The following is a 72,089-nucleotide window of genomic DNA, read 5'->3' as shown; positions in this document are numbered from 1 at the left end:
GGAGGAAGGTTATACAAACATAGAGTCACAGGCCAGGTGCTATGGTTGCTGCTCTGCTCCCCAAAAGGATTAATGCCATTTGTGCTTAGACCAAACCATACGTTCCTTGCATCACCTGCAAACTCCTCCCTATACTTTCTCTCGATTTTTCTCCACTTCGACCCGTCAGCGGGTACTCTCAACTTTCCGTCTTTCTTACGGTCTTCTTTGTGCCATCGCATCGCCTTGGCATGCTCTTTGTTTTGGAACAAACGTTTCAACCGTGGTATTATAGGAGCATACCACATCACCTTGGCAGGAATCTTCTTCCTGGGGCGCTCGCCCTTGACATCACCAGGGTCATCGCGGCTGATCTTATAGCGCAATGCAGAGCATACCGGGCAAGCGTTCAAATCCTCGTACTCACCGCGGTAGAGGATGCAGTAATTAGGGCATGCATGTATCTTCTGCACCTCTAACCCTAGAGGGCAGACAGCCTTCTTTGCTTCGTATGTACTCTCGGGCAATTCGTTGTCCTTTGGAAGCATATTCTTTATCATTACCAGCAACTTTCCAAATCCCTTGTCAGATACACCATTCTCTGCCTTCCATTGCAGCAATTCCAGTGTGGTGCCCAACTTTTTCTTGTCAGCTTCGCAATTCGGGTACAACAATTTCTTGTGATCCTCTAACATGTGCTGCAACTTCTTCTTCTCCAAATCACTTGCGCAGTTTCTCTTTGCATCGCCAATGGCCCGACCTAGATCATCAGCGGGCTCATCTGATGCCTCTTCTTCAGCTTCTTCCCGCATTGCCGGCTTAGCTTCTTCCCCCATTGTTGTATCATCGTATTTAGGTAACCCATGGCCAGGATAGCTGTCGTCGTCCTCTTCTTCTTCATTGTCTTCCATCATAACCCCTCTTTCTCCGTGCTTGGTCCAAACATTATAGTGGGGCATGAAACTGGACTCAAACAGGTGGACGTGAATGGTTCTTGACGTAGAGTAATTGTGATCATTCTTATAGCCAGCACATGGACAAGGCATAAAACCATCCGCCCGCTTGTTTGCCTCAGCCGCAAGCAGAAAAGCTTGCACGCCATTAATGAACTCGGGAGAGCATCGGTCATCGTACACCCATTGTCGGCTGATCTTCATTACACAACACCGAAAAGACCAAATTATACAAGTTCATACATAAAGTTCATACAACACTTAAATGCAACAAACAAAAAACTCTCTAGCTAAAGCATTTAAATGCAACAACAAATGCGATCAAGATCGCAAATAAGGTAACAATTGATCCAACAGCATAATGATACCAAGCCTCACTATCAATGGCATATTTTCTAATCTTTCTAATCTTCAAGCGCATTTTCTCCATCTTGATCTTGTGATCATCGACAACATCGGCAACATGCAACTCCAATTCCATCTTCTCCCCCTCAATTCTTTTCAATTTTTCTTTCAAATACTCATTTTCTCTTTCAACTAAATTTAACCTCTTGACAATAGGGTCGGTTGGAATTTCCGGTTCACATACCTCCTAGATAAAAATATCTATGTCAACTTGATGGGCATAATTTGTCATAAACATGAAATGCAACAAATAGTTTTAAAAGAGAATATACCACATCTGAATCATAACAAGGACGAGGGCCGACGGGGACGGATATCAAAACCATGGCACTATGTATAACAAACAACGTACGGGTAAGATAATTATACGAGTAACTATATATCCAAATCACACAAACATCAATTTTTTATATAAAAAATTCATGAACAAGAGGCTCACCACAAGGTGGTGCCGGCGACGGGACGGTGCGGGCGATCGACGGTAATTACGACGGAGATTTAGAAGGCACTAAGTAAACCACACCTACATATGCAAACTAAGTGTTATTTTGACCTCAAATTGCATATAAATCAAATAGTACCACATATAATTCCTCCCAAATTACTAAAACCCACAAATTAATCACTATATAAACCATTGCAAGAGCTAATCTAGCAATGAGAGATGAAAGGACAAAGTTGCTAACCTTTGTGATCATTTGAATGGATGGGGGGCCTTCAAATCTTGACAAAATTTGGGCAAAATTTGTGATGAGCTCGAGAGGAAGGGAAGAACAGAGGAGAGGGGAAAGGGGGAAGAAGCAAGCTCGGGTGGACGAAGGGTTTATATAGGGCTACCTTTAGTACCGGTTCGTGGCATGAACCAGTACTAAAGGTGCTGGAGGGGCCCCAGACTGACAACATCCTGCCACCACTCTCATTAGTACCGGTTCATGGCACGAACCAATGCTAAAAGTTCGGCAAGAACCGGTACTAATGAGAGCGGCCCAGCTAGGCGTTCGAACCGGCACTAATGGACACATTAGTGCCGGCTCAAATTGAAACCGGTACTAATGAGCTGAACATTTGACCCTTTTTCTACTAGTGAATCGGCTGTTGCACATAATTAGATGCATGATTAATAAAACTAGGGCTAGACAATACAATATGCTCATTATACGATCTAGCAACAACATATGCATTATTTGCATCTACATAAATGAATTGGGTATTCATATTACCTTTGTAGATTGCAAACCCTAGATGACAATCTCTTCGTAGCAAGAACGGGCTGGAGACCGTTCAAAGCTTCATCCCCAGCGGAGTCGCCAAAAAGTGTGTTCACACATGAACACGTCACCGTGTACCCTCGACACCGGGGGTGATGCACCACAGCTCACGTCGAAGGAGACCCGGCCGGAAGCGTGGTACGCAGGCAATCCGGCGGGTGCTTTTGAGGACCCGAAACCCCACACGCCCGGGAGGGACCTCGTCAGGGCGCACGGTGGCTATGGGCTGCCCTAGGTCGACCTGATCGCCCCTAGGGCCTCGTGGTTCGCCGCCCTGCAATGAAGAAGAACAAGCGAAGAACGAGAAAGAAGAAGAACAAGGGGGAAAAATAAAAGTAAAGGTAAAAGTGGTAGATGATTTGTTCGATTGTGTGTTGTTCAATCGGCCGTCACCACTTATAGGTATATAAGAGGCGGCTGGACTTCCCGTGCAAGGAAAAGGCTTGGATTCACGTCCAAAACCCTAGTCAAATTCGGATTGGTTTTATCCAGACTTTCCGAAACTGTTTGGTATAAAACTAGCTGCACCTTGCGGGTCTTTTTTGAGGTGATAAACGACCTCGGATGGAAGCGAGCCCAAAAGCAATCTTGACCGCTTCGACTAGACGAACAACTTTCATGTTCAAAGTGTTTTGATCAGAGGTCATCTTGAGAGTCAAGTAGCTCACGCAAAACAGGCTATTATTCACGCTACCTATCACACAAGGTGTCTCGTGGGGCGCGCCATATTTTGCCTCCTAACAGGGTTGCATCCCGATGTCTCTAACTTTTGCAAACGAACTCGTATGGTGATGATTTTTATATCAAATCAACCATTTCGATGAGACACACAACTTTGATGTTGAAACGTTTTCCATGTGAGGCAATCTTAATTGTGTTTCAAGCCATTCTTTAATCTGGTGTCAACATGAGGATCTCCGAACTTGTCATAAGTTTTGCATCCGAGCTCCGTTTTAGACCACCTTCATATCCATCTTGATCTTCTCGAAGAAAGCCATCCCATGGTGACTTACAATCATAAGTTTGAATTAATCTTGACATAGCTTAAAGAAACTTTTATGATTGTGCCACTTTTGAGCGTCAACACCAACTCGCGACGAACCGGACGTAGCCCTCTGCAGCGGTCGTGGTGGAGCAGCGTCTGCTTTGACCTGGCTGTGTTGTTGTCAAAGACGGCGCGCTCCCCATCCTTCTCCAGGATCTCTACGAAGATCGTCCTGGCGGCCCTGCTGAGTAAGAACGAGTCCCAGTGGTCTTCCATGGTGACGAGAACAGCGACGAAGCCTGCCGACTCCTCGTCGAAGCCCGCGGGGTACACCTTGAGGCGGTATGCGCGGTCGCCGAGCCGGAACCTGTCGAACTCAAGCATGGAGCCAGCAAGCTTCCACGCATATTGGGAGTATCCGGCGACGGTGAAGAGACGAGTCGTGGCCTCTTTCTTAGAGCATCTCCAGCCGCGCCCCCAACAGCCTCCCTCGGGCGACTTTTTACGCGCCGGCGCCGAAAAACCCCCCAGTCGCGCCCCCAAGACGCCGAAATCCGCCGGCTCGGCCCGTTTTTGGCCCGGCGATCGCAGGTCGAACACAGCGCACTGGGGGTCGCTCGGGGGCTCCGGTGCGAGGGAAAACACTCCTAGGCCACACTGTCAGGCGAAAAGTCAAGCCAATCGTCCAGATTCTCCTCCTACCCCCCGCGAGCTCGGCCGCCACCCTGCCGACCCCGGCACCGCCCACCGCCCACCACTGCTAGATAGGCCATTCCCTGCCGGAAAATAGAGGAGGTTTCACCGCGGTAGCCTCTCCACCACCGCCCGGGCGATTTTTCCGGCGTTCCGGCCGCTCAGGGTGGTGTACTGGTGGGTATGTGCCCACCATGCCCACAAGGTGTTCGTCGATTTTCCTGCTCGGCAATGGACTCAGACGACGAGGAGGCGCTCGCCGTGCTGCTGGACGAGGAAGCCGATGCCGACGTCCAGGAAGAGGAACATCTCATGGTCCTCGCCGCCCTCGCCGGCCTGTTCGCGAGCAATGAAAAGCCGCGACAAGGTGGCTCGGCGCCGGGGCGGATGAAAGCAAAGAACCGGCATCGTCTGGAAGGGTAATGCATGCCCTACTCCCACTACTTTGCCGACGCTCCACTGCACGACGACAAAGTATTTCGGCGCCGTTATTGGATGAGCCGAAAGCTTTTCCTCAGGATTGTGAATTTCATCCGGGAGTTCGACAACTACGTACTTCAAGTGCAAGAAGGATTGCACCGCCAAACTTGGATTCACCTCAATCCAGAAGTGCACGACAGCGATGAGGATGCTTTCATACGGAGGTGCCGGTGATTCACTCGACGACTATGGGTGCATGGCGGAGTCCACGACCATTGAGTGTGTCTACAAGTTCTGCAGGGCAGTGGTGGCAGTGTTTGGACCGCAATACTTGCGAACACCCAATGAAGAAGACACCGTTCGGATCCTAGCACAGAATGCAGCAAGAGGATTTCCTGGGATGCTTGGAAGCATCGACTACATGCATTGGAAATGGAAGAACTACCCATTTTCTTGGCAGGGGATGTACAAAGGCGCCAAAGGCGGTTGCAGTGTGGTACTTGAGGCGGTGGCCACATAGGACCTCTGGATTTGCCACTCCTTCTTTGGTATGACAGGAACTCACAATGACATCAGTTAGATGGGAAGCATTCCCACTCCTTGATGAGGAGCCACGTTGGTTTATATTGATATGGGACAGGAACAGCCCCTGTCGTGGCTTACAAGGCAATACCAATCGATGGATTCGGTTGTTACAGAGAAAGAGATGGCTACGAGAGAGAGAGAGAGAGAGAGAGAGAGAGGATAGAGTTTGTTGAGATTACAATAGATGATTTGATCTCTATTTCTAACACCCTCCCTTAATCTCAACTATCCTACATTAAGATTCCTCTTGAACTCCTCAAATGGTTTGATTGACAATTCCTTAGTGAATCCATCTGCTACCCGATCCTTGGAGGGAATAAATCTGATGTACAGTTTCTTCTCTGCAACCCTTTCTCTCACAAAGTGAAAATCAATTTCAATGTGTTTAGTTCTACCATGAAACACTGGGTTAGCAGAGAGATAGGTGGCTCCCAAATTATCACACAATAAACATGAGGTGTGGTGTTGCTTAACACCCAACTCATTAAGTAACGATTCCACCCAAATGATCTCAGCAGTTGCATTAGCTAGTGACTTATATTCAGCCTCCGTACTTGACCTTGACACTGTAGCCTATTTCCTGGCACTCCAAGAAATAAGATTAGGACCAAAGAATATTGCAAATCCTCCAGTTGACCTCCTGTCATCACTACATCCTGCCCAGTCAGCATCAGAAAAGGCACTAACAAGAGTGGAGTTGGAACGTTTGAACTGAAGTCCTAGGCTTACAGTGTATTTTATATATCGTGTAATTCTTTTAACAGATGTCCAGTGTGCAGTAGTAGGTGCATGTAGATACTGACAAACCTAGTTAACAGCAAATGATATATCTGGTCTTGTCAATGTCAAGTACTGTAAAGCACCCACAACACTCTTGTACCTTGTGATCAAAGGCTGACATTTTTTCTGAAGAGGACAATGGTGTAGGTGAAGGCTTACAATTCTTCATCCCCATGCGAGTCAGAAGCTCAGTAGCATATTTTTCCTGGTTCAGTACTATGTCATCTGGAATCTTCTTGACTTCAATGCCCAGGAAGAAGTGTAGATCACTAAGATCCTTCAAAGCAAACTCTGAACTTAAATCATGCAGCAGAGCATTAGTAGCACTTTGTGAAGAACTAGCAACTATAATATCATCGACATATATCAAAACAAATATGATTGTGTTTGCCTTGTTGTAAATGAAGAGCGATGTATCAGCTTTAGATGCAACAAATCCAAGGCACCTTAACTGAGAGCTTAGTCTTGAGTACCATGCTCTTGGTGCCTGTTTTAGGCCATTAAGAGCCTTATCAAGCTTGCACACATAGTGGGGTGTTTTTTATTTGCATACCCAGGTGGTTGTCGCATGTAAACCTCCTCTCCCAGAACACTATGCAAAAACACGTTCTGTACATCTAGCTGCCTCAAGCTCCATCCCCTGGAAACAGTAATAGCTAGCATAAGCCTAATAGTTGCAGCTTTAACAACGGGACTAAACGTGTCCTTGTAATCCAGACCATAACGTTGTTTAAAACCTTTTGCAACTAGACGTGCCTTATACCTGTCAATCGAGTCATCTGCCTTTTTCTTGACTCTATATACCCATTTACAGTCAATAATATTTTTACCTCACTGCTCAGGTACAAGGTGCCACGTTTTATTTTTCATGAGTGCAGAGTACTCTTCATCCATTGCATTTTTTCACCTTAAATCTCCAAGTGCATCTTCCAATCTAGTTGGTTCTCCTGCAACACATAACATGCCATAGGGTATAGTACCATTTGTTCTAATTTTCGGATGTTTTATACCTTTTTGTAGACGAGTCGTGACACGTGAGATCTGCGCCGGTTGTGGCTGAACAGGAGATAGCCCAGGCGACTATGCCACAGAAGATCCAGATGATGCGCCAGATCCTCTAGATCCACTTTGCATAGCTGATTCGTACCCAAACTCTGTGGCCTCCTGTGCAGTCATGCTGGTACTGGTGGACTCTGATGTTGTAGCCTTGCGCACCGCAGAAGATCTCGCAGGCGTCGCTGTCACCCGCACGTGGGACACTGAGTCGGCCCACTGCCTGGCGACGTGACGTGTTGGCATTAGCCTCTGATGGACGCACGATCCGGAGTTGATCGCTGCACGCGATCCAAGGGCGCCTGGCGCTACGGCGTCACAGGCTGATCCAAATAAGCCTCGTAGTCCGCGCATGCCTCTTCTTCCTCCAGCACATGCAATATGGGGCCATTTTGTGCCAAATTCTGATTATTTTGAGCACCATTTTCTCCTGCATTTTCTCCATGAGCCTGCACAGGAATAGATGCACAACTAGAACTGGTTGAGGTGTCATATTGGTTAGTACAATCGTCGCCCCCTTGCTCAAAATTCTGAAGATTTGGAGAAAGAAGGATTTCTTTCTTAAGAATGGCTCCAGCGTTTGGATGAAGAGATGCAAAAGGGAAAATGGACTCGTCGAAAACGACATGACGAGATATATAAACTCTGCCAGTAGAGACATCTAGACATTTTACTCCTTTGTGTATAGGACTATATCCCAAGAAAACACATCGTTTGGAACGGAATGCAAGCTTGCGTGAATTACATGGCCGTAGGTTGGGCCAGCATGCACAAGTAAAGACATGCAAAGACTTGTAATCTAGAATAGTGCCAAAAAGACGTGTGATTGATGACTTTGCTAGGGAGCAAGTTAATGAGATATGTTCTAGTTAAGAATGCTTCATCCTAGAATTTTAATGGCATAGATGCATTTGCGAGTAGAGCTAAGCCTACTTCGACAACATGACGATGTTTCCTTTCCGCAGAACCATTCTGCTGGTGTGCACGTGGACACGCAACATGACGAGAGATACCAAGTTGTTGAAAGAAGGAATTCAGTTTCCTGTATTCACCTCCCCAATCGGTTTGCATGGCAATGATCTTAGTGTGTAATTTTCTTTCAACAAGATTTTTAAAGTTTGTGAAAACTTGAAACACTTCAGACCGTTTCTTAAGAAGATAGATCCATGTAAACTTGCTATAACCATCAATAAAGCTTAAATAGTATGAGTATCTACCAACTGAAGTAGGAGCTGGCCCCCAAACATCTAAAAATACAAGTTGTAAGGGTGCAGTAGATATGCTAGTAGATACAGGGTATGGAAGTTGATGGCTTTTAGCCTGTTGACACGGATCACAAACTGACTCACTTATCTCATGAGAGAAGGGGAGTTTATTTTTACTATAAACAAATTTAACAATGACTGATGAAGGGTGACCTAATCTGCTATGCCACTTTGAAGATGAAGGCTTGATAGCGACAAACACTTGTTTGTTAAATGATGACGATGATGAAGATATAAGTGGGTAGAAACCTCCCACGCACTTGCCCCTAAGAAGGATTCTCCTCGTGTCCAAGTCCTTTACCAAAAAGAAATAAGGGTAAAATTCAATAAGGACACGATTATCTAAAGTAAATCAATGAACAAAGAGAAGATTCTGTGAAGCTTGAGGGACATGAAGAACTTTGTTTAGATGCAAGATTTTTTAGGGGTTTTAACGATTGAATGACCAACGTGAGCAACTTTCATACCAGAACCTCTTGTGGTGTGCACTTGATCATGTCCATGGTACTTGTGCTTGAACGTCAACTTGTCCAGTTCGCCGGTTATGTGATGTGTAGCACCAGTATCTGCATACCAGTTCGTGTCGATGCCATAGGAGTCGGTGACCATGCTTGCACTCTTCTCCTCGTGTTCATCTTTATCATACCTATGCCAACAATCACGAGCACCTCCTGGATGATGCTTGTAGCAGATTTGATACTCTGGATAATCGCGAGCTTGCTGCTGTCGTTGTTGTTGTGGGCGACCGCGGCCACCTCCATCGTCGCTGTTGCCACCAGATGGAGTCGGGGAGGGGCGCCTGCCTCGGTCGCCCCATCTCTGGATCCGAGACGGGGCATCCTGCCGCTGCGAGCTCGTCCCCCAGGTTCTTTATCCTGGAGATATAGGCGCTACTGGACATGGAACCTTTCTTCGTGTTGGTGATGGCAATCTGCAAATTGGTGATGCTGGATTGGGACTGCGAGGAGAACAAGGTGGTGATGGCTGTCCAGAGATCAAAAGTGGTCTCCTTACTCGCAACTTGGGCGCGGATCTCCATTGACAGAGAATTCAGAAGATGGCTAAGGACTTGCTGATCCTTTGATATCCACTATGCGTACAGAGGATTGGGTTCTGTGGCGACGGTTCTGTCCGCCTGCTGCTGCTGCACCGTCTTTGGTGGCGCGGCATCTGATCCGTCCAGGAGGCCGGTGACCTGCGCTCCTCGCAGGCCCGGCATGACCTATGCCTTCCATAGGATGAAGTTGGTTTGGTGAGCTTCTCGGATGGTAGAGCTCCGAGGTTGAGGGTGACGGTGGATGAGGATGACATGGCGAGGGTGTTCGGGGAAGAAGGCTTCTGGCTAGATCGATGGGAAGAGAATGACTCTGTATACCATGTTAGATGGGAAGCGTTCCTACTCCTCGATGAGGAGCCGCGTTGGTTTATATTGATATGGGACAGGAACAGCCCCTGTCGTGGCTTACAAGGCAATACCGATCGATAGATTCGGTTGTTACAGAGAAAGAGATAGCTACGAGAGAGAGAGGGGAAGAAGAAAGAGTTTGTTGAGATTACAATAGATGATTTTATCTCTATTTCTAACAACATCAACGTGCTGCAGTGCTCCTCTATCTTTGCCAAGCTTGTTGAAGGTCATTCTCCTCTGGTGAACTTCAAGGTCAATGGGCGGCACTACAACAAGGGGTACTACCTAGCTGATGGCATCTATCCGAGATGGTCTACATTTGTGAAGACTATCTCAAACGTTGTGCCAGGAGACAAGGAGTCCCACTTTGCCAAGGTTCAGGAGGCTTGCAGGAAGGATGTCGAGCGGGCATTTGGTGTGCTCCAATCTCGATTTGCTGTCGTCCGGTACCCTGCTCAGACCTGGTCGAAAGATCAAACATGGGAGATTATGACTTGCTGTGTCATCTTGCACAACATGATCATTGAGAGCGAGCAGGAAGAGCCAGTGTTTGACAGTGAACCATACTACAGGCAGGGTCCTCTTGCCCAAAATGATCACCAGCTACCGGCAACCTGGACTGCGTACCTCAATATGCGTCCGGAGATCCGAGGCCCACAGGTGCATCAACAACTGCAGCAGGATCTGATGGAGCACCTATGAAAGCTCAAGGGCGACGCCTAGCTCTACGTATGATGAAACATGAGTTTTTATTTGTTAAACTATATATTTTGTATTGAACTTTTTGATTTTTATTAATTTTTTGTGATAACTACGTGATAAAAAATATTATGTTGACAATTCACGCTGAACCACGCCGAATATGGGCCGATTCGCGCTGATATCGGGCCATATTTTACCGAAAGTGGGCCAAAAATTGGCACATTTGCGTCGAAAATGGACCGATATCGGCGCCTGGGAGGGACGGCTGGGTGGCCAACCGCCCCCAAGCGGCGATTTTTATGCCTACTGAAGGGCCAACGGCTGAAGATGCTCTTAAACACGGTGCACGACGACGGCAGGTTCGACACCGAGTGGCTGCTGAGGGTGAAACGAGGCATTGTGCCGTGCGTGCTCGGGACGTACTTCCCAACGCGCTATATGGAGGGGCGCAAATCACTTGGCTTGATTTTGGCTTTCCATACCGTGCTTTGTGGTCTGGTCTCAAAATCCAACCATTCCATCTATCGGCCGGGAATATATGGCAACCCGATGATTTACATGGAAGGCAAATATCGAGTCGCTGATAATACCACACCATAATACACCCGGCCCGGCCGGGAATATATTTCAGTACTCAATAGCGGTAATATATACTACTCCTAGAGTACTAGTACCGATTTCCAACGGCGGCCGGGATCGATGGGCGCCACCGCTAGCTAGTCACGCGGTGCCGGCAGTGCCGTCGCTGCCGGTAAGGTGCGGCCTGTCCGAGACGATAGATTCCATGACGTATCTCTTCACGGTGCCCGAGTACTCCAAGTGGGCGCGGACGCCGGCCCGCACGGCGCTCAACTTCGACCCCTTCTTCGTCTGCGGGCAACTCCACCACCTCAATGTCTACCCTGCGGGCTTCGACGAGGAATTGGCGGAGTTTGTGGCCGTCTTCCTCGTCCCCCGCCACGACCCCTTCGACCACGTCTACAACACCAAGGAGGGCCTCTGCAGGCTCAGGATCTCCATCGAGATCCTGGACGAGAGCGGCGAGCGCAGCGTCTTCGACAACCACACGGCGCGGTCAGGGCAGACGGTCTGGGGCAACGGAAGGGGCTACGTCCGGTTCGTGAAGAGGAGCGAGCTGGAGTGGTCGTCGTGCATCCGTCGTCGCGACGATAGCTTCACCATCCGGTGCACAGTGTTCATCGACGTGGAGGTGGTAGTGAGAAAATTGCCGGCGAAGGTCTTCTTGGCAGAACAAATTGTTCAAGCCTCGAAGCCGGTGGCGGGGACAATCGGCACGTCCTACACGATGACGATCGGCTTCTTCTCGAATGTCAGGGCAGCGCTCCGTACTGGGGAGTGCGTGCACTCTAGGCAGTTCAGCTTCGGCGGCGGCAGCTGGTACCTCAAGGTGTACCCCAACGGCTACTGCGAAGCCAGCAGGGACTGGGTGTCTGTCATCCTCGGTCGCGGGAGGTCCGGCGAGACAGAGACGACGGCCGAATTCTGCTTCGAGGTCATCGGCGTCGTGGGGGCCGGCGAAGGGGAGTGGTTGAGGCACATGTTCGACCACGACAACCCTGCCCACGGGTCCCGGTGCTTGGTGAAGAGCAGCGACCTCACGCAAGCTGAACATATGGCCACCGACAACGACCGCCTCGTCATCCGCTGCCACCTCCGACTGATCAAGAAGACCACCACAAGGTTGCCACCTACCACAGAGCCACCGACCGCCATCACTGTCCCACCTTCCGACGGGTTGAAACACCATCACAAGGTGCCCACCAGACTCTCGAAATCATGGGAGAAAGGATGGATGAAGAGATGAGGGATGCAGCTCCACTGGTGAGCCTCAGGTACTAGCTAAGAATAACTGCGGAGATGATCCTAAAAAAAGTGGAGATGGGTTTGAACTTTTGATCGGTGAAGCAAGTGGATCCTTACCTAGTAGTAGTATTAGTTCTTTGGGAGAAGCTAGCAAACATGTTCGTATGTTGCAACAGGAGAAAAAAATCGATGCATTTTGTCCAATAAGTATGGTAAGTCCCCACATTTTCGCTGCCTCTATTTCAACACCGCAGGGGAGTACTAATATAGTGTAAAAACTTAATATGCAATATTACTAAGGCTTAAGTTCATAATTCGACTTGCATGCCACTAGCTGAAAAAGAGTATACCCTGATGACGGGTATCCGCAATGGGGCAAGAAGTAGCAACTGAATAATGTATGGACAGACATTGGGACAACATGCATGCAACCATCCTATTCCAACATATAATTACTGGACCATACACATATACAGTTACTAGTAATAAACTAATAATTACTTGACTAAACATAAGGTACGCATGTGCGTGGGGCTGCGCAAGTGAATTCAAGCAATTAGATCGGCAAGGAGAAGCAAGATGGCGGCTAAACCACATGGCCTCCGCAGAGGTGACGGCAGATATAGACATATGGGGAAGTGTTAGTTGCACTTGGGCTGTTGGCTGGGGCAGGCGATGACGAGTAGTAGTTAGGCATGACAACGATCTTGACCTTCATGCCACACGCGCAATGGCGAGAGGGAAGTTAAAGATGAAACATCGGGTGTCTGTGATAATGAAGGGGATGAAACCATTCCGGAGTTGAGGGTGGCTTCTTACGGTCGGCAAACATGTTTCGGGACAAATGTTGTATAATACTAAAAGAACCTTTATTATACTTATCCTCCAAATGAATATGCAAACGAAATATGTATGTGGTAACCGTGTGGCAGATTGCAAAACTGCCACACGATCTCATCAAGCGATCACTTCGTCAAACCCACCCACCCACGATCGCCACCTACCTATTGCGTCGCTGCCCTGCGCAGAATCTCGTGGTCGCCGGCCACGCCGCCGCCCACGCCAGTCCGTGCCCTGAAGCTCGACACCCTTGCCAGCTCTCCCTGGGTCGAGGTCGTCCCTGTTGATCCACTCCGGCGAGCGCTGCCACCGCCGTTAGCGCGAGTCCCAGCCGCCGCGCTCGCGTGCTTCCCCATCTCAGCGAACTTCCTTCTCAGGCGGTCGTGATGGGAAGGCGGAGGAGGGCCATGGTGGGGCGGGCAGCGGTGCTCTCCCTTGAAGCAGGGCTAGAAGTGAGGCGGCGAGGGCGCGTCTCACGGCCGGGAAGGCGGGCGGCGGAATCCGGTGCTCAGCCGCGGCAGCCGGAGGGGCGGGCGACGACGGCCGACACGGGTGCTGCTGCTGCTGCGGCCACGCGCGACAGCCGGAGAGGCCAACGACGGCGGCCGACGCTGTTGCTGCTGGTGCTGTGGCGTCCACGCGTGACGAGCTGTTGCGGCCACGGACCAAGATCCATTCAGCAAGCAGCAGCTTTTTCATACTTGTTGTTTGATTGATCCATTCAGCTGCAAGAGTGCACGTCTTTGTGTCGCGGACATGGACCAAGATCAGAAGTTGTTTGATCCATTCAGCTCCGGCTGATGCGACTACTTCTAATGATGATGATGCTTTTTACTAGTGTTAGTAGTAGCTTGAAGGAAAGAGCCTCCCGTTGATGAAAGTAGAATGATGCTAGCATCAATTTTCAAGCAGAGCAGCAGCAGATCTAGCATCAATTTTGTTCTCTCTTGATGTGAATAGAGTACTTAGCTTCTCTTTGGTTGAAATTTTGCTCATAAATAGGGGGTTATATGTTGATGATAAATCATGGTTGTTGAAAATAGTCTCACAAGAGGTGAAGAACCAAATCCATTGTATATTTCATCTGTTCTTTCCCAAACCAAACACACACTTAGATACAAACATCGCGGTAACTTCCCTGGCCATTGTGCGGGTGGCATGAAGGTCAAGATCGATGTCATGCCAAGCTCCTCCTCTTCCTCGCCTGGCCCGGCCAGCGGCCCAAGTGCAAGCAACGCTCCTCCACCGACGCCTGTCTCCACCGCCATCTCTGTGGAGGCTACGGGCTTTGGCCTCGCCGTCTTGCTTGCCGTTGCTGGCCTCATGGCTTGAGTTCATTTGTGCAGCTGCACATACATGTATAAAGTCATGTATAGTCAAGTAATTATTACTAGCAAGTATATGTGTAGCCAAGTAATTATATGTGTAGGTTGTATGTATTCGGGCTTCTTCTTTAATAAAGATTTTTCTTGTCTCTCTTATACAACATTTGTCAAGAAACATGTTCATTCTAGAATTTGATAAGCTAGACTTGCATAACTTTGACTTGTACCAGGCAGAGGTTTATACTTAGATTAGATATATAATTAGCATGATTGTTTGATTTGTCTCAAAAATATGTATTTGTAGGCTACAATTGAACTTGTAATTAGTTAAGTATTACATATCTAAGTGGAGCACATGTTAACATATATCTCGGGTCTAATATCTGTACCTACTAATAAAGCAAGGTGCGTTTCGTCATTTTTTTCATCCGTCCACCCATATTATTAATTATACTTTTGAGATTTTAACTATCCGAGGTGGTACTAATAATTTCTGCCCGTGTTATTTTATTCCCGTCAGTTCTCATGGGCCTTAACTATCCGAGATGAAGTAGCGGGTGCCGGTGGTGGTGAGGGAGACGACATCATTCCCGGAGTTGAGGGTGGCGATGGGGCTGGCGGTGCTGCAGGAGTCGTAGTCGGTCTTGCTGACCTCGAGGACGTCGTGTGCCTGAGGAGAGTACTTGAAGATGATTTGGTCGCTGGCGTGAAAGTTCCTCGAGGACGCCCAGGAGTCGTAGTCGGTCTTGCTGACCTCGAGGACGTCGTGTGCCTGAGGAGAGTACTTGAAGATGATTTGGTCGCTGGCGTGAAAGTTCCTCGAGGACGCCCAGGTGCCGTAGTTGGTGCTGAGGTCCCATGCACCACCTGGCTCGCCGACTTTGTAGATTGCCGCCGATGCGGTGCTCAGGATGGCCATCGCGGCCACGGCGAGGAGAATGGTTCTCGTGGCAGCCATTGCGGTTGGAACTGAAAGGAGAGCTAGCAGAGGAGACTGTAAGTCAGGTGCTGCGTTGATCCTTTGAACGGAGATTGTGTTTGCTTTCCTAGGTGTCTGTGTCGGGTCCTATATATGTGGGTTGAAGAAACGTGTCCGGTAGGTGGAAGGCTGGAAGCGTAGAATAGAATACGTATATCCGAATTTTGGACTTTTTGACTGTTTACGTGGGAACACAAGCAATCTACGCAGCATGCAGCTACTACCTGGTCATCATAGTCAAACACGTATAGATATATACTAATAGATACGAAACTGCTCTGCCAACTGACTGCTGGCCTACTGATTGCTCACTAGTAAAAAAAGGCCTTTTGTCCCGGTTCTAGAGGGTCTTTAGTCCCGGTTCTGGAACCGGGACTAAAGGGTCGTTACTAAAGGTCCCCCTTTAGTCCCGGTTCTTATACGAACCGGGACTAAAGGCCCTCCACGTGGCTGCTGCCTGGAGGTCCACCTTTATTCCGGGTTGGTAACACCAACCGGTACTAAAGGAATTTTTTTAAATTATTTTTTAGAAAAAAAAATAATTTTTTTTTAAAATTTTTCCCGATTTATAAATTTCTGAATTATTTCAACCTCTAACCTCTAATCACCACTCATTACTGCTCAATTTAATCTCTAATCACCCCTCATCATTCCAAATCATCTAACTTTCCGAACGGTCACCCATCCTCCCACTCCCCCATCCTGAGCACGCTTAACTTTCGGGTTCTATTCTCCCTCGTTTCCATGTCTGCACTTGTTGTCTCCCTGACAATAGTAAGATGTCAATCGTATTAACCCTCAGGAGTTTAGCTTGAGCATGAAGTCACACATTTCACTGTTTGAGTTTGAAACTATTGTTCTAAAAAATAATAATTATTTACTAACACTAATATTTCTTGAATAAATAGTTTGACCATTGTTTGACCACAGTTTGACCAGATTTGACCAAAATTCTAAAAAACTGAAATAATTATTTAGTAACACTAATATTCTTGAATAACACTAATACTTCTTGAATAAGTAGTTTCACCATAGTTTGACTAGATTTAATGAAAATTAAAAAAAAAACTGAAATTTGAGCATAATTTTTTTTCCTTTTGGAATTTGAGGATTCTAAAAATTTGCAAACAAGCCGTAGGCTGTCAAAATCGGATGCGGATTTTCGTGCTGAACATTTTGATATATTATACGTTTTTTTCTGACATCGTATGCAAAAGTTATAGCCGTTTTACATTTTCTCTACACTTTTTGCAAAACATGTCCAAATTTAAGTTTTTTAATTTTCCTAACTAGTAGATGTCGTAACATAACTACATCTCGAAGGATTTTAACTTTTGAAGTTTTTATCATTTTCTTTTGCTTTTTACAAAACTGAAAAGGCGATACAGAGGGGTAGGATTTGAAAATTGCACCATTAGTACCGGTTCGTGGCACAAACCGGTACTAAAGGTCTCAACCCCATTAGTACCGGTTCGTGGCACGAACTGGTACTAAAGGTTAGACCTTTAGTACCGGTTTGTGGCACGAACCGGTACTAATGGGCATCACACCCTTTAGTGCCGGTTTGTGGCACCAACCGGGTCTAAAGGTGCCATTTGAACCGGGAGTAATGCCTGTACGATGCCCTCGCCGCTCGAACCGGGACTAATACTCACATTAGTCCCGGTTCGTAATGCAACTGGTATTAATGTTCTTTTCCAGCTGAACCAAAGCCCTCTTTTCTACTAGTGGCTTCACGTATAGATCAACGGAAGATCTGAAGACCGGGCCATGCTGCTGGCCTACTGGCCTACTGACTTTCCTTTTATTTAGTATGGACGCGGTCTACGTGATGTAGACTATCACAATCCACGTCCCTGCTCACGTACATCAAGGGTTCGTCAATCAGCATTCAACTCGAACTTCTCTTCTTTCAAAAAAGAAAAACTTTTAACTTCCTTTATTAAATATATCTTCTTTACTACGTGAATTTTGCATTACAACTAATTATATTACAGCCTTTAGTGATTTATTTTGCACCTTTCAAGTTTCAACGACAAAAAAAGTCACAACCTCCAAATTAAAAGGCAAACGATGAACAAAATTCCAATGTTCCAATCAAGAAGTAAAGCTTTCATAACATATACAGTAAAGTTAACACGCTTTAAATTACATCCCCACACACACACAAAACAAGTTTAGAATTGGTAAAATGGAGCTTTCAGCTCGCAAGTTGAGCCGTACAATTGACCCATAGTGCATCATCCTGGATTGCAAAATAACATCATCAAGTGAAATAATATTGTGTCATGTATTATTAAACTGAATTAAATTTTATAAATATCCGCTATGTCTTGCCGTGAATATCTCTCCTCGCACGCAAACTTGTAATTAAAATTTCATCACTTTCTGGTGCTTTGAGTAATTCATTCATATGGGGATCCTCTCCTTCGGTGATTGTTCACGGAAAACCAAGATATATCATGGTGATGAGGACTACTTTTCATACTAGTGTTGGATAGATTTCTTCGGTCTAATTTCCAGCTTTCATACCACATGCAATTATGACAATCAAGAATTAAAGCATTCATACCACATACAATTATCACATTTAAAACTGGTAAAATGGAGCTTTCAGCCTGCAACCAAGTAAACTTTATCTAAAATGAAAGGCCATATTTATCTTGGCAGCAACGGTAGAAATTTGTTTTGGATCAGGCTCTATATCCTCCATGTAACCTATTCCTGAAAAATTCTAAAATCAGTTTTGAAGTGGCAAAAAAAATCCGAAAACAATTTCACACGCATGCATAGGTGTGTTTTACGCATGTGTAAAATTACATTATGAGATACTTTTAACATGTCTTCTAAAAAGCAAACACATGTATTTGAAAATACTTATTTTACTAGAATCAGTCCACAATATGAAAATCGTTCGTAAAAGGTCTCTATGTAGCAACATCTATATATATATTTCTTATGAAACATGAGAACTATTATTGACCAAAGATATTATTATAGTTGACGACGATCTCTGTGCTTTTCTTGGACAGATTGTACACTGGTGTGTGGTCCTTGTGTCCGCGATCCAAATCTAGGCACGCAACAGGCCTCCGGCGGCACGTTTGTACCGTGCCCCTATGCAGAGTGTTCGGCTGCACAGGGCCTCCAAATCAAGAGGGCCCCTAATTTTCTATGTAATAGAGTAGTGATAATGACTAATTTAGATCTTATTAATTTAGGTATATAGGTTAACATTATAGTGACCAAATGTAACATTTGTACTTGATATTAAATTAGTACATATAATTAAAGAGCTCCTTTACGGTGATTGGGGCAGTACTGGGAGTACTTTCGAGTACTTACCCCTCCGATTTTTATTAGCCGTCCGATCTGGTGGGGGATTAAGAATGAATTAACTTAATTAGTTTAATCAGAGAAGGGCATAATGGTCCAGGGTAAATAATTTTTTTCAACCGATCACGTCCACGACCAGAACCACGTATAAATCTAGTAGCTCGGTCAAGTCCTCCTTCTCGTCCTCTTCCTTCTGTCCGACGAGCCCGGCGAGAGGAACCAATTCACCATCGTCGGCGTCGTTCTCGTCCTCTTCCTTCTGTCCGACGAGCCCGGCGAGAGGAACCAATTCACCGTCGTCGGCGTCGTTCTCGTCCTCCTCCTGGTCCCCTTCACTATAAAAGACGTGGTCGGCGGCAGGAAGAAGAATAAGGCGTGGCATCTGCGGCGGCAGTGTCGGCGGCGACGGTATAGGAGAAAGCCCCCCGCTGATCCCATCGCTTCCGGACTTGCATCTTAAGGTACGAATCGCCCGAATCTCAACTTACTTTGATTCGTAGCCTGCACTTCCTACTTAGATTTGTTTAGTCATCATCGATTTAGGTTTCCCTAGTGCATGCAATTCAATTCATAATTTTTCATCATCCATGGTCACTTCACTAGTTTACGGGGGACTCAGTTTATGGACGTTTATGATCGCTTGCCATAACATGTACAAGGAGCAAAGTTTAAAATTCCATGCAAGATTTCGTACTGGGTTTTGCATGCATTTATGTCTGTCCTTTCAGATTTTTATTCGTCCGAATTGTGATGCAGGAAGACATGGCGGACGTAAGTCACAAGTCAATGATGGAGTACTATCATATTGCCAACAAGATGTTTAATAGTGAGGATGAAGGTTATACATTCTATAACAAATATGGTCTTGAGAAAGGTTTTAGTGTCCGGAGAAGCTATGTCGAGTGGGATGGATCCAACTGCCATATAATTTTAAGGAAATTTGTGTGTAGTCGTGAAGGGGTTCGTGAAGAGAAGCACATGAAGAGGAAGATGGAAGATAGAAAGAGGAGGCCACGGAGTATAACTCGTGTAGGGTGTAAAGCTAAATTGGTGATTGCAAGACAGGAGGAAACAGGTCAGTGGTTTGTCAAGGATTTCATCGATGAACACAACCATCCTCTAGCCCCACGGGATCTGTCGTGTCTTTTGTGTTCACACAGAAGAATTAGCGATGAGCAGAAAGCGGACATTCCAGACATGGAAAAATCTGGGATCAGAAAACACCATATTATGGATATTATGTGCATGCAATACGGTGGATATGATGAGGTTGGATGCATTATGAGGGACATTTACAATTTCTGCCATGCTAACAAGCAGGAAACAATTTCTTCCAGGGATGCTCAAACGGTGATCAATCACATGGTGGCGAGGCAAGAGCAAGATTCAGATTTTTTCTTCAGGTACTTGGTTGATGAAGCTGGCCATCTGAAGGGACTGTTCTGGTGTGATAGTCAATCCCGACTTGACTACGAGGCTTTCGGAGACGTTATTGTTTTTGATAGCACATACAGAACCAATAAGTACAATCTGCCATTTGTGCCGTTTGTCGGGTTGAATCACCACCGCAGCACCGTTATTTTTGCATGTGGTATCATTTCACATGAAACAAGCCAGGCATACGAGTGGATGTTACGGACCTTTTCTGATGCTATGGGATAGAAGCATCCTATATCTGTGATCACGGATGGGGACCTTGCAATGCAGAGAGCAATCGGGGTGGTGTGGCCTGACTCAAACCATAGGCTCTGTATATGGCACATTCAGCAGAACATTGTACGCCATCTGCATGATGACGCGGTAAAGGAGGAATTCCGATCTTTCATATATGATACATCTTCCATTGAAGAGCATGAGAGAAAATGGTTACACTTCTTACAACGGAATAAAGTAACAAGTGAGGACTCCTGGCTGCATCAGATGTATAAGATGATAAAACTGTAGTGTGCTCCATATCTTGAGGGCCATTGTTTTCTAGGATTGAGAAGAAATCAGCGGAGTGAGAGTTTAAACTCGGTGCTACATACGCATCTTGAGGCTAAGATGACGTTGCTTCAAATGCTAGAGCACTATGAGCATTGCCTTGCGTCGCGATGCTTGAACGAGGCTCTCCAAGACGTCGAGGCCTTACAGTCCGTTCCGTTCACAGAGGAAAATGCTTCAGTTCTTGAGAAACACGCCGCGAAAGTTTTCACTCCTGCTGTGTTTAAGTTGGTCTTATGGAGCATAGATGCTGTCAAAAAATGTGAGATCAGAGAGGTACTTGATGCAGCAGAGGTTACCACATACGTTGTGTCTAAGAAGGAAAGAATGGATAAAAAGATCGAAGTGCGCACGGAGTCGAAGGAAGGTATGCTTCGCAGTATCAGTTGTTCTTGCCGCAAATAGGAATGCGCAGGCACACCATGTTCCCACATATTTTACATATTGGGAATTTTGCAAGAAGAAACACCGCCTAGGTGTTGTGTTCCCACTAGGTGGACAATGAGTGCAAAATGTGCATTCGCACCGACCAGAAAGAGCGAGATGTATGCATACTCTGCAGCCCTACAAAGGTACCGTAAGCTAAGGAATTTTAGTCACGCAGCATGTTTCAAGGCATGCCACTCTGATGAGGCGTTTCAGCATCTAAAAAGGGTTTTGGAAGGACAAGATGTTTGCAAAGGATCAACAAGTGAACAAGCTGATAGCAAGGGATCAACTAATGCTCAAGGTAACAGCATTAGGTTCGGCCCGTTGATGCCACGATCGGCTAACCTTGATGGTGAAGGTTTCGAAAAGGTTCTGGATCCCGTGCATGTGCCAGGCCGAGGTGCTCCGAAGAAAAGGCTACAGGCAAAGATGAAGAAAACCAGAACAAAGGGTAGATGTAGCTATTGTCATGAGGTAGATGGTCACAATCGACGTACGTGCACCAAGTTGATAGAGGTACCTAATATGCCGTAATTTAATGTTTTAATGTGTCCAAATATATTCCATGGCATTAATAATAACCTTATGTGCAGGATCTCAAAGCAGAACTATGATAGCTACAACATTGTGCGCACGGTCGGACATCAAGTACGTCGACGATCAACCTGATGTTGGCGTGTGCATTGTCGTCTATGTCTAGTATCGTGTGACCTTTTCTCTAAAATACTTCATTCTGTCAGTTAGTGACTAACTCATATTGTATGACTCAGCTATTTGGTTGTCCACTCTCTTGTAACAGTATTAGTTTGGGATATTTTTTTGCATTTTATATGTGAGTTTTTCAAGTGCAACCTCAAGAATCATGGTTTCTTCGTGGCCAGCGTGTAGCTTGTTTAGGTTGCATGATAAAATTTGGAAATAGATGTAATGGAGGAATTATATTTCGCTCCTGAAAACAAAATAAAAGCCTGATAAATCCAAAAAATACATTAGTCATCCATGCTCTTCAATTGAAAAATATACATGAATACAGATGATGAACCATACTCATCCTACATATCCTCCCCGTAGAGTGCAAGGAAAACTGCTTGCGGCTTCTTATCAAAGTGTGTTTGTATCTGCATGTACAACTCACCATGCTACAGGGGAGCCAGGCGAACAAAACAGTGAAAACGGCGAAGAAACTGGTGAAGAAATCGTTCCGGGCGAGCTATATCGCGTGTGCCGCGGCGTGGGGAACATATCCTCTTCGAGATTTCCGTCACAGAGGCCCAGGCAATCGTCTCCGGGATCAGCGCCAGGTGACAGCTGCGGATCCGCGGCAGATCGACCAGACGCGCCAGCTGCGGTCGGCTGCACGCGCGCCTCCGACCCGCCGCTCGACACGCGGCCACCTCGGACCGGGCGAGGCGCGCCCTCCGGCCCGCACCAATAACCGGCGGCCACGCGGCAACCAGATAATGATTAGAGACCCACGCGCTTTGCGGCCCAGCCCGTGTGCTACAAGCGGCGCCCCACCGTTCGCCAGGCGGACGTGGAGACAGCCCCTGACTCCAGTGGGCCTGCAGCATCATGGGCTCATGATGAGTCTGCGAGCCGCCCTGGATCTTCTGCGGCTCCACTCTCAACAGCGCCTCGGCCCGCTGCCACAGAAGATCAGGACCGCCCAAAACCGGCTGCTACAGGCTAATCTGCCTCGGATTCTGTCGCTGTCCTGTCTCCAGAAACGGCTACGGGATATTCTGCGGCCACGAACTCTCCTCCACCTCAATGGTCTCTCCGGAATGCGGTGATTTTTTCGACCACCTCCAAATCACCTCAATTTTGGTACACATGATCTCTTGCACAAACAAAGCTAGGTTTCCAAGGTTTTATATTTTTTTGAATTTTTTTGAATTTATACTGCCCTCTAGACTGACTAATCAAAACATCGGTCTATACCTCAAGGGGGCATTGTAAAATATTTTTTTTTCAAATTTTCTTTCATGGACATGTTTGGCACATGTGGGTCACCGTGTCATAGAGAAATTGGGTGATTTGGAGGTGGTGAAAAAAGCACCTTTGTTCAAAAAATGGCTTAAGTTAGACCAAATGGTCCCTCCGAAATGCGATGATTTTTTCGACCACCTCCAAATCACCCAAATTTGGCACACATGATCTCTTGCACAAACAAAGCTAGGTTTCCAAGGTTTTATATTTTTTTGAATTTATAGTGCTTAAAATACTTGCCGGACATGATGTAAATGGACCCAAAAAATTTCCACTTCTTTGTATCAACATGAGAAGGAAGCAAGACTAGTTTGGTCAGGTTGTCGGCATTTGTATGGATTTTCTAATACGATTAAATGCTTAGAATACTTCTCGGAGGTGACGCGAGAAGCGCACGTTGTCGATCCTTCACCGGCGGCCGTTCCGGTAGGAGGTAAGGGTCCGTATGGAAGGACGGGTTTTTCTCGACTTGCTTCAAATGGACCTGTATTCTTTCTTCACCCTTGTACCAACATGAGAAGCATCCATGACTAGTTCCATTGATTTTTGACGTTTTTATTAATTTTCTAGGGTTATCACGACGATAAAACCCTAAAATATTTCCCACCAGCGCCACCCTTCCCTCCGATCACTCTGACCAGCATGTACTTAACTTAGCATCAAGGCCATGAAAACAGGAATCAGAACCGTATTAGATTTTGATCCCACACAAACAAAACAGATAACACACAGACTGCAGGTACTACGATTATCAGATTGAACTTGTAATGCATAACAACTTCTGGTATTCAAATACATCACATGAAATAGTGAGACAACTAGAAATGCAAAAAAGCTTGTGATGTTGAGGTTCAGCAAGGGACTTTTATTGTGAGGCGCAGCATCTTCAGCAACCTATCCATGATTCCACCTGTAGCATATAAGTAACTGAAAGTTTCAGATTGAATACAGTTGGTATTGGAAAATGACAGTACGGTAATTTGAAGATGCCAAGGAAATCTGTCACAACAACTGTAGGAGGATACGAATTTGAATACAAAGTTCATAGAAGTCAATGTTGAATTAATAAGACCTTTGCAAGATGCAAAATCACTGCTGTGATGAGAGTAAACAGCATGTAGGCCATAGCACATGCAAGAAGCACTTACAGGAAGTGAAGCAAAAGGTTGTACAGCACGGCAACATGAGTAAGCCAACATCCCTACAAAAATTATTTTACTGCTTATGTCTATTTTTTTGCTGAATCATTAGGAAGCCCTAAATATTTGGATGCAAGATCACCGACATGGCACTACTGAAATATTTCAATGTCTACATCTCTGTACTGAAAGTGCATTACTGAAATATTTCAGTGGCTATGTGTGTGTACTAAAACTGCAACACTGAAATATTTCAGTTGCTACATGCGTGTACTGAAACAGCACCACTGAAATATTTCATTTCGTACGTGCGTGTACTAAAAGTGAACCACTGAAATATTTCAGTGGGTACGTGCGTGTACTGAAAGTGCACCACCGAAATATTTCAGAGGCTACGTGCTTATACTGATACAGCACCACCGAAATATTTCAGTGGCTACGCGCGTGTACTGAAACTGCTACACAGAAATATTTTTAGGGCTGCGTGCATGTACTGAAACTGCAGTACTGAAATATTCAGTGTCTACCCGTGTGTACTGAAATTGCATTGCACTACTGAAATTTTTCAGTGTGTACCCGTGTGTACTACAATTGCACTACTCAAATATTTCAGTGTGAACCTGTCAGTACTGAAATATTTCAATGCCTACAACTATCTACTAAACTTGCAGTATTGAAATATTTCAGTGTCAACCCAGAGTCTATCACTCTAAACTGTGTACTGAACTTTTCTAGAGGCACTTCTTGCAGCCAAAATATTGCAAGTTCAATTTACACAGATTGCATCACGTAATTTGAACACAACTCTTGAGGTGACAGACAAAATTTCCTATCATGGATACCACTCATTCACATCAAAACGTAGCAAGTAAACATAGCAATGCTATATGCCTAGACTCATTACAGCCTCGTCGATCAAATTAGGATTCAAGTACACAGGTAGCAAGAACATATTGCAGAGAATCAAATTAAGCAAGTGGCAAGTAATGATGAATGAAATTCAGCAATCTTACCCTAAACATAGCTACGTCCGCCGTTCAGACGAGGAGAGCGGCGAGGGAAGCGTGGAGAACGGCGGGGAAGCGATGTCGCGACCACTGTCCTCCTCCTCTTGCGCTTCGGAGTCATCACCGACTCGGTTGGAGGCTCCACAATCTGCAACAGCACCTCGTGCATCGTGGGTTCCTGATCCAGTGGATGCTCTACCCTGGATCTGAACGCCCACCACCTACGCCTGGTCCACGGGCTGGACGAATCGGCCGGCTCCATCGCCCAGAGGAGGATCTCGACCTTGTGCATCGGTTGTGTGGGTGGGGGGGGAAGCTTTGCCCTCTCCCTCCTCGTCATTTGCTTCAAAGTGGCCATTGCCGTCCAGTTCATCTGCAATATGTTGTGAAACCAAGAACGGATCTCCATCAACCTGGCCATCTTGACCTGGTCGCCGCCGGCGATCTCCATGAAGTCGGCGTTCTCGCCGCCGGCGATCTCCACGAAGTCGGCGTTCTCGCCGCCGCTGATGTGCTCGATCTGCCGCTTCATCGAGGATCTTGCGTGGATGAAAGAGGGGGGTGTATGTGGAAGATGAGAAGAGCAAAGTTGCGGCCGCGAGAAGGAGGAGAAGGCTAGGAGATGGCTGCGGTTGCAATGGTGATGGAAGAGGGGAAGGAGCACGGCGGCGGCTTTGCATTGGACGAGAGGGGCGGCGGTTTTGCATTGGAGGAGAGGGGCGGCGGTTTTGCATTGGACGAGAGGGCCCCACCTTGTCATATATTTCCTAGGACTAAAATGCCCCTAGACTAATAGTACTTTCGAGTACTTTCGAGTACTTTCATCCGCGTACTTTCGAGTACGACGTATGTATCCACCGTTAGATCGAGACAAACGAACGGCTCCAAAAAATGCCAACTACTGTAAAAGTTGTAATAATTAAATCATTCCAAATAAAATATTCTTTATAAAAATAATACTTTGGACACTTGGATCTAGATATGTGGATCGTGATAGTCTACGTCATGTCTTCTAGACGGAGTCGATATTGAAGAAAAAGGAAAGGAACGCGTGAAAAGGTTAGCATGCCAACAACACAGTCAAGTTTTCCCATCCTCAGTCTATGATGACCAAGTACGTACCAGCTGCATGCAGTGGCGGAGCTAGCATTTGACATCAGGATGGTCCGACCCCCCCCCCCCCCCCCCCCCAAATTTTTTTTACAAGAAATATGACATGTGGACGTTCTAACCAGTTACCAATATCACATAGAAATAGATCATTATTGTCTTACAAACACACTAAAATTCTCGATTAAGTTTAAGTTTTGCATAAAGAAGCATACATAGTGCATACTATATGGATCATAATACATACCTAGAGAAGTTCAAAAAGACTATGTTTTTGGCCTACGCTTTTGCCTTGCCATGAAAGTATCGATTATATCATCTTCATTCACCTCAGCAAAAGCATCCCTCTCAATGTATGTGACTAGGCAATCATCCAAAAGACTATCACCCATCTTATTTCTCAACTTGTTCTTAACTATACTCACAGCAGAAAATGCTCTCTCAACATTTGTTGTTGCCACCGGTAGAATCAATACCAATTTTAGAAGCAAGTACACCAAATTCAAAGCAGACATACAAGAAAGCAACTCCATATTAATCTCAACAAACCGATTTTCAAGCTCTTGACTAATTTGATCAATGACTCCAAGGAAAACTTCTCATCTCCGGCTTGCTCTTCGGCCACATCTCCCTGCCTTCTTCTTCTTTCCTATCTTCAGAGAAACAATGTCTCCGGCCCTCTTCATTCTTTAACAATTCTGCAATAAAAATTAGTTTCTATCAATAAAGCTAATTGAGACAGAAATGATGTGAAAATTATGCATGTGTTCATCAATTCATGATAGCATAGTGCAAAAAAGCAAACCCTAAATAAAAAATTAGGGGGTTTCGGTACCTTAAATCGATTTGCACACTTGCTGGTTGCTGCGGTGCTGCCACCGGAGACTGGCTACTGAGCGCCTGAGCGGCACCGACGGCTTTGCAGGGAGGCAGAGGGCCGGACTCCGGCGGAGGCAGGGCCGGACAGGCGGCAGGGCCAGGCGACAGACGGCCCGGGTCAAGGCAGGGGCGGGCGGGCGGCAGGGCCAGGCTAGCGCCGGGCGGGAAGGGGAGGCGGGCTGGGCTCCGCCGCTCCGGCCAGCGACCGGCGAGGCCGCGAGGAACGGCGGCGGTGAGGCGAGGGCCGGATGGCGTCGAGACGAGGGCACGAGGCGGCTGCACATCCTGCAGTGGATGAGACGAGGGTGTGGCTCCGTTTCGCTGCTGGATCAATCGGTATGTGTTTTGGGCTGATTTTTTTCTGGCCCGGTTAAAAATCCATAGGTATATAATAATCTGGCCCAAAATCCCAGGGTGGGCTGGCCCACCCTGGCCACCCTGTAGCTCCGCCCCTGGCTGCATGCGTAGCTTGCTTGTGTTCCTATCTACTTCCTCCGTTCCCAAATAGATGACCCAATTTTATACTAATTTTATACTAAAGTTAATATAAAGTTGAGTCATCTATTTTGAAACGGAGAGAGTGCACAACATTCAAAGTCCAAAATCAAGCAGGTACACGCACTCGACGCTTCCACCAACCTCACACGTTTCTCCAACTCACCCGGGCATAGCCTGTACAGTATAAATAGGACCCGACACAGCCGCCTAGGAAGCAAACACATTCTCCGCTCAAGGATCAATACAGCACCTGCCTTATAATCTCCTCTGCAAGCTCTGCTTCCATTCCCAACCGAAATGGCTGCAAGGAGAACCGTTCTTCTTGCCATGGCTGCCATGGCCATCCTGAGCACGGCGTCTGCGGCAACCTACAATGTGGGCGAGCCGGGCGGCGCATGGGACCTCAGCACCAACTACGGCACTTGGGCGTCCTCTAGAACTTCCAAACCGGCGACCAGATCGTCTTCAAGTACTCCCCTCAGGCACACGACGTCCACGAGGTCAGCAAGGCCGACTATGACTCATGCAGCACCGCCAGCCCCGTCACCAGCTTCAACTCCGGGAATGATGTTGATAGCCTCACCGCCACGGGCACCCGCTACTTCATCTGCGGTTTCCCTGGTCATTGCGCGGGCGGCATGAAGGTTAAGATTGATGTCATGCCAGGCTCCTCCTCTACGTCACCCGCCCCGGCCAGCGGCCCAAGTGCAACCAACGCGCCCCCGCCGACACCTGTCTCCACTGCCACCAATGTGGAGGCCACTGGGTTTGGCCTCGCCGTTTTGCTTGCCATTGTCGGCCTCATGGCTTGAGTGCATCTCCACATTCGCAGGCACATGTGTACTTTATGTATAGTTAAGAAATTATTACTAGCAATTATCTGTGTATATAGTCAAGTAGTTATGTGTATGCTGGACGTATTTGGGCTTTGCCTTTTACTGATTCATTTTGGAGGATTTGTTAAAAAGGATTCTTTTGGCCTTATACAACATTTGTCCTGAAACACGTTCGTTCTAAACCGTAAGTGCCCAGACTTTCGTAACTTAAACTTGTATTACAGAAAGATATACACATAGATTAGACATGCAATTAGTCTGCCCCGATTGTAAATGAACTGTCCCAAAGAACCAGCTGCCACAAATGGTGAAGAACAATTAGGATGGCCACCGCCCCGAACATACTGGATCAAAATCGTCTGGCCAAAAAATCATGTCCTTTGCTCGTGGAGTACCATACATGTTCCTGTTTCTGGTGTTGCAAGGGACAGTCACCGTCGTCGAGGGAAAGAGAGCCATGGGAGTGGGTGATGGGTGCTTTTCAGGAGCGAATTCTTCCTTGTTATGTTCTTGTGGCTGGACAACGATGACTATCGATGCTCTGAGAGACCAAAATTTCCCCACTCCAAGCCCCATCGTTCAGAACTATAAAAATACATGCGGCATTGGGTAAAACTGATCTATCCAGGGATAGGTCATGGCCCATGCGACGTGGCGCAGCATTTCACCTCCGGATCCGCCACCTTCATTGGAACCGGCTGCTACTCCTCTTCCTCCTCCTCGTCATGCTACTCCTCCTCCTCCGGCTCTGGCGAGTCTGGAGGCAGGCTGGCTATGATGCGGGCGGCGCGCCTCGCCCAGATCTCCTTCTCGATCCGGAAGCGGCGCTCCGGCGTGAGCATAGCATAGGTCGTCTTCTTTTATCGGGCCATGGCGGACGGCGAGGGAAAAGAGAGATGGACAAGGAGAGAAATGTGCTCGGACTGGCAGCACGGAGAGGGCAGAAGAGGTTGTGGCTAGAGTTGGGGACGTGGCCGGCTCAAATAGCTGGACTTTGGCCTCGGGCGCCGAGCCGAAGCGGTGCCACACGACGGTCGCACCCTCACTGGAGAAGCCCGTTGGGATATTGGGTTTCGGGGCGATTCCGTGTCGGACCCAACCGTTTGTCCGACATGGCGGATGCGCCCGGACATTTCAGGCCTATTTAAGGCGCCTGTCTGGGTCGCTTTCTTTTTTGGCCGCTCACTGACTCGACCGTCCGCCCGGACGTATGAGAGGGGTTTAGAGTGCCTGGCTGTAGATGTTCTTACCTAGCAGAAAGATGCTATGAGCATGCACGACAAATAGTCCAAATAGACCAGAAACTTCTATCCAACATTCGTCCGCATGTCCCGTCTCCCACTCCCGTGTACTTAGGTCAACTCCAGCGCGCGACCCCATCCCGCCCGGCCCCGTCTGTTTGGGGCAAAACGGACAGACCACACGGCCCAGCGCGCGGCGGCTTGGACCCATCTGGTCCGTTTAGTCTCCGGGCCGACCCATTTCGAGCGCAAACATGCGTAGGGTTTGGGTCGCGGCGGACAGCAAACGGACACGTCACTCGTTTGCTTCGGGGCCGCGTGGCAGGCGGCCACCTACCTCCCACCGGCCAACATTAATGCACACTCCCGGTCGGCCCCACCTGTCATCCACCCAGCGAAAGGTCGTCGTCCTTCTTAAATGGGAAGCCGTGGACCGGTCGTCGTCCACACCCACTCGAGCCCGTGCTGCCTCCTCGAAACCCGACACGACCCAAACCCTAGCTCTCCCTCTCCACGTCCTAGATCTCGCCGGCCGGCCGCCTCGCAGCCATGGGGTTCCGGAACACCGGCCAAGGGGAAGCACGACCGCGAGGCTGGCTCGTCCTCGGGCTGCCAACACGGCTCAGTGAAAGAGGAGCCCGCATCACCACGGCGTCGGGCCCCCGCGCCTGCCCCATTCACCATCGGCCCTACGGCCGACGGCGAGCGCGACCGGCAGTACATCAATGCGGATGTATGTCGGTGTTATTGGGAGACGAGGACACCGCTCCCGTGGAGCGACGTACACCTCTCCAATAACTGGCATCTCTTCGCCGACCGGGTGCCGATCCCGCCGGTCCCGATGAGCGGCCGTGCGCGCCGCGAGGAGATCGAGCGCGGCCGCCGCCTCCTGCCGGACGACCTGTACTACGACCCCAGGTAAGCCCCCGACTCCGACCTGTGGGACACGTGGCTAAGGGACGAGCACGACGTGCGGCGCGCCTCCTTCTTCGCCGGCACCTCGTCGGGGCCGCGGCGGTCACGTCGAGAGCGCGCAGCGGCTGCTCCCCAGGTGCGCGGGCGTACGCGGGTGCGCGGCCTCACGCCCACGCCGTCGCCTTCACCATCTCCATCGCCACCACCACCTCCTCGCATGACAGCGGAGGAGGAGGCCTGGCTCATGCAACGTGTCATAGAGGACTCCATGAACATGCACGATGAGCGCCAATGGGAGGGCCTCGAGGAGATGATGGCCCTCTCTGCGGCCGGTGACGTCGCCATCCCCGAGCTGGAGATGGTGAGGGCGGAAGAGGTGATGGAGGAGGAGCCCGTGGCCGCGTTCCACCCGGGCCTGGTGGTCCAGCAGTGGAGCTGGTCGCGCATGGCTCCGGAGATGGCCGACGTCGTGGGGGCGTGAACTGGTGCCCCACGCCGCCGCGGTCACCGGAGCGGGAGGCGTCGCCACGGGAGGAGGTGGTGCAGGCACCTCCCGCCTTCCAGCCCACCACCGTGTACCACGCACCGCCGTTCCACCTCTGGACGCCGCCGGACTACGTCGACCTCGTCAGCGACAACAACGGCCACTGAAAACGGCGACGGCCACGGCATCGACGGGCACGGCAGGAGCGCGTGGGCAGCGTTTTTTTATGTTAATTATGTCTATGTTAACCGTGGAACTGGGCCGTTTTGTGGCCGTGATGGTTAATTTATGTTTTATGTTTTTATGTTTGCGTTTATTTAATTTTTTTGGCATTTCATTTTAGTTTTTATGTTTTTTTAATCACGTCCACCCTGGACATGATTTGAGGTGCGGCCGCGCGTTGGGCGCACCGACAACCCAACAGCCGCAAGCGAACATGAGCGACCCCATTGTCGCCCCAAACGGACGAAAACAGGCCAAACCGGACGTTCATTTAGGGTCGTGCGGTGGATTTGGCCTTGTCCTTCAAGAAAATTTTCTTCACAATAATCAAAAGTAGTCCTCATTGGCGCCATTAATGGTATATCTATCTTTTTATTAGATAAAATTTACTTTAATATAATATATCGTTCAATCTTTTTTTTCATGACCTGCAGTTATTTTGCAGTTCCAGATGATGCAATATCGGTTACTTTTTGGCTTAATCCGCGGGCTGAAAGCTCTACTTCTTGGTTTTAATATTGGACTTTTACCTTTTCAGTTGAAATTTGTGACGTGGAATTCATAAATCAACCCTGCCGATTTTAATAGAGGAAGTTACAACTTTTTTTAGAGTAAGAGTTTATATGCGGCTGGACCTTTGGATCTACCTCTACAAGGTTTGTAAGTTATGATAGTCAACTACGTCTCCTTGGAGCCTAGATTGACCGCGTCGATATTGAACCAGCAGGCAATGGCTGCTATGCCATGAGAACGCTTGAAAAGGTCTTAACATCTTCAGTCTATTATTTAGTGTGTGTGTGTATATATATATATATATATATATATATATATATATATATATATATATATATAGTAACGCTAAACTAAGCGTGAGTGTAGAATAGCTTATTCTACCCCCTATAACGGTACATACAAAATATAGTAACACATTATGTAAAATATAGTAATTTTCGTAAAAATGAAGTAAATTACAAACTTAGGTAGTAAAAAATATATTTCCTAATTACTAAATTTTATACATCGTTTTACTAAATTTTTTATACAGCGCTACTAGGGGGTGTAGAATAAGCTATTCTACACTCACGCTTAGAATAGCGTTATATATATATATATATATATATATATATATATATATATATATATATATATATATATATATATATATATATATATATATATATATATGTGTGTGTGTGTGTGTGTGTGTGTGTGTGTGTGTGTATGACCAAGTACGTACTACCTGCATATCTAGCTCGTGTTCCCGCGAGTAAATTGCTGAAAGCGACCACATTTATGGTTAGGGTACTTCAAAACCACCACTTTTGTCAGAAATCACAAAATACCACCACTTCCGCGGCAAGTGATTAAAAAAATGCACTAAACGAGCTGCCAGCTGTGACTAAGTGAAAAACTGACATGCCTGGCCCACATATCAGGTTGACTTGGCAAAGAATAAACACGTAGACAGGTGACTAGGCTCTGGCATTTCGTCGAGTACTTCGTGTGCACGCACAACACCTATACCAACACCTCAGCAGGTCAAACATTGACTAGGACTAGTCTTTGCCACATCAGCCCGGATAGACGGGTCCCACATGTTAGTTTTGTTGTTAGATGCGTTCAATTTCAAATCAGTGTGATTTGTTACTCACTTGCTGCGGAAGTGGTGGTTTTTTGTGATTTCTGGTAAAAGTGGTGGTTTTGGAGTACCCTAGCCACAAATGTGGTGGCTTTCAACAATTTACTCTGTTCCCGCGTACTCTATATTCTACGCTTTCACCTACCGCACGCGTTTCTTCAACTCACCTGGCCATGAGTTTATATTAGGACCCGACACAGAGGGAAATACTCTTTGGCTCCCGCATGCATATACACCCTATATGGGTTTTTTTTAAATAATTAAACAAAAAGTCAAAGTACTTCAAAAGTATTTTTAGATTAAACTTGACTCACTTGCGCACCAGTATATAAATTTTCACAAAAGAAAATCCTATGTTGACTTCACAGCGAAAAAGACAAAAATTATTTGCTATTATAGGTCACCATTCACACTATTTCAACCAAAAATTTGTCTTTTTTGAAAAGAAGTCAAAGAGGAATTTTCTTTTTGTGGAACTTTTCTCACTAGTACAATGAAAGGTCAAGTTTATTTCGAAAATATTTTCATTTTTTTTGACTTTTTGTTGAATTGCTAAATATTTTTCCCATATAGGATACATATGTACCAGGAACCAAAAGTTCCCCTCCCCGACACAGACACCTAAAGAAGCAACACAATCTCACCTCAAGGTTCAGTATAGTAGCATCCGACTCGTATCTCCTCTGCTAGCTCTCACTGCCTTGCTTCCAGGTCCTGCTGCAATGCCCGTCACCAGAACCATTCTCCTTGTCGTGGCCGCGATGGCCATCCTGAGCACGGCCGCCACGGCTGCAATGTACAATGTCGGCGAGCCCGGCGGAGCATGGGACCTCGGCACCAACTACAGCACGTGGGCGTCATCCAGGAACTTCCAACCCGACGACCAGATCGTCTTCAAGTACTCCCCTTAGGCGCACGATGTCCTCGAGGTCAGCAAGGCCGACTACGACTCATGCAGCAATGCAACCCCCATTGCCACCCTCAACTCCGGGAATGATGTCATCGCCCTTACCGTCACTGGCTCCCGCTACTTCATATGCGGCTTCCCTGGCCATTGTGCGGGCGGCATGAAGGTCAAGATCGATGTCATGCCAAGCTCCTCCTCTTCGTCGCCTAGCCCGGCCGGCGGCCCAAGTGCAAGCAACACTCCCCTACCGACGCCTGTCTCCGCCGCCATCTCTGTGGAGGCTACGGACTTTGGCCTCACTGTCTTGCTTGCTACACATTTGTATACAATCATGTATAGTCAAGTAATTGTACTAGCAAGTATATGTGTAGCCAAGTAATTATACGTGTAGGTTGTATGTATTTGGGCTTCTTCTTTAATAAAGATTTTTCTAGTCTCTCTTATACAACATTTGTCAAGAAACATGTTCATTCTAGACTTTCATAAGCTAGACTTACGTAACTTTGACATATAATTAGCATGACTGTTGGATTTGTCTCGAAAATATGTATTTGTAGGCTACATTTGAACATGTAATTAGGGAAGTATTATATATTTAAGTTGAACACATATTAACATATAACTCGGGTCTAATATATAAGCTAACTTGTGGTAACAAACTATAAGATAACATGTGGTAACCATACTAGACTAGATGAAAAACAAATAAAGATTAGACACGAGACCATGATATGTACAGTCTGATGCCATTTCGAAGGGATCGACATTGTAGAAAGTTTTAGCCCATGCTTCTCTTGGGTGTGTTGGGCTCCTCTGGCAATCATGTCTTGCTACATTTGTCAAAGCCAGGACATATGTACCTCAGTTATCAATTCTGGTCCTAAAAACTCTAGCTTTGGCCTTTAATTCCTGAACGTGACAATGGCAACACATTTTGTAAAATGAAACTCGGGCCTCTGCATCAAGTGATGCACACATCCATAGATTATTTATTATTGAAAATTCAGCAGCGGAACAACATTGACCTGAAAAGTAAAAAAAAACGATGCGACACGCCTCGTGACAGTAACTGCACCGGACAGGCACTAACCCTATTATAAAAGACAAAAACAAAATGAGTAGGAATCTCCACTGGTGGGCCGATGATGACGAGTCCAACCCAAGGTCTATCTCGGAATTTTTTATTTCCAAAGCCAAGCTTCGATCCACCACCTTCAGCAATGGCACAACATAGCGTGCGCCATTATAGCCTGATCGGTGATCTAGTGTTTCCACCGGAGTGTACATGCTTGTCGTTGAAGTCGTTTGTACCATCAACACTTGTCCGACTACCGACACCTTGCTCGCCAGATACCGCATTAGAAGAAACCGGAAGACAAAGACGTCCCACGCTGCCTCGCCTCCAGTCTCAGTCACACCACCTTTGATTCAACAACAATAAGCAAAACATGACACCTTCGTCAGACCCACCATGCACCATGATGTCTCCGCATGAGATATCATACATAGCACCCGCCGGCGAGAGGCATGCCATGACGCTTCTGGAAGAGACACATGTGTCACCCGCCAGGCCACATGGAACCTGGTTTGTTGGTGGAGGGGGCTTCCCATTCCGCCGCCAGCCTCATAGAAGTTGTCACCACTGTGAGACCCAGCCTCCATGCCATCCACATGACCATGGGGGCGCCACCGTCAAAGACAGCAGGCCGCCGCCCCATAGCCCAACTCCCGCAGCTCCATCAGACGACACAACAGTGAGCAAGATGCGGCCAAAACGACGTGGCCGTATGGGCTGCAGGCTACTGTATTGCCACACAACAACAACCATTGACAGCCATCACCTCCCCACCACAAGTCGCTGCAGACCCGCTCTAAAGGCCCAACGGCACAAAGAAAACGAGGCGGTCGCGACCTCAGCACTGCCGCCGCTGGTCCCTCCAACCAGTGCAAGTTCCAAACTCGATGCCCTCAAGAGGGACTACGGCGCAGAAGCACCGCCATCGCTCGATCCTGAGAAGCACTGTACATAGACATGCATGCATGCTGCCTCTATGGTGTAGTCTCAAATCGCCTAGTAGCAAATTACATAGTGCATCAGGGGCTGGTTGAAAAGGATGATGTTTCAAGGCTCGCCTCGCATAAATATTTTGTGCGCATGCACCCCAGACAGTTTCAAATGAATTAGAGGACTCTATGCAACAATAATGGTTATGTACCTATTCTTCAAGACTTGTTCATCATTTTCATCAAAAACTAGTCCCCGTCACCGCCACTGTCTAGCCTTTTATTCTAGTAAAACTTTAATTCAATTTAGATATATATTCTTAGTCATTATCTAAACCTTTTTTTCACAATCTAGGATGATGCAAAGTGAGTCATTTGTTCCGCTGAATTTTCACGGGCTGAGAATACGCCATTTTACCAATTTCAAATTTCATAGATGTGTGATACAAAAGCATTACTTCTTGAGTTTAATGTCAGACTTTTGTGCCATAAATATATTTTGCTTTTACGAGAGTTGTGATTTATGTTTCTTGAAATTTAAAAGCTGCAATTTTAATTAGTTGTGAATTTGTGATCCAGCTGGAAATCAGGTAGTTGAAAGCTGACAATTTTAACAGAGGAAGTTAAAGGCTTTTTTAGATGGAGTTGAAATGCAGCTGGGCACTTGGATCTACTCCCTCCGTTCGGAATTACTTGTCGCAGAAATAGATGTATCTAGACATATTTTAGTTCTAGATACATCCATTTCCGAGACAAGTAATTCCGAACGGAGGGAGTACGTCACAAAGTCTGTGGATTGTGGTAGTCTACTTTATGTCTTGTAGACCGCGTCGATACTGGAGGAAAAGGAAAGGAAACGCGTGAAAGGTCATCAGGCCAACAACACAGCCCGATCTTCAGATGTTCAGTCGATCGATGATTATCATATCTATACTCCTACGTGTCTGAGTATGACCAAGTACGTACCAGCTGCATGCCTTTCTAGGCTTCCACCTACTACACACGTTTCTTCAACCCACCAGGGCATAGACCGTCCTGAGCACTGCGTCTGCAGCAATCTACAACGTAGGCGAGCCAGGCAGCGCATGGGACCTCAGCACCAACTAGGGCACTTGGGCGTCCTCTAGGAACTTCCAAACCAGCGATCAGATCGTCTTCAAGTACTCCCCTCAGGCACACGACGTACTCGAGGTCAGCAAGGCAGACTACGACTCCTGCACCATCCTCAACTCCGGAAATGATGTTGTCACCCTCACCGCCACCGGCACCCGCTACTTCATCTGCGGTTTCCCTGGCCATTGCGCGGGCGGCATGAAGGTCAAGATCGATGTCATGCCAGGCTCCTCCTCTTCGTCACCCACCTCGGCCAGCGGTCCAAATGCAAGTAATGCTGCCCCGCCAACACCTGTCTCCGCTGCAACCAATGTGGAGGCCATGGGGTCTGGCCTCGCTGTTTTGTGTACGTTATTGTATAGAGATGTACTTATTACTAGCAACTATCTGTGTGTATAGTCAAGTAGTTATGTGAATTTTACGTGAGAACTAATTATATTGAAGCCTTTAATGATTTCTTTTACACCTTCACTTACACCTTTCAAGTTTCAACGACAAAAAAAGTTACAACCCCCAACTTAAAAGGCCAACGATGAACAAATTCCGATATTCAAATCAAGAAGTAAAGCTTTCATACCATATACAGTTAAGTGAACATGTTTTAAATTACATCCAGGCAAAAAACATGATAGGAATTGTAAAATGCATGTTGAGCCGTACAATTGACCCACAGTGCATCATCCTGGACTGCAAAATAACATCATCGAGTGAAATAATATACTGTGCGATGTATTATTAAACTGAATTAAATTTTACAAATATCCGCTATGTCTTGGCGGGAATATCTCTCCTACCATTTGGCATGACTGGTGAGCTATCTCAAAAGTAATGAGCAATAGAATATCTATACTCACACACAAACTTGTAATTAAAATTTCAGCACTTTTGCGGTGATTTGAGTAATTCATTCACATGGGGATCCTCTCCTTCGGTGATCGTTCATGGAAAACCTAGATATATCATGGCGACAAGGACTACTTTTCATACTAGTGTTGGATACATACAATTAGCACATTTAAAACTGCTAAAATGGAGTTTCAGCCTGCAATTCAACTAACTTTATCTAAAATGAAAGGTCATATTTATCTTGGCAGCAACAGTAGAAATTTGTATTGGATCACAGGCTCTATATCATCTATATTCTCGAAAAATTTGAAAATAAATTTTGAAGTGGCAAAAAAAGGGAAAACAATTTGGCACGCATGCAAAGATGTATTTTATGCATGTGTAAAATTTCATTACGAGATACTTTAACGTGTCATTTAAAAAGCAAATACATTGATTTTGAAAATACTCATCTTGCTATTAGAATCAGTCCACAATTTGAACCCGTCCGTAAAAGGTCTCTATATAGCAAAACATATATATATTTCTTATCAAGCACGAGCAACTATCATTGACCATAGATATTATTATAGTTGACGGCGATCACTGTGCTTTTCTTGCACTTTTTTTTTTTGAGAAATTCAAGATTCTACACTAGTGTGTAGTGTCTGCGATCCAAATCAAGGCACGCAACAGGCCATCCGTACCATGCACCTGTGCAGAGTGTTCGGCTGCAACGGGCCTCCAAATCAGTAGGACACCCAATTTTCTATGTAATAGAGTAGTACTAATGGCTAGTTCAGCTCTATTAACATAGGTATATAGGATAACATTATAGTGACCAACTGTATCATTTGTACTTGTAATTTTTCTTTTTGCGGGTGTACATGTAATTAAATCATTCCAACAACAAAATTTTAGGGTCTCTTTAATATGTCAAATCCACTAATAAAAAAAGCTTTGTCAAAATAATGCATTGGACAATTGGATCTACGTCAGAAGCTATGTGGATCCCCTAAAAAAAGAAGCTATGTGGATCGTGATAGTCTACCTCATGTTCTTGTAGACCGCGTCGATACTGAAGAAAAAGGAAAGGAACGCGTGAAATGGTCAGCACGCCAACAGCACAGCCCGGTCTTCACATCCTCAGTCTATTTTGATCAAGTACGTACCAGCTGCTTGTGTTCCCACCTACACATAATATTCAAAGTCCAAAATCCAGGTACACAAACTTCATTCTACGCTCCCACCAACCGCACATGTTTGTCCATCACACCAGGTGTAGCCTGTATTGTTCTATATATAGGACCCGACACTGCCTCCTAGGAAAGCAAACACATTCTCCACTCAAGGATCGATACACACCTGCCTTACAAGTTATAATCTCCTCTGCTAGCTCTCTTTACAGTTCCAACCGCAATGGCTGCCAGGAGAACCATTCTTCTCGCCGTGGCTGCGATGGCCGTCCTGAGCACCGCGTCAGCGGCAATCTACAACGTGGGCGAGCCGGGCGGCGCATGGGACCTCAGCACCAACTACGGCACTTGGGCGTCCTCTAGGAACTTCCAAACCAGCGATCAGATCGTCTTCAAGTACTCCCCTCAGGCACACGATGTCCTTGAAGTCAGCAAGGCAGACTACGACTCTTGCAGCACGGCCAACCCCATCACCACCTTCAACTCCGGGAATGATGTTGTCACCCTCACAGCCACCGGCACCCGGTACTTCATCTGTGGTTTCCCTGGTCATTGCGCGGGTGGCATGAAGGTTAAGATCGATGTCATGCCAGGCTCCTCCTCTACGTCACCCGCACCGGCCAGCGGCCCAAGTGCAAGCAATGCTCCCCCGCCGACACCTGTCTCTGCTGCCACCAATGTGGAGGCCACGGGGTTTGGCCTTGCTGTTTTGCTTGCCATTGCCGGCCTCATGGCTTGAGTGCATCTCTGTAGTCACAGGCACATGTGTATTTTATGTATATTCAAGTAATTATTACTAGCAACTATCTGTGTGTATGATCAAGTAGTTATGTTTATGTTGGGTGTATTCAGGCTTTGTGTATTGCTGATTCATTTTGGAGGATTTATTAATAAAGATTCTTTTGGTCTTATACAACATTTGTCTTGAAACATGTTCATTCTAAAACGTGAGAACCAACAATTTCGTAACTTAAACTTGTAGTACAGAAATACATTGCTAGATTAGACATGCAATTAGTATTGCCCCTGATTGTAAATGAACTGTCCCGAACAACCAGCTGCAACAAATGGTGAAGAACAACTAGGATGCCCCCGACCCCGGACATACTGGATCAAAATCGGCTGGGAAAATCCCTGCTTTTTGGATGATGGAGTGCGATACATGTTCCTGTTTCTGGTGTTGCACGGGACAATCACCGTCGTCGAGGGAGAGAGAGCCATGGGAGTGGGTGACGGGTGCTTTTTGGGAATGAATTCTGCCCTATTATGTTCTTGCGGCTGGAGGATGATCACTATCAACGCTCTGAGGGACCAAAATTTCCCCAGTCCAGGCACCATCGTTCAGTAATGTAAAAATAGCAGCTGCATTGGATAAAAGTGCTTCATCAAGGGATAGTCATGGCCCATGCAGCGCGACGCAGCATTCATCAAGATGGTCTGGTAGGAAATGATTAGATTTCAAGTCTTATACATAGCATAAAGATGCTATGAGCATGTACAACAAATAATACAAATATACCAGACTTCTATCTAACATTGGTTGACAAATAATACCTATCCTTCGAAAATCTTTCATCACTATAATCAAAAGTAGTCATCGTTGGCACCATTGTATATCCATCCTTTTAGTACATAAAATTTACTTTAATGTAATATTACCGCTCAGTCTTTTTTTCATGAGCCGTTATTTTGCAATTCAGGATGATCCAATGTTGGTCACTATTTTTCTGCTTAATCCGTGGTCTGAGAGCTTTTACCTCTTAAGTTGAAAGTTGTGACGGGGAGTTCATACAATAAACCTGCCCATTTTAATAGAGGAGGTTAAAACTTTTTTTAGACTGAGAGTTTATATGCAGCTGGCCCTATGGATCTACTTATACAAGATTTATCAGTTATGATAGTCAACTGCGTCTCCTTTGAGGATTGGAGCCCAGACTGCGTCGGTATTGAAGCAGCTGGCCAAGTACAATGGCTTCTATGCCATGAGAACGCTTGAAAAGGTCTTAACATCTTCAGTCTATTATTTATTATATATCTATCTAGGTGTTTGAGTAAGACCAAGTACGTACTATCTGCATGCCTAGCTCGTGTACCCGCGTACTCTATATTCTACGCTTTCACCTACGGCATGTGTTTCTTCAACCCACCTGGCCATGAGTTTGTATATATAGGACCCGACACAGACACCTAAAGAAGCAACACAATCTCACCTCAAGGTTCAGTATAGTAGCATCCGACTCGTATCTCCTCTGCTAGCTCTCACTGCCTTGCTTCCAGGTCCTACTGCCATGGCCATCACCAGAACCATTCTCCTCGCCGTGGCCGCGATGGCCATCATGAGCACCGCCTCGGCTGCAATCTACAATGTCGGCGAGCCCGGCAGAGCGTGGGACCTCGGCACCAACTACAGCACATGGGCGTCCTCCAGGACCTTCCAACCCGACGACCAGATCGTCTTCAAGTACTCCCCTCAAGCGCACGATGTCCTCGAGGTCAGCAAGGCCGACTACGACTCATGCAGCACTGCGACCCCCATTGCCACCCTCAACTCCGGGAATGATGTCATCGCCCTTACCGTCACCGGCACCCGCTACTTCATATGCGGCTTCCCTGGCCATTGTGCGGGTGGCATGAAGGTCAAGATCGATGTCATGCCAAGATCCTCCTCTTCCTCGCCTGGCCCGGCCAGCGGCCCAAGTGCAAGCAACGCTCCTCCACCGACGCCTGTCTCCACCGCCATCTCTGTGGAGGCTACGGGCTTTGGCCTCGCCGTCTTGCTTGTCGTTGCTGGCCTCATGGCTTGAGTTCATTTGTGCAGCTGCACATAAATGTATAAAGTCATGTATAGTCAAGTAATTATTACTAGCAAGTATATGTGTAGCCAAGTAATTATATGTGTAGGTTGTATGTATTCGGGCTTCTTCTTTAATAAAGATTTTTCTTGTCTCTCTTATACAACATTTGTCAAGAAGCATGTTCATTCTAGAATTTGATAAGCTAGAGTTGCATAACTTTGACTTGTACCAGGCAGAGGTTTATAGATTAGATATATAATTAGCATGATTGTTCGATTTGTCTCAAAAATATGTATTTGTAGGCTACAATTGAACTTGTAATTAGTTAAGTATTACATATCTAAGTGGAGCACATGTTAACATATATCTCGGGTCTAATATCTATACCTACTAATAAAGCAAGGTGTGTTTCGTCATTTTTTTCATCCGTTCACCCATATTATTAATTATACTTTTGAGATTTTAACTATCCGAGGTGGTACTAATAGTTTCTGCCCGTGTTATTTTATTCCCGTCAGTTCTCATGGGCCTTAATTATTTTGTTTGTACGTCGTTCTGGGCCGCACGCAGCTGGTTCAGGGGAGAAAATGTTTTGTGGGCCGAACAAAAAATAATAGGCATAGGGTTTCGAACTGGTGACCTGACCAGCAATCATTACGGCTACTGCCACATGAGCTAGGTAATACTTGTGACTTGTGTTTTATAGTTCGTTCGTCATAGAATTTATTAGTACCACATCGCTCCTATACACTAAAACCGACCAATTTAGATACATAGACAAATTGCTTGAACATCAGTGAGCCACCTGGGAAAAAGTGGAAAGCCATCCCGTCATAAGGAAGGAAATAAAGAAACTAAAAAAGGAAAGGAAGGGGAAGGAAAGTGAATATAGAAGGAAGGGAGGGATTTCAGATTTTTTTAAACAATAGATTTCTCAAATGCGCACGTGAAATGGGATTGTATACTCGCATGCAATGATTGATTTATGACATAATGGCCAATGCTTCCGTCTAAAAATATATACACGTCAATCTTTCTCCCGATGCAAAATGGTTAAAGGTTTCCTTTATACTTGAATTGAGCTTTTTTTATATCTTCATGTCATAGGAGCCGTAGTTTTCTTCGTTTTTTAGATAGCTCACCATCCATGCTGAATGGCTAGGAGTCGTAGTTTCAGATCATCTACACACCTGATATAAGTCAAATTAACTTGAAAAAAGCAAGAAAACCTAACAACTTTTGCATGTTTGACAAAGTTTTTCCGCAAAAACAAACAAGAATCTAGATATTTATATTTTACTTTTAGTGAAACAACTTTAATTTCACAATGTTACTAGAGGGAGAGTAATCTTATTTGTGACGTTTGTCAGAGTTGAATACAAAAGATGGCACATAGTGGTACGCGGTGCAGGTTTTGTGTTTTCATTCGCCCGTCACCAAAGTACAAAGAGTCGTACTCGGATTCAAAGTTGTGTGCGACACAAACTCCATACTTTCTCTATTATATTAGCCATGGATTAATGGTTTTTGTACAACGCTCCTAATATCATTAGACACGAATAGTGCTATGCTACACAGTCCGTAAACCTAGCGAACACTGGTTCATGGAAATTTGTGTTGCCTTAGTAGTGAAGCAAATACATTGTACTAAAATGAAATTAACTATTTTTGGTATAATGCGCGATTTATCGGGCATCATTGAGCAACGCCAATGAAGACGTGAAGAGATACTCGCAACCAGGTGCTTTTCTCTCCCGTTGCAATGCACGGGCATTAGTGCTAGTATAAGCTAACATGTGGTAACCTACAACGTGGGCGAGACGGGCGGCGCATGGGACCTCAGCACCAACTACGTCACTTGGGCGTCCTGAGCACTGCGTCTGCGGTAAGCTACAACGTGGGCGAGCCGGGCGGCGCATGGGACCTCAACACCAACTACGTCACTTGGGCGTCCTCTAGAAACTTCCAAACCAGCGATCAGATCGTCTTCAAGTACTCCTCTCAGGCACACAACGTCCTCAAGGTTAGCAGCAGACTACGACTCCTGCAGCACCGCCAGCCCCGTCACCACCTTCAACTCCGAGAATGATGTTGTCTCCCTCACCGCCACCGGCACCCGCTACTTCATCTGTGGTTTCCCTGGTCATTGCACGGGCGGCGTGAAGGTCAAAATCGATGTCATGCCAGGCTCCTCCTCTTCGTCACCCGCCCCAGCCTGCAGCCCAAGTGCAAGCAACGCTCCCCCGCCAACACATGTCTCCGCTGCAACCAATGTGGAGGCCATGGAGTTTGGCCTTGCTGTTTTGCTTGTCGTTGCCTACCTCATGGCTTGAGTGCATCTCGGCAGTCGCACGCACATGTGTACGTTATTGTATAGAGAAGTACAAAAACTATCTGTGTGTATAGTTAAGTAGTTATGTGTATGTTGGACGTATTCGGCCTTTGTGTTTTGCTGATTCATTTTGGAGGATTTGTTAATAAAGATTCTTTTGGTCTTATACAACATTTGTCTTGAAACATGTTCTTTCTAAACCGTGAGAGCCAAATATTTCGTAACTTAAACTTGTACTCCCTCCGTTCGGAATTACTTGTCTCGGAAATGGATATATCTAAAACTAAAATACGTCTAGATACATCCATTTCTGCGACAAATAATTCCGAACGGAGGGAGTATTACACAAACCCCTGCTAATTATTTTCAGTCGTTGATTTAAACTATTAACTAAAATTATTAATTTTAATCAGTCAAGGGAATTATGGCCCTGTGTGAATGTTTTTTTAGAAAGATTTGGCAATCCCTCAATCCTGAACGCATCTGCCAATCCCATCTCTCGCCGGTGTGTAGATGGCGGCGCGAGGATCCCCGGCTGACCATGGTCATAGTTGTTGCTCCCCACGGCCCCGGACCCCGGCTGCCACCCGTTCGCCTGGCCTAGCTCGTCGTTGCCACTCTCCCACCTCTTCGCCATTGTAGCTCCGCGTCAGGCTCCTTTTTTAGGCGTGACCGTGCTTCGCCCGCCGCCAGCTACCCGCTCAGCGTTCGCTCCCTTGTGGCGATCAGCAAATTCCACATCGGGGGTGCTTGAACCGTGATCTTCAAGTACCACCAGGAATTCCGAGGAGGCCATCCTCAGCGACCTCTCCTCGCTCGGCCTCGACTGGGACCAAGGTACATATTAGAACATTCATTTTTCAATCTGTATTCTAGATTGCAAGTAGACAATGAGAGATCTCCGGCAGGATCAAATACTATGGTTGATTGCAAGTTGTCCTTCTGCAAATTACAAGTGAACATCAATGTATTCTAGAGCAAACACTGTTTCTAACCATGTGAATTCCCAACTCAAGACTTGATAATGCCACAAGGTTGCACTTGTGTAATATTGCACATACAAACACTGTTTCTAACCCTGCGAATTCCCAACACAAGACTTAAACGCCATGTCCGTTTTAGCAGCCGAATCAGTATGAGGCATGAGGCAACATGGACCGTCTGATCTCACTTCAGATTAAGGGCCACCACATGCCCCCTTTCTCTCTCACCTGGAGTCGCCGACGGGTGGACCCCATGCATCATCCCCTTCCTCCTGCATGGTATAAGCTTGATCCCGTCGATTTGTTGCCAGCTTAGCTTTGCCGCGATTTCGTGATCATCTCACTGACCCGGACAGCATATACCCCCTATAAATACCAGACACCCTCCCTCAGAGTCGAGCTCTATGAGCTCTGGAAGCTCCGCCAGCCAGACTCGCTTCTACGGTTGATTCTAGCGGCCGTAAGCCCCATTGACCACCACAGGCACCTCCACATCTCTCTCTCTCTCTCTCTCTCTCTCTCTCTCTCTCTCTCTCTCTCTCTCTCTCTCAATGGCGCGCCTCTTTGACCCATTTACTCACGCAGATCCACATGGAAAAGACCACCCTGGCGTCCGGCGAATCTTGCCGACACCGCCCGTGCTCCAGACACAAGCGGTCGTTGACACAAGTTTTGCCCGATGACATTTAAGTTATGAAAATGATCGCTGTGACCAGGGGAGCCCCATTGTGCTCTTCGCTGATGCGGAGGACCACAGAGGGCAGCGCCCACTTCGACCAGAGCCCACCGCCGCCGTCTTCTCCTTCTCCGGCTGGGATTCCAATGAGCGTCGCGACCCTGTGACGTGGACGCGGCACATGTGTCCATTGACACATATCCAACAGCCCCTGATATTTCCTGAACGAACCTTTACTGAGCAATATCACGTCGCCAGCTGTTCCCCATTTAAATTCAAAATATCATGCCGCGTAGAGTTATATGGCAATTTGGCAGAAAAGTACCTGAGATTTAAAACCGTCATAACTTTTTAGCTCCAAGTCTGAATCCAAGGGGACTTTTTGCAAAATGATATTCACGAAATGCATCATCCTATGCTACACTTGGTTTCATCTTGTGAACATACAAATTTGATTGTGTTCAAATTTGTATTTGAACCTTTAATAGGGTCTTACATGCAAACCACATGTCCAGATTTAGTGAAGTCTACTGCATTATGATCGTTAGATTATTCTTTATTCATATATACCACTTGATCCAGACTTTCAAACTTTTCATGATTCAATATGAATTTTGAATTCAAGCCATAGAATTCCTATAATTCAAAAATTTTATTCCTCAAATAATTCATTTGGCATTTTCTTCTTATGATTCACTTTTATCCAATGAACCCTAGCTTTAGTTTATACTTTTAGGGATATTCAAATTTGAATTCAAGCCTTGTTTTAATCATCACTTGTAAACTAGAAATCCTTTTCAAGTGATTGTTTTTGCATAAATCTCTACTAAAACCTCATCCATTATGTAACTTAGTTTCAAATATTCAAGCCATTTGTATTTATTCAAATTTGAATCCTGGCTTAACTATATCTTTATTTCCATTAACTCTTTTGAGTTAATTCTTTTCCTTTTATCCTAAAACATCATAAGAATCTATATTAGATATAATACTTAGTATGGTGTTGTTCTTTTATACTATGCCATATTTGTTCTTGTGTTCTTTTTTATTCTTCTATATGGCATGCTTGTTCACTGAGTGTTATTTACTTATATCAGATTCACCAAAGAGCGAAGCAGAATAGTATCAGACTTTGTACTATTACAAGTGAAGACCAAGACAAGTTCCATCTCTTGTTCATACACATGAACCTATATTTTACTATGCATTTAGTCCCTTTTGAGTAGTATGCATGAGTAGGAGTATGTATGATAAATATGTAGTATGATCCTAGTGTAGTTCAATGAGTAGGTCTGAGCTTACTTCCTTGTCGCCATCGTTGTAGAAATATTATATTTTATTTGCTAAAGTGGATGGGTTCATGTGAAGTGATATTCATGATGAGATGTGACTGGCAATGTATTAAATAGGACCAACATAGTTTCATGAAATACCTAGGAAAAATAGTATGAATGGTGGCAAGGTACAGTGTTACCATCATGGGAGAGCACACTAGTGGACCATTCGATCAGGCCCAAAGAGATCAACCACCTTTTTATAACTACTAGCTTACATGTGCAGCCACAAAGATGACTCAACTTTGTACTAACTTTTACTAAAGTTAATACAAAGTTGAGTCATCTATTTTGAAACGGAGGGAGTAGGTGGGATGGGCACTATCAGAGTTAAGGGAAACTCTTTTGGAAGACCTCATCACAATCTCCCAATTTCTGTACAATTGAGTGTGGGAGCTACAAAGGGATGATTGTGTCTTGTGGGGAATGTGCACAAATCTCTGCAGACTGTATAAAACTCATTGATTAGCCGTGTCCCTGGTTACGGACAACTTGAGCGGCTAGAAGTGAAAATGTAGAGAGATATCATTACATTTAATAAATTTGAGCGAGATAATCAACGAAGGGAATTGATTGAATTGGTGGTGCCCAATTAAATCATATAATATTTGCCGACATAGCACAATCTTTTGATAGTAGGATAAAATTTGCTTTATATAAGATATTAATTTAGAACCACTGCACAAGCCAACATGCATGTATGATAGGTATTTTATAACACCTTAGATGTGACTTGGCAGTACATTCAATGTATTGACCTATATGGCTGCAAAGTTTTATGTTACATATTTTCCAGACGAAGAGTAAGGATACAAAATAGGGTTATGAGGTTTACACTCAACTTTGTCATTGACGTTGATGGGACTCCACATCTTTATTGTTGTTTTTGTTGTGTATTCTAGCCCTAGGGCTATCAGGTAATAAATACTCTGGATTTACATTACATTACATGTGATTTTGTGGTATTTCATCGAGTATTGTGTGTGCTAGCTACCGATTCAAAGACAGCACAGCAGATCACAAGAGATTTGGATCCTTATTGGAACCGGGTCGTTAGAAGACAGATCCAGCCAGCCATGCTACCATGGCACCCGACGCCATGCCCCATGCGAGCACAATGCCTCAGTTCAGTCGAATCGTCCCGCGGCAGCCGCCGATGAGCGAGCGAATGGGAGGAGAGGCCCCACCGACGACGATGCCGGTCGGGCCTCTCCATGCGGCGCCTGATGTAGACTCGGCTAGACGACGAGTCGCTGGTTGGTCCGATCCTTCACGGTACTTGCAAAATATCAATGAACAGCGCAGCAACCGTCGCAGAAAAAAAAAACGGACCGACGTAGAAGAAGAAAAGCCTTTGGATCAGAACGATATAGCAAGAAGCCAAAAGAGTAGACTTGTATCGAATATTGATACGAGATCAACACAGGAACGACAGCAACGTAACCTTAGGAACCGCAGGAACGCATCTTTTGTGCCCCTGGCCGTGAGGCGTTTTCTGGTAGTATTTTTTATGGACACCGATATTCACCACACGTGTGGCATAATAGGCATTCGCCTACACACCGTGTGTGGCATGAGCAGGGGGCAGCCCACACGGGCTGTGTGTGGGCGAACAATAGAATTGCCCACACGTGTGGGCGCAGCTACTTCGTGCCACACACCCAACAAGTACTACTCATCCCCATTCCGCGTGTGTGGCACGAAGCAAAAATGTCCACACGTCCTGGCGCAGCTACATTAGATACCCACGGGATGACGATTTAGTTGCCATCCGGGATGGCAGATGTAGTTATCCGGGATGGCAGATATGGTTGTAAAAGCATGACAACTCTCTCTGTTTTGGTTAACTATAGTTGCAATGTCTAATTTATGGTAGTTGTCGCATGTAATCAAACCATAGTTGGCGTGTGTGATTAACTACTTGCCACATATGGTCAAACAATAGTTGTCATGTACGCGCAACTGCAGTTGCCATCCAACAATGTACGACTGTCGTGTGGGCGAAAAGCTGTTCGCCCACACGCGCGTGGACTAGGTGGTGGTTGTGTGGGTAGAAACTAGTTCGTCCACACAGCCCAGCTGGCAAACGCGTGTTGTGGGGCGTGTGGGCGACCTCTCCAACGCCCACACACCGGCCGTGTCCTACGTGGCACACGAAAACTGCCTTGGTGTGTCAAGATTCATGCAAACTTAACTGAACAATGATTCAAACGTGTGGGAGAGTTGCATTGTTGCCACACGTGTGGGCATTAGTGTTTCCGTTTTTTATCTAACTCCCGACTAATCTGCGTACAAGACTCAGGACGCTGCCTTTTATACCCTAGACACCAGCCGTAAGGGCCTAAACTACTAACTGTCTCAAACTAATTCGGAGATCCCCTCCTTTTATATCTCGGAGAGAAACCAAAAAAAAACAAGCTAACTAGCACAACCTGTACGTGGACCCTCCTATTCTGGAGTAGTATTCTTTAATTAGAAAGCTACTTAATCAACCGGCCACGCTGATCACACATGACTAATTTAAAATAAAAGAACTATTTATTTGCTTGCATGCTTGAAACTACTTCACCGGACATGAAATACTATCAATATTACTGCATTTTGGAGGGGTTCTGAAGTTTGGCTTCACCGTGTCCTTCTTCGGCTCCATCGGTGAAACCTCAAAGAAGAAAGAGCCAAGCTGTAGCACAGTCGGAAGATTAGAATCTGAAGCATCTGATATACTTGCGTCAAAACAAATGGTTGTGCTTGTCTTTTGTTCAACACTTGGAGTCGCCCCAAGTAAACCTACGGCATTGGTGCACACATCAGCGCCTGATATCAGCGGCAGGAGTGAAGGGAGGGACAGAGGGGGAGGGTTGGTCGGCGGTAGGGTTTCTCTGAGCTGCTCACAGGAGTGACGTGGGAGGGAGGGGAGTATCGTATGACCTTGATATCTATAATTTAGTCGTGCCTGCGGCTCGTCCTGGTGGTGGTAGTTGTCGTTCAGTGGCCTCTGAGTCTCGATGTAATTTTTGTTATGTTTGAGGTGCTTTGTACTTTCGATGCACTTTTATAATAGATCTGCATCCTTTTTGAAAAAAAATAACTTAGCTGAAAAGCTATATTTTTATACTTGAAATACTATGGAAAGAAGTCAATGCATGTAGAGTACAGATTGGAGCATGTACAGGTAAACTGCAGCAAAAAATAATCTGACATTTGTGGTCTCTACGTATTGTGACCTATTTCATTTACATTACGGTTACTTGTTAGCTAATTTGTTGTTTATTCTCAGCTTAAAGATTAGTATCATATTATTTTCCAACCAAATTTGGCCCGTGACCCCTAAGGTAGCTAGATAGCCCCGTTCCGATAAGGATTTGTTGTCAACTGCGCGCCGCCAAACGATTCAGACAGGGAAAGTCGTGTCCGGCTAGAGCACGAGCCCTTCTCTTCTCCGTAACGCAGAACAAAGGCCGTCCGCTCCAATACTATATAGTCCCCAACTACTTCCCAAACACCGCATATCGATCAAGCTCTCGCCATTGTTCCTCGACTCCATGGCCCAAGACGGAGAAAGCAAGGGCTTCCAGTTATGCATGATCGTAATAGGGATAGGTCTCATGGCAGGTTTTGTGTATTTTCTTGTGTGGGAAAACACGAGGCCAGGTGACACCAAGTACACGGTGACCATCACCAGCGTCGACGGCCTGGACCCGGCGCTGGATCTCCATAGCGACCGGCGGGCGCTCAGCCCGGTGTTCGGCATCACCGTGCACATCGACAACACCCACAACCAGATCGTTGAGAAGTGCGTCGGTGGCGTCGGCTCCTCCGCGATCGTGTCATACGGGGACGCGCTGCTCGCCAAGGGCACCGCGCCGTGGTTCTGCGTGCAGACAACAAAGGTGGGAGAGGCTGCAACCAAGGCGTGGGGCTTGAACGTGCAGCTGCCCCACTTCCTGCGGGACCGGCTGGCCGGCGAGCTGGAGAGGGGCCAGGCGGTGGTGGACGTGGCGGTGCGGACTCCCGCGGGTGCTGGCTGTTACATAAACGGATGCCTGGACACGGTGCTTGTCTGCAAGGCCAAGATCGGAGGAGGTCCATCCCCGTGTTTTCGTGCCACGACTGTCAGCGGCACGACACGAAACAGATAGTTAATTAGTGTCTTGGTTTTTATTTTATTTTTATTTAGGAGGATAGCGTAGAGCCTCGATGTGAATCTTTGTTTTCAGCCAAAAGGTACATATGTCTTATAGTGGTATCTGAATTTTGTATTTCCAACCCAAAAACTGTGTTCTATAGTGGATCTGAATGTATATTTTCTACCAAGTACTGTGCTCTATAGTGGATCCAAACTTTATTCTTCCAGTCAAGATGATTTATAGTGGTAGATACGGAGTTGATCGCGATAAGTGTATGACATACAATGTACTTGTCCGACTACTTTTTGAGTTTTGGAATAACTAGATTTCTAGTTTGACATAAAAGAAATATTTATTACTTATAAAAGTGCACAACCTATCTTTTATAAATGAACCCCACAAAACGAATACGGATTCATCACCACCACATAATTAGGCCCACAAAACTCAATCCAATAGCTAGCTTTAACCTAATGTGTTCTCCGGTGTGCACTTAGTAGCTTACATTGCTTGAACATAAGGCCCCACGTCTACAACCATACAATCACAGCGAGCCAACATGTGGTTGGATGGTTAGACGGACTGTGATATCCCCAGCCCATCAGGGTTCAAGTCCAGGTGCTCGCATCTATTTCTGGATTTATTTCAGGATTTTCGTAGATGCGCATTCAGTGGGAGGAGACGTTCCCGTCGACGACGAGGTGCCTACGGTGACTTCGTAAATTTCAAGATGATATGCCAGCTCAGTCTTTCGAATGTGCTCATAGGGATAGGGTGTGCGTGTGTGCGTTCATAGGGATGAGTATATGCGCGCGTATATGAGCGCTTGCGTCTGTACTGTGTTAAAAAAAACCCATACAATCACGTAAGGCACGCAAAAATAAAAAATAATCACAATTGGATCCCCCAATCTCAAACCCGACGACTCCATGTCTTGCGTCACCACTATATTAGAAGCCGCCTTCCAGGACAGTAATATAGCTTCCTTGCCGCATGGCAGCACAGTCGCCTTTCTGGACGGCAACCTTGCTGCCCGGCAGCACCGCCGCCTTCCTCGACGACGCCCTCGCCGCCCTATACTGCGCCGTCAAGTGAGCTGCCATTCCTCCGTCACCTCCTCATCCTCGCCATGAGGCAGCACCATCACCTTCCTAAACGGTGACCTTGCCGCCCAGGAGCACTGTCTATTTCCTGGACGGCGTCTTCACCGCCCTGCAACGCCATCAAGTGGGCGGTTGAGGGAGTCCTGGATTAGGGGGTCCTCGGACAGCCGGACTGTTGGACTATGAAGATATACAAGATTGAAGACTTCGTCCCGTGTCCGGGTGGGACTCTCCTTTGCGTGGAAGGCAAGCTTGGCAATTCGGATATGTAGATCTCCTCCCTTGTAACCGACTCTGTGTAACCCTAGCCTCCTCCGGTGTCTATATAAGCCGGAGGGTTTAGTCCGTAGGACAAGAACAATCATAATCATAGGCTAGCTTCTAGGGTTTAGCCTCTACGATCTCGTGGTAGATCAACTCTTGTAATACTCATATCATCAAGATCAATCAAGCAGGAAGTAGGGTATTACCTCCATCGAGAGGGCCCGAACCTGGGTAAATATTGTGTCCCCCGCCTCCTGTTACCATCCGCCTTAGACGCACAGTTCGGGACCCCCTACCCGAGATCCGCCGGTTTTGACACCGACATTGGTGCTTTCATTGAGAGTTCCATTGTGCCGTCACGATAAAGGCTTGATGGTTCCTTCGATCATCGGCAACGATGCGATCCAGGGTGAGGTTTTTCTCCTCGGACAGATCTTCGTATTCGGCGGCTTCGTACTGTGGGCCAACTCGCTTGGCCATCTGCAGCAGATCGAGAGCTACGCCCCTGGCCGTCAGGTCAGGTTTGGAAGCTTAAACTATACTGCCGACATCCGCAGAGACTTGATCTTCGACGGATTTGAGCCCATGTCAGGTGCACCGCACAGTCACCACGAGCATGACTTAGCTCTGCCGTCGGACGGTGTTCGGGAGATCACACCTGTGGCTACTCCGGCCCTCAATCCGGAGCAGATCGTGCCATCCGAGGACGGGCGGATGGACCCCGCCACGGAGGCCGCACACTCAGCGGTGATAGAGCCGAATACTGACTTCACCTCCTATGAGACCTGTGTTGCCGGACCCTTGGATTCGTCCCCGGCCACGGGCTCTGAACCGCCTGCGTCCGTGCCTATCGAATCTGATTGGGCACCGATCATGGAGTTTACCTCCGCAGATATTTTCCAGCACTCGCCCTTGGGCGACGTGCTAGATTCATCAAGGTCTCTCTCCTTGTCAGGAGACCCTCGGCCGAACTATGTCCGGCTCGAGGGGGAAGCGGACGACGAAGAAATTCGTTCCCCACCCACCACCCACTTAATAGCCACTGTCGATGATTTAACCGACATGCTTGATTTCGACTCCGAAGACATCGACGGTACGGACGACGATGCAGGAGAGGAACAGGAACCACCGCCCACAGGGCGCTAGACAGCCACTTCATCATATGATATATACATGGTGGATACACCCAAAAAAACATCGACGAGGAACGGAAGAATGCAGCGAAGGATAATCCCCTCGAGAAGCAACCAAAGCGACGACGTAGGCGCCGCTCCAAATCCCGCCTCAGTAAAAACAGCGATGACAGCTCAAGAAACAATAATACCCCGGTTGACTCCAAAGGAAACGACGACCACATGGACCCATCGATGGAGCAGGATGAGCCAGCGGACGGCGAACATAGTACGGAGCCGCTGTCCGATCACGGTGACGCCGAGGGTAAAACTCATCAACCTGTCTCCGAAGAGGAGAATAGTCCGGACGACGACACACACATCATCCCAGAAAGGCACTTGGAACAAGAGAACCTCCATAGAAGGCTTATTGCCACCGCGAGGAGCTAGCCTGAAGAAGCAGAAACAACGGCTTAAAGCCGCGCAGAATACGCTCAACAGCAGATGGAATAAAGTGCTTGACACTGAAGAAAAGTACGGTTGCAGTCGCCACACAAAGAGCTATCCAAAGCGCAAGCTGCTGCCTGAATTCGACGACGAGGCTTTAGAGCCCATTCAGCCGAAAAATAAAATGGCCGATCAGCCGGACCGACCACCCCGTGGCCGTGACAGGGCGGCTAACGAGGTCGCACACAAGTCGGCACACGATTTACGTGAGGACCTACACAAAAAAGCCGGTATGACCAGGTCCATCTACGGATCTAGGAAGCGCGCTCCGGCACAGAATCATGGCCGCCCAAACGACTATACTGACCGAATAACAGCTCGGAATCAAAACCGAACACTACAACTGTCAGAAGAATGCCATGACACATCCAAACACAGGGGTGCCGCGCACCCCCTATGCTTCACCGATGAGGTGCTGGATCGTGAATTTCCAGAGGGATTCAAACCCGTGAACATAGAGGCATACGACGGAACGACAGACCCTGGGGTCTGGATTGAGGACTTTATTCTTCACATCCACATGGCTCGCGGAGATGATCTCCACGCCATCAAATACCTGCCCCTCAAGTTGAAAGGACCAGCTCGGCACTAGTTGAAAAGCCTCCCCGAAAACTCAATTGGAAGTTGGGAAGAGCTTGAGGATGCTTTTAGGGCTAATTTTCAAGGGACCTATGTCCAACCTCCGGATGCAGGCGATTTAAGCCATATAATTCAACAGCCCGGAGAGTCAGCCCGAAAGCTTTGGAACAGATTTCTCACTAAGAAAATCAAATCGTTGACTGTCCGGATGCCGAAGCCTTAGCGGCTTTCAAACACAGTGTCCGGGACGAATGGCTCGCCAGACACCTCGGCCAGGAAAAACCGAGGACAATGGCAGCCCTAACAAGCCTTATGACCCGCTTTTGCGCGGGCGAAGACAGTTGGCTGGCCCATAGCGGCACCAGCAACCCAGGCACATCCGAAGTCAGGGATGGCAATGGGAAACCGCGACGCAATAAAAGCAAGCGTCGAAGCAATGAAGACAGACCAGACAACACGGCGGTAAACGCCGGATTCAGGGGCTCTCGACCCGGTCAACGAAAAAAGCCATTTAAAGGCAGCAGAGATGGACCGTCCAGCCTAAATAAGATTCTAGACAGATTATGTCAGATTCACGGCACCTCCGACATACCTGCAAATCGCACCAACAGAGAATGCTGGGTCTTCAAGCAGGCCGGCAAGCTAAACGCCGAACACAAGGGGAGGGAGACACCAAGTGAAGACGAGGATGAGCCTCACCAGCCAAACACTGTGGGACAGAAAAAATTCCCACCAAAGGTCAAAACAGTGAACATGATTTACGCAACTCACATACCAAAGAGGAGGCGCAAATGCGCACTCCGAGACGTATACGCCGTGGAACCCGTCACCCCCAAGCTCAACCCTTGGTCGGCCTGCCCGATCACTTTTGATCGCAGGGATCACCCGACTAGTATCTGGCACGGAGGATCGGCTGCCTTGGTGCTAGACCCAATAGTCGACGTATACCATCTCACCCGAGTCCTTATGGACGGCGGTAGTAGTCTTGATCTGATATATCAGGACACCGTCCGCAAAATTGGGATATACCCGACAAGAATCAGCCAAAGCAATACTACCTTTAAAGGAGTAATACCAGGCCCAGAGGCGCGCTGCACGGGCTCTCTAGTACTAGAGGTTGTATTCGGTTCTCCCGACAACTTTCGAAGCGAAGAATTAACCTTCGACATTGCTCCATTCCGAAGTGGCTATCACGCACTACTCGGAAGAACGGCCGTCGCTCATTTTAATGCAGTGCCGCATTACGCTTATCTTAAGTTTAAAATGCCCGGTCCACGTGGCATCATCATAGTTAGCGGAAACACAGAGCGTTCCTTACGTGCGGAGGAATATGTGGCGGCTCTAGCAGCCGAACACTGAACGGCCTCTCCAACCAGAATAAATGATCGGTCGTCAAGACCGCGGACACGGCTAGACGAGTCCGGCGCACCACTAGCTGTAACAGCTCAAATAAACCTGAGATTGGGTCGATGGATATACCCCCATAGGTGGTGCTAGGGGCTTCCCGCATGTAAAAAGGGCTACAGTTCGGCTTGACCCTATTTAGATTGCATTTTAATGGTTCATTAAGAATAACCAATTTTTTGCACGAAGACTTTCACCTGGGTTTTTTTTTCTTTTACAGATGATCATCGTGCTACACCCTTCCAGGATACGGCACAACGGAGACACAGACGCAGAAGTGCAGCAGGGCCCCGCTCAAAGGTTTCTTTTTAGATTAAGACCCTGTGTAAACCTTTTTTACTGTCTCTTGTTGCTTCACACCCCCCGGATACTCAACACAACCGAGAGGGATGCTGGCGTTATTGGCATTTCGTCACGTCAGACTAATGCACGTACCTGAAAATTCAGGGCTCATTATCCAGGGCGTTACTCAGCCCAGTATATGTTGTAAAGTCTGAATACCTTAGGGAGTGTTCGGCGTGGCGAGTTTGGCCTTATATGCATCAGCTCCGAATCATCTCTTTGGTCAATAGTTGGGTTTGCCCGGCTCCCGTGTTTTGCTACCTTACGTTCCGCTCTATCGGCTAAGGTGGTACCGGGAGAACTGCTGCGATTGTGCCCTGGTTCATCCGGATGAGCACCTCAGTAGAGAAAGCCGAAAACTGACTGTCATGATAAAGCGCGAGACTGGTCAACCACTTGATGACTCAGCGGAATCTTCGTGATTCCTCCGCATTAACGAAGGACCGGTTTTCCGGTCATGTATGTACGCGCACCGTATTCGGATGAGCGCGGAAGTACCAGGGGCTATATAGTAGCCCCATCGTCAAACTCCTATGGCTAAGTGAAAGTGTTAAAGCTATATAGTCTGATTGCCTTGTTCGCCGCGCTATCACCTCCTTAATGGACCAAGACGTTGGATCAAGTGTGAATACGCGCTTTTCTGAACACCCCCGCATTATATGCGTGGGGGCTGAAGCCGACGACTGCAAACTTTTAGGTTATATACATACATAAACGACCGCACAGGAGGCATCATAATACTTTCAGGCAAAAGTATAAACACGGCCTTTATAAACCAAATAGCATTGTTTTCACAATGGGATACATGTCACTCGAACATGATACTCTTCGAGCACTGAGCCTCTATTAAACGAGCGCCTTCTAGGACTTCTTCAAAATAGTGCTCGGCCGAGACCTGGCCTACGGCCGGATCCCGGGTTGCAATAGTGGTGGCCTTCATCTCTGCCCAGTATGTCTTAACACGGGCAAGAGCCATCCGCGCACCCTCTATGCACGCCGACCTCTTTACAGCGTCGATATATGGCACAACACCAAGGAATCGTTGCACTAAACCAAAATAACTATTCGGCCTTGGTCCCTTCGGCCAAAGATAATCCACGACAGAACTCATGGCAAGTCTGGACAACCTATGAAGCTCGGCCCACTCGGCCATTTGTTCATTTAACAGCAGCGAACGCGTTGGAGCACTGAACTGTGATCAGAACAACCTTTCAACTTCATGATCTTTCTGATCTTTGAAAAACTCAGTCGCATCAGCAGCACTCATTGCCAAGTCCAAGTACGCGTCTGCAGCACTCCATAATTGATCCAGAGGGGCATACTTTGGATCTCCGAACTTCGTCCGCAACAAAAAGGGCTTCCCAGCCGCGATATCTCCGGCTTGACGGAGCTCCTCCTTCGCCGCTCTGATTTTAGAGCGGGTTTCCTTGGTGGCTTCCATGGATTTCTTCAGGTCCGCCGCTTTCGCTTGGCTTTCTTTTTTAAGAAGCTCATACCGGCCGGCGGCATCTTTCAGCTCAATAGCCATCTTGGCTATTTTATCTTCGCTCTGGCGATGAGCAGCCTGTTCGGCTCTTAACTCTTCGGCCGCCTTTAAGGCGGCCGCATCACTTCTCCTGGCTTGTTCCTTGGCTCGGGCAAGTTCCGCCCGAAGGGTCTCCACGGCGGCAGCTCCATCTGCAGTCATAGCATATCATAGATACTAGCATCATGCTCCTCTTAATATCTGTTGACCACCCGAAAATACATACCCTGTGCCTCGTCAAGACGCTTGTTCACAAGCGCGATGTCGGCATCTGCCGCATCAAGCTGTCGCCTCAGTTCAGCAAACTCACCAGTCCGGCCAGTCACCGGACCCTCAGCCGCCTGCACATGAAAGCAGCATGATCATTACCTGGGACTATGATCCTCTGTTTGCCGCCTCTGGACAGCAACCAGAGTCTCAGGGGCTACTATCTGTATAGGGCACTCCTAGTGTGTGCGGTACTGTCAAAATATATATATTACTTTGCGTACCTCAAGGCCTCTTAGCAGGCTCGTAAAAGCTTCATGCAACCCATTTTTGGCGGATGAAATCCTCTCAACCACCGTACCCATTAAAGTACGATGCGCCTCTGAGATAGCCGCTTGCTCCAGAAGACCCATCAGTGCATCCGGGTGTGCACCGGACAGTCCCGGACTCTTTTTATTGCTCTTCTTAGGAGCTGAATACTCCGGACTTCGGGTGGCCGAAGGGTTAACTTCTGGCCTTGGCGGATCGGGAGAAATCCTCCGTGACGACACCTCAGGGTCATCCGCCCCATGAGGCGGGGAGATAGGGGGAGGCGTTTCGCTCTCCATCATCTCCGGAAGAAGATCCCCTGAAGGCGAACTCTGTCGAGAAGGGCTAAGATCCGGACTGCAAGACATACGTCTCGGTTATTGTCCTCGGAGATAAAGCAGGATATATTTACCAAAAGTACTCTTGTTCACTTGCTCGGTGGAGGGCTGACCCCCTTGCGGGCACTGTGCGGTAAGGATGCCCTCCGAGGCAGGGCCCCCTGGCGAAGGTTTCTTCCCTCGTTTGGAAACCCTCGTTTCCAAGTCTTCAGAGGCGGTCCTTTTCCTTCCTGGGGGAGAGGGGATTCTAGATTCTTCTCCCCGATTATCCTCCTTCACGGAGACACTAATTCCCCCGGTTTGGATGAGTAATGCGTGAGGCCCGCTTTCGGCTTCTTTATTCCTCCCTTTATCTTCCCCTGATGGCACTTGATAAGGTGCGTGCTCAAGCATCCTGACTAGTACAGGATCCGGTGAGCCTTCGGGAAGGGGGGCCGGACACCTGATCATCTTCGCCTCTCTTATCCAGTCCTGGCCAAGAGCGATTTTTTCAGAATGATGTTGTGACAAATAAAAAGATAGCATGTTCGGCCGCAGAATTACTTACGTGGGTATCTGGACGATTGCAGTTGAGACCCGCATCCTCGGTGGTGTCCGGACACTTTATTCGTGATCCGAAGAACAATTCATACATCTCTTCGAGCGTCACGCCGAAGAGTTGCTGAATAGTTCGCGGTCCTTCCGGGTTGAACTCCCACATACGGAGAGATCGACGTTGGCATGGAAGGACCCAACGAACTAGCATAACTTGCATTACCTTGACAAGACTGACATCTCTCTTGAGGAGATCTCGGATGCGACTTTGCAATGTCGCCACGTCATTAACTGGCCCCCAGTCCAGCCCCTTGTTGACCCATGACGCCAGTTGTGGTGGGGGGCCCGAACGAAAGGTGGGGGCAGCTACCCACTTAGTACTTCGGGGAGCTGTGATGTAAAACCACTCCCACTGCCATAAGTTGGACATCTCCGGGAAGGAACCCTTTGGCCATGGAGCCTCGGCGCCTTTGCTTATTATGGCACCTCCGCATTCTGCGTGTCGCCCATCGATCATCTTCGGCTTCACATTGAAGGTCTTGAGCCATAAGCCGAAGCGTGGGGTGATGCGGAGGAAGGCCTCACACACGACGATAAATGACGAGATGTGAAGGATGGAATCTGGAGCTAGATCGTGGAAATCGAGCCCGTAATAGAACATAAGCCCTCTAACGAAGGGACCAAGACTAAAGCCTAGCCCCCGGAGGAAGTGGGAAACAAATACGACACTCTCGCTGGGTTCGGGAGTGGGGATGACCTGCCCTTGAGCAGGCAGCCTGTGCGAGATTTCGGCGGTCAGATACCTGGCTTCTCTTAGCTTCTTGATGTCCTCCTCTGTGACAGAGGAGGCCATCCACCGGCCTTGAAGGTTGGATCCGGACATGACTGAAGGTCCGAAGCACTTAGCCTGAGCCTTGGGTGTTGGAACTCGAGGTGGGGGAAGGGAAGGATCGAACGCGAGAAGAAAAGGACAGGCCTTGGACCCTTTATAAAAAGGGCGAATATCAAGCGTCCTCCGCGTGGCTGTTTGGAACTTGCCTAAAATCGAGGAGTCATACTAACAAGCACGATTGGGTTACCCCCACCCGTATTGATGAGAATCCCGTGATAAGGGAAACACGATCTCTGCTTCGACAAGACGTGCCAATAAAACCGCGTCGCAACACGTGCAGTGGCAGGCAGGGGAAAACGGTTCGTAATGACCGGGCCACGGCAGGACATCACGTTATGAAAAGTTGTCAATAGATTAGATTAGTGGAATAATATACTCTCTACGGTGGTATGTGGAATTTGTTTTGCAGAGCCGGACACGATCCTTGTGTTCAAAATCTTCTATGGAGTATTCGGAGGAGGAACCCGCCTTGCAATGCCGAAGACAATCTGCGCGCCGGACTCATCGTCATTGAAGCCTGGTTCAGGGGCTACTGAGGGAGTCCTGGATTAGGGGGTCCTCGGATAGCCGGACTATATACCTTGGCCGGACTGTTGGACTATGAAGATACAAGATTGAAGACTTCGTCCCGTGTCCGGGTGGGACTCTCCTTTGCGTGGAAGGCAAGCTTGGCAATTCGGATGTGTAGATCTCCTCCCTTGTAACCGACTCTGTGTAACCCTAACCCCCTCCGGTGTCTATATAAACCGGAGGGTTTAGTCCGTAGGACAAGAACAATCATAATCATAGGCTAGCTTCTAGGGTTTAGCCTCTACGATCTCGTGGTAGATCAACTCTTGTAATACTCATATCATCAAGATCAATCAAGCAGGAAGTAGGGTGTTACCTCCATCGAGAGGGCCCGAACCTGGGTAAACATTGTGTCCCTCGCCTCCTGTTACCATCCGCCTTACACGCACAGTTCAGGACCCCTACCCGAGATCCGCCGGTTTTGACACCGACAGCGGTCGTTCCTCAGTCACCTCCTCATTGCCGACAAGCCATTAGAGCCATGCACCGACTTCGCCATCCTATGAAAAAGGTGAACAAATACTATGCCTTCTTTGACATCATGGACACGTCACACATCCGTGCTTAACGGCATCTCCAACGGCGACCCGCAAATTTCCTCCTGCATCCGTCCGTGGAGAGGGGACTAGTCCACTGACATGGATGCTGAAGACCGCCATGAAACACTATCATGTATAAGTCCACCAGTAAATTCAAATTCAAATGTACTCCGATCCACACAGAGCACCGGATCACATCAGCGCCGGATCGCATGCCCGATCACAACCAAAAAGAGGCAAGTATGCTTATTTTTTTACATGCCTGAATCCAAAAGGACATCAGTCCGGTAGTCCATGCAATTTTCTGACCTGTCGAATCGGCAATCCCAATCGTCTGCTCCCCGATCAAGGTGGTGCCGTCGCTGCCATGTAGACAGCCTCCGCCTTCACATCTGCCTCCGCCGCGTCCTCATTTTCTGCCGCTGCCAACTGATCTTTTTGCCGCTGGAACATCTAGTAGCGAATGAATTGCGCAATCATTCTTGGGTCAACATCCAAAGAGTCCACATATATTCAAGGTCAACATCTTGGCGTCCTCTGCATTGGTGGCGATCTTCACCTTCTTTCCCTCGAGTGTGGCTAACCGGACGTGTTGCGGCGAAGAATACTCGGAAAAAGAGCGGCGTCGCGTTAACATCGACGATGTAATGCACCGTACTGGCGGGGGTTCCGCTACTTCAGAGCGTAGTAGTACGGAGGCTTGTAACGCTCTGGCCACTGCGGCGTCTGTACTTTGGGAGAGCCCGTTTGGCGGCGTCCGCCACAGCTGCCACCACTACCTCCACGCCCAACTCTACCACCAAGCCCACCGGCGGCCAACTGCTTCTTGAGCTTCTCCTCCTTTGAGGCCTTCGCTTTGACGCAGCGGTTTTTTCGCGTAGCCGAGCTGGTCTTCCGGGCGAGCGTGGTGCTCGGATCCTCCGGCACCCCCACTGGCTCCATCTCTGACAGGTTCTCTGACGGTTCCATACGTCGGCAGCGAAAGGAAGTAGAGGGTGGGAGAAAAGAGCGGGAATTAGGCGGAGAGCGGCACTGGTGGAAGAAGAGAGTGGGGGATTTTGGCACGAAAACAATACAGGATGCTCTAAAAGCGCAGGCTCCGCCTTCCTTTTGAGTGGGCCAGAGGGGCAGAAAGCGACATTTCGCGTGTCCGGACTCCCACAAAGCCCCCTGACTGTGTCCTAGACTAGGGGGTACTCACCACGTCTTCTCCCGATCAGTTGGATTGGGCCGAGGACCCCCGTGGCCATTTACTCATGGGCCAGTTCGGACAGCCGATGCATACACGAGGAAGATTCCACAAGACTTGGTGATCAAGACAAGGACTCCTCTCCCCTGGCGTGCTTGACTAGGACTCTTGTTATCCTAGGCCTCTGGTATGTTATATAAACCGAGGCCAGGCTAGTCGATAGAGGATTATGGCATTACTCATCATATCTCTAGGGTTTAGACCACAACATATGATCTCGAGGTAGATCAACTCTGTAATCATACACATCGAATACAATCAAAAGCAGCATGTAGGGTATTATCTCTTCGAGAGAGCCCGAAGTTGGGTAAAATCCCGTGTACATGTTATCATTGATCCTAAGACACGCAGCTTGGGACCCCCTACCCAAGATCTGCCGGTTTTGACACCGACACCCCCCTCCCCCCTCCACATTTGTCTTCGGTTCACGGAAGAAAACATGTGTGGACCAACCTGTGAACCGATACAAGCCCACGTTGGATGGTGCAACACATCCGAACAGCATGGTCCGAATGGACGATGGCAGTTTGCGGGTCGTTGTTGGAGATGCCTAAAGCCTTGCTTAAACGTATGCAAGTGCAATTTGCACACAGGCTTTTGTTGCATTTTTTTTTTTGCACATGTGGTGATTAAGTCGTGCCTTCCCCATGTGATGGGCCTTTGTAACATGAATCCTGACTGAAATCTACCGGCGAGAACACAAACGATTGAGACACGGAAAGCCGTACGTGTCCGGCAAGAACACGAACGCTTCTCTTCTCCGAATCTCAAAAAAGAAAAACATCTCTTCTCCGTAACGCAAGACAAAGGCCCTCCTCTCCAAATTCCAATAATAATGGTAAGTTCCCCAACTAGGAGTACTTACCAAACACCGCATATCGATGAAGCTCTCGCCATTGTTCCTCGACACGATGGCCCAAGACGGAGAAAGTAAGTGCTTCCAGTTATGCATGATCGCAATAGCGATAGGTCTCATGGCAGGTTTTGTGTATTTTCTTGTGTGGATAATCACGGCGGGAGCAGACAGCAAGTACACGGTGAACATCACCAGCGTCGACGGCCTGGACCCGGCCCAGGATCTCCATAGCGACCGGCAGGCGCTCAGCCCGGTGTTCGGCATCACCGTGCAAATCGACAACACCCACAACAAGCTTGCCGGGAAGTGCGTCGGCGGCGACGGCTCCTCCGTGGTCGTGTCGTACGGGGACGCGCTGCTTGGCAAGGGCATGGTGCCGGGGTTCTGCGTGCAGCCAACAAGGGTGGGAGAGGCCGCGTCCAAGGCGTGGGGCATGAACGAGCAGGTGCCCCACTTCCTGCGAGACCGGCTGGCCGGCGAGCTGGAGAGGGGCCAGGCGGTGGTGGACGTGGCGGTGCGGACTCCCGGGGGCGGGGGGTGTTACATAGACGGATGCGTGGACACGGTGCTTGTCTGCAAGGCCAAGATCGGAGGGGGTTCATCCCCATGTTTTCTTGCTAGGACAGTCAGCGGCACGACTGGGAATAGATAGTTTAGCGCGTTGGTTTTTATTTTATTCTTATTTAGGACAGCATGAAGCCAGCATGCGAATTCTTGTTTCTCAATCAAGAAGTATATAGTGGATCTCAATTTTGTATTTTTCTACCAAGAACTGTGCTTTATAGTGGATCTAACTTTTATTCTTCCTGTCAAGATGATTTATAATAGATACTGAGTTGATTGCAATAAGTGCATGACGTCTATATCTATACCTTTAAAAATTGATCATCAACATTTTACCTTTTTTAAGAACAAGGCTATTTTTAGTTTATAGCATGGCAATTTTTCAGTTTAGTGGCGCCATGGAAAATTGTAAGTTTTGTTGCCATGGCAATTTCTACTTTTTGTTTATCCATGGCAAATTTACATTTTCTTGCCATGGCAAAAATATTTTTTACATGCATGTCAAAATTTTACTTTAGTCGATCATGGCAAATTAAATTTAATTTTCTATTCTGCCATGGTAAATTCACCTTCATTGACATGCCAAATTTACCAAAATCACCAACGCATTTTTTACTCTATTTCATAATCTGTCCTAAAATTCTATATGTACACTTATTCGTGAATGGAGTGAGTAGGAAGGAAGCAGGCCTACCATGCATGGCCAGCCTTTGAATGACACACGTCCACCATCAGACAGAAGCACGACTACCATCGCAATCAAGCATGACCAACATCGAAAGGAAGCATGTGACCATCAGCCTGGTGGTGTTTGAACCGTGACTTAGTGTTGTTGCAAAAGGAGTTATAAACTTTTCGTATCAAAATAATTTGTGTCAGTGTATATTAATGTCGTTGATCCATACAATTTCCATCGCGAAGCAAATGTGTCCATCAAACATGAATTTAGTTTCTGTTACACAAAAGAAATGTTTCCAAACATCTAAAAAATGGCACTACAACGTTGAAGTAATGCTTCATTGAAAAGAAAAAAAAATCTATCACACGATCAGATAGTAATATGTTTCCATCACACGATGCTTCTATTGGCAAAGAAAATAAAGTTTACATGCCACCTTTGCGCTACAGAAAAAACATCTACAGAAACATTTATTTGTTTATTGGAAGCAAACCTGAAATTTCAGGGAAGCAATCACGACTTACCCAAAAAAGCGAAAATATAGAGTTTTAAACGTATTTATGGGACGCACGCGGGGGAGCAGGCAAGTCTCGTCCCATTTCTATATTTATTTGATGGAAACAAATCACGACTTACCAAAACAAGAGAAATGGAGGTGTTACATAATTTCCTGGAAGCAGTCTCCGCCGATTTGGAAAATGTATGCACACGTACGTTTCCCTGGCTCAATCAGATCAGATGCTTCAAAAGATTGCGGTTCCTTTATATTCGTTGTGATACCAATTCGATCGGTCTAGTTCCGTTTTCAGCCTCCGCGTACGTCGGTCCTTCCGTCTCCGATCAATGGGTACCAGCGCCAGCCGCCCGTCGTCGCCGTCTCCGCCGTCGTCGTGCGGCCTGGTGAAGACGGACTCCACCACGCAGCTCTTCGCCGTGCCCGACTACTCCAAGTGGGCGCGGATGCCCGCCGGCTCCGCGCTCAACTTCGACATGTTCTATCTCCGCGGCTGCGACTACACCGGGTACACCCTCAAGGTCTACCCCGCCGGCCTCGACAAGGAATCGGCGGAGTTCGTCGCCGTCTTCGTCCACGGGCCCTTCGACGATGACCGCTATTCCCTTTCCTGGACGAGCGCCGCCGCCAGCGTCTCGATCGAGATCCTGGACGCGACCGGGAGGCACGTCGTCTTCGACAACCACACGGCCAGGTCGGAGCAGACGCTGCGCCACCACGGCCGCAGCAAGGGCTACGTGCGCTTCGTCAGCCGCCGGGAGCTGGAGGCGTCGTGCTGCGTCCACAAGGAAGACGACAGCCTCACCGTCCGATGCACGATCTCCATCGACAGGGAGGTGGCCTGTCCGCTCACAATGGCGCCGCCGCCGCCCGACGAGGTCGCAGCGGGTGCCGTGACGGCCGTCGGGTCCCGCACGGTCAAGATCGGCGGCTTCTCGAGGCTCCGCGCGGCGCTCCGGACCGGGGAGTGCGCGTACACCCCGCACTTCGGCCTCGGCGGCAGCAGCTGGTACTTCAAGGTGTACCCCAACGGGCACGACGACGCCACCAAGGACTGCGTGGCCGTCTTCCTCGGCCGTGGGAAGTCCGACGAGCCGGTGACCACGGCCGAGTTCTGCTTCGAGCTCGCCACTGATGACGACCCTCCGGAGAATGCCGGCAAGGAGGGTGCCGAGTTCACGAAGCACAGGTTCGACATTGACAACCCCATGCACGTGTCCCCGTACCTGGTGACGAGCGGCGACCTCGCGTCAGCCGAACAGATGGTGAGCGACGACCGCCTCGTCGTCCGGTGCCGCATCCGCGTGATCAAGGTCACGGCGCCGAGCCTGATCCTCCCTGCCGCGGCGGCTCCGACAGTCACGGCCCCACCATCCGAGGGCTCCGACGGGAAGTCACCCAAAAACAGCCTCGGGGTCGTGGAAGAAACGGGGGACGAAGAGACGAGCGAATCAGACAGAACTCCATTGCTGGCCGACATGCACCAAGGATAACTGAAGATAGGCCCGGTGAATCATATAGTCGATGCAAGCAAGAACCCCGTTGTCGATTATCTTTGTTTTCAGTTTTTTTCTTGTCTATTCACCAACAGAAATGAAGATTAGAATTCATTGTTTATTCGGTGTTTTTGTTTACTGTGCCTGGTTAGAACATTTGCCTTGTTGCTACGCTGTTTGAATTGTTCATATGCATATGCATATCATCATGCTTATGCGCTAGTTTACCAACTTTATTTTAGATTATCTCTATATTTATTTCACAAAAGGGGTATCTCTCATTTGCATGAATCGATGTACGCAACCATGCATCTTCATTGCGATGTTTTCATACAAGAAAAGAAGAGCCATAATAGGGGCTACATCACACAAAAAAGATTTCATAACACACTATGCGGCACAAATCTTATTGCTAGACGGCTCGGTACCAAATCTTATTGCTAGTACGGCACAAATCTAGGGGCTACATAACTTGAAGGTATATGTACCAAATTTTACTGCATTTTATAACAAAAGGACGGCTTGGTACGGTGGTAGAAACCCACCTCGGTTTATAAGGAGGTAGCGGGCTTGATCCCCAGTCACCGCGCCACCCGGTTTCCTTTTTGTTGGGAAGAAAAAGGAAAGGGTGTTCACCGACTAGCCATCCGCAGCGAACTGGTAGTGGAAACTAACATGGCACCATCGTTGCGTTGTGTTTCGTGTGAAAGCAATCTATTGCTGGATGGGCGTTTGTTGGTTCCTGGCTCCTGGCTGACGTATGCCAGGTAACATTTATGATTTTTTTGGGTGACAAATTTGCACCATACAAATGACACCCGGTTTCCTTTTTGTTGGGAAGAAAAAGGAAAGGGTGTTCACCGACTAGCCATCCGCAGCGAACTGGTAGGGGAAACTAACATGGCACCATCTTGCGTTGTGTTTCGTGTGAAAGCAATCTATTGTTGGATGGGCGTTTGTTGGTTCCTGGCTCCTGGCTGACGTATGCCAGGTAACATTTACGATTTTTTTGGGTGACAAATTTGCACCATACAAATGACACATTATAAATTTAGCTCGATTTTGAAGGTGCCCATTTGTGCTTGTGGGCCAACTAAAATTATGTAAAATTTCCAAAAGTTTGGCATAATTTTGACCCAAATTGCTAAGACATGAAGGCAGAGACCAACATACATAGCTCTAGGCATGTTCTAAAATTCTTATGACACATGGCATGGGAGAGCCTTTGGCTAAAATTCGAATTAGTTGGGCAGTTATAATGGTGTAATTGTGTCCAATTAAGGGATTCATTTCGTGTAGCATGGCATTGGCTGCTGAAAGAACATGCGGTGCCCCCATGTTTGGTTTTGGTAATTGATGACAATCTCTATGGACTAATGGTTGCCTTGAGTTATATTTGAAGGTTTTGTCCATAGGCTTTTCTTGGAGTACATGTGCTGGTTTCAAGGAGAGTTTGTGTCGACCAAGGTGCTATTCGAGGAATTATCCAAAGATTGGTCATGTGAGTGTTGAGCTTATTGCAAGCATGTCTTGAAGAAGAAGAGTGTGTGATCATTCATGTTTATCTTCAAGACATCATCCAAATGTAGAGAGTTGGAAAGATTCAAGGTTGATCGAGACTAAGTCAAAGAGTGAATCAAGTTGATCAACACACAAAGCATAGAAGATGTACCGAGAGGGATCAAGCGATCCCATGGTATGATAAGCATTGTCAATTACGCTTTGTGTACTAACCCATGGTCTTCGTGAGAGTTCTTTGTGGGGTTAGGTTGCGGTGTGCAAGTTCAAGTGGAGCATCACGAAGAGATCAAGTGCTTGAAGCTTGCCGTCCATTGTGGTGACAATGGACTTGTGAAGATGTGCCGAAGAGTGGCTCACAAATAGTGGAGTATGGGGGAGCAATCCACTAGTCTTCACCGAGGTGGTCCAATTCGAGGGAGTCAAGATCGTCATCATCCAGCTCAAGTGGACTATGCGCAAGGCAAAGGTTTGCCCTTGATAGGTTTTCTATTTTACCGGTCTCATGGTAGTTGTGGGAGACCGAGTTATAGGATCGATTGTCGTACTATCAAGGGGGGCATGAGTAGATTGATCGTATCATTCGTAGAGAGCTCAAACTATTGCATCCTTGCATCATCTTTATTGGTTCTTGTTTGGTTCTTCTCCCTGTGAGATTTGGAGCTTTTGATCATCTTGTTGACAAGCTCGAGTTCATCGAAAACGGAGTTCACTCATGCATCTTCTATGATGTTTTTGATGTTGGAGGTTATGTCGGTTCTTCTTTGTTCGAGGTTTCACTCCTCTATTTGTTAGGCATACCTCCCCTGCCTCTTCTTACTATAACCTATTATTTTCTCATAGGTTACAGTGACTATTAGCTCAAAGTCGTGAAAGCTATTGGGAGTGCAGTTTGCAGCGTTTTAAGGTGTTTATAGATGCAAGTGGTCCACCATAATGGTACACTTTGCCCTCTTTGGTCCAAAAAAATATGAACTAACTTGATGATGTCATGAACAAAAGTAGTTCGTTTTTTTACTAAAGAGAGTAGATGTACCCTAACGATGGACTACTTGACTACTTGTATCACTAAAGGTGTTCCGCAGGGGTCAATATAGCTACATATGCTTCAAAGTGGAACACTACATCCACATGACATGTTTTTCATAGCCCACAAACCTCTACTAATTGCACAAAAAGCACCACCAGCTCACTCCTTCATATAATGGCACTCATTCATATGATATTACGTGCCTTCACCGGTCGCCTAAAGACAAGTTAATTGGGCGTCAGCCTTCAAAATATTTCTGCCTATCTACACCAAACAAAATGCACAGCGCAAGCTACACGCACATAACGGAGGATATCGACAGAGCCAAATTAACACACCAATCGAGCAACCTTGAGAAAAGTTTAGAGATATAACTTATCCTCTAAACATACCAGGAATTCCAGCGCCGTCTGCCGCCGGCTCGGCGGACGATTTGTTCTTCTTACCGCCGGGCTTCTTGGCACTTGCCGCAGCCGCGCCGCCCTTCTTGTCCCCTGCCGCGGCCGCGCCCTCCTTTGGCGCCTCTGGCGCCTTTGGCGCCTCATCCCCCTTCTTATTGCCCCCCCGCCCCTTCTTACCCCTGCCGCGGCCGGCGGGTCTTCCCCCTTCTTCTTGCCCCCTGCCGCGGTCGCGGGCTCCTTGGCACTTGCCGCGTCCTCCATTGGCGCCTGTGCCGCATTTGGCTTCCGGCGCCGCGGCATACTGGGCAATGCGGTGCTCGGTGGGTAGGGCGGCGCTGCTTTGATGCTGCTCGTCGTCTTGTGTCCAACAAGCTTGAGTTTGCTCAATTCGGAGCTCATATGCAGAAGTTATGGCAGTTCTGGTTTTTCGTGGAGTATACTTGTTTTCGTGGAAGTGGCTTTAGGATGGCGCCAGCGGTAGTACCGCTGGGCCGGAGCGGCAGTACCGCGTATCGCCACAAGCGGTAGTACCGCTGTCCCACAGCGGTAGTACCGCCCATGGCCATAAGTGGTAGTACGTCTCCGGTTCCGCGCTGGTACCGCCTCGACTCGAGACATGGTTTTCTCGTGTCGGGTTCAGCGGCAGTAGGAGCGGTAGTACCGCTCATGTGCGGTAGTACCGCGGCTACCACCGCCCCTAGTGCCGCTCAATGGCCCTCCTCTCTGTTCCTTCTCCCTGTGCTCGTGGTAGGCGCTGTGCGCGGTCCCAGCGGTAGTACCGCTGGGCCAAGCGGCAGTACCGCTGCGGCCAACGGTAGTACCGCTGGCTCCAGCGGTAGTGCCGCTCATACGGCTCTGCCTCGCCCTCTGTTTTGCTCCGCTCTCTGTGTTCTATCGCCCGGGCGGTAGTACCGCTCCCCTGAGCGGTAGTGCCGCTCGTGTGCGGGCGAGCACATAACGGTTGGATTTTCCCCCTCCTATAAAAGGGGGTCTTCTTCCCCAATGAACCTTATCCTTTGAGCTCGTGTTCTTCCCCCATTGTTGACCTTCTTCGAGCTTGCTATCTCTCAATCCCTCCATGGATTCTTGCTAGTTTTTGGGGGAAAAGAGAGAGGAGATCTAGATCCACATTTCCACCAATCACTTTCTCCTCTAGGTGAGGGGAACCCCTTGGATCTAGATCTTGGAGTTCTTGGTGTTCTCCTTCTTGTTCTTCCTCTCTTTTCCCTCCCTAGCATTAGTTGCTTTGGTGGGATTTGAGAGAGAAGGACTTGGGCACTCCGTGTGCCCTTGCCATTGCATTCGGTGCATCGGTTTGAGTTCTCCACGGTGATACATGGAAGTCACAAGTTGAGAAGCTTATTACTCTTGGGTGCTTGGTACCCTTGAGCTTGTTCCTCTTGGGTGCTTGGGCGCCCTAGACGGTTGGTGGTGTTCGGAGCTCAATCATTATGGTGTAAAGCTCCGGGCAAGTGTCGGGGTCTCCAAATAGGTTGTGGAGATCGCCCGAGAAATTTGACGGGTTTCGGTGACCGTCCCCAAGGGTTGCCAAAGTGTACGGGTTCGGTGACCGCCCCCAAGGGTTGCCATTTGTACGGGTTCGGTGACCGCCCTCAAGGATCCCTTAGTGGAATCACGGCATCTTGCATTGTGCGAGGGCGTGAGGAGATTACGGTGGCCCTAGTGGCTTCTTGGGGAGCATTGTGCCTCCACACCGCTCCAAACGGAGATTAGCATCCGCAAGGGTGTGAACTTCGGGATACATCGTCGTCTTCGCATGCCTTCGTTATCTCTTACCCGAGCTCTTTACTTATGCACTTTACTTTGTGATAGCCACATTGTTTCTTGTCATATATCTTGCTACCACCTAGTAGTTTTTCTTGCTTAGCATAAGTTGTTGGTGCACATAGGTGAGCCTAGTTGTTGTAGGTTTTGTGCTGGACAAATTAACCGCTAGGTTTATTCCGCATTTGTTCAAGCCTCAACCGTAATTATTTTAAAGCGCCTATTCACCCCCCCTCCCTTTAGGCGACATCCTCGATCTTTCGGCTGCTATAAGTCACCAGAAGATGCCCTGGTTCACCCCCCACTCAG

General features: G+C 47.6%; 4 protein-coding genes, 1 long non-coding RNA gene and 2 pseudogenes across 5 annotated transcripts; 5 read left to right on the top strand and 2 right to left on the bottom strand.

The window, feature by feature from the left end:
- Positions 1-14,609: 14,609 nt before the first annotated feature.
- Positions 14,610-15,480, bottom strand: LOC109733766 (uclacyanin 1-like). The gene has a single exon (XM_040401156.3). The coding sequence runs from the start codon at positions 15,441-15,443 to the stop codon at positions 15,018-15,020; it is 426 nt and encodes a 141-aa protein (XP_040257090.1). The 5' UTR covers positions 15,444-15,480; the 3' UTR covers positions 14,610-15,017.
- An 11,353-nt stretch (positions 15,481-26,833) lies between these two features.
- LOC123497418 (uncharacterized) lies at positions 26,834-27,375 on the bottom strand. The gene is made up of 2 exons (XR_006671113.1): positions 27,293-27,375; positions 26,834-27,155 (listed from the first exon to the last, which is right to left on the bottom strand). It is a non-coding gene; the product is annotated as an uncharacterized lncRNA (long non-coding RNA).
- Positions 27,376-28,102: 727 nt separating this feature from the next.
- LOC109733755 (mavicyanin-like) lies at positions 28,103-28,646 on the top strand (annotated as a pseudogene).
- A 5,247-nt stretch (positions 28,647-33,893) lies between these two features.
- On the top strand, positions 33,894-34,457 carry LOC109733767 (uclacyanin 1-like). Its single transcript, XM_073509674.1, has 2 exons — positions 33,894-34,069; positions 34,106-34,457. Exons 1-2 carry the CDS (start codon positions 33,894-33,896, stop codon positions 34,455-34,457), a joined length of 528 nt encoding a protein of 175 aa, XP_073365775.1.
- A 4,836-nt stretch (positions 34,458-39,293) lies between these two features.
- On the top strand, positions 39,294-40,077 carry LOC109733756 (mavicyanin-like). The gene has a single exon (XM_020292973.3). It carries the CDS (start codon positions 39,440-39,442, stop codon positions 39,953-39,955), a length of 516 nt encoding a protein of 171 aa, XP_020148562.1. The 5' UTR covers positions 39,294-39,439; the 3' UTR covers positions 39,956-40,077.
- A 1,427-nt stretch (positions 40,078-41,504) lies between these two features.
- Positions 41,505-42,020, top strand: LOC109733758 (mavicyanin-like). The gene has a single exon (XM_020292974.1). The coding sequence runs from the start codon at positions 41,505-41,507 to the stop codon at positions 42,018-42,020; it is 516 nt and encodes a 171-aa protein (XP_020148563.1).
- A 1,822-nt stretch (positions 42,021-43,842) lies between these two features.
- On the top strand, positions 43,843-44,344 carry LOC109733769 (mavicyanin-like; annotated as a pseudogene).
- The last annotated feature ends 27,745 nt before the right edge of the window (positions 44,345-72,089 follow it).

This window comes from Aegilops tauschii, chromosome 2 (assembly GCF_002575655.3).
Source record: "Aegilops tauschii subsp. strangulata cultivar AL8/78 chromosome 2, Aet v6.0, whole genome shotgun sequence".
Lineage (NCBI taxonomy): Eukaryota > Viridiplantae > Streptophyta > Magnoliopsida > Poales > Poaceae > Aegilops > Aegilops tauschii.
The sequence above is the reverse complement of the archived record's forward strand: the minus strand, read 5'-3'. Positions and strand labels throughout refer to the sequence as shown.

Excerpts from the sequence above, each read along its gene's own strand:
- LOC109733766 (XM_040401156.3), bottom strand. The coding sequence starts at position 15,443 with ATGGCTGCCACGAGAACCATTCTCCTCGCCGTGGCCGCGATGGCCATC.
- LOC109733767 (XM_073509674.1), top strand. The coding sequence starts at position 33,894 with ATGCCCGTCACCAGAACCATTCTCCTTGTCGTGGCCGCGATGGCCATC. Across the intron at positions 34,070-34,105 it reads GACGACCAGATCGTCTTCAA|CAAGGCCGACTACGACTCAT; the intron begins GTACTCCCCTTA and ends CCTCGAGGTCAG.
- LOC109733756 (XM_020292973.3), top strand. The coding sequence starts at position 39,440 with ATGGCTGCCAGGAGAACCATTCTTCTCGCCGTGGCTGCGATGGCCGTC.
- LOC109733758 (XM_020292974.1), top strand. The coding sequence starts at position 41,505 with ATGGCCATCACCAGAACCATTCTCCTCGCCGTGGCCGCGATGGCCATC.